The sequence below is a fragment of the Pinus tabuliformis genome, chromosome 8 (assembly GCF_031772625.1).
Source record: "Pinus tabuliformis cultivar Carrire ecotype Pingquan chromosome 8, CPIR1, whole genome shotgun sequence".
In the NCBI taxonomy this organism is placed as follows: Eukaryota; Viridiplantae; Streptophyta; class Pinopsida; order Pinales; family Pinaceae; genus Pinus; species Pinus tabuliformis.
In genome coordinates, this window is record NC_142294.1 from 735607960 (window position 1) to 735680048 (window position 72089).

Genomic DNA, 72089 nt, shown 5'->3' on the forward strand with positions numbered 1-72089 from the left:
ACTCTAGGTGATCCACATACAAAGAATTCTTTCCTGTGGTGCAATATATTACTATATAGATGGTGAAAGGTTGTTGAGGCGATAGTGGTTGCAAATCTCTTGTTGCCACAAGGTCTGGATCTTCCTGGTGAGGATTTGCACTAGGCCTGCAAAATTTTGCGGTAACAGGCCCTTTCAATTGATAACAAGATAGGGTTGGATACAATATCCAATATGTGTTGAAATTTGGTACCAAAGGACAGGTGGTTCCCTTAGGCTTTGATCCTTGGCCTAGGGAAAAGTGTCCAAAAGAATTTAATTTTTCTCCTAAAGTGACTTTATAATTTTATAAAGTTAAATCTAATTTAAAAGTTACTTTAAGTGATAAAGTTACTAAGTCTAATTTTAAAGTGACTTTTATAAAGTCAATGAAAAATTAGAAAGGAAAAGTGACTTTGGAAATAAATGACTAAGTGGGTTTTTTTTAAAGTGGGGTGAATTAAAAAATAAAAAGTGAGATTTAAATGAGCCTTTAATCTCAGCCATTGATCTAAATCTATTTCAGCCATTGGATTTAGAGATCACCCAAAAGTCACTTGGGTCACCCAAAAGTCATTTGGAGTTATATTAAGGGAGGAAAAGGAGGAAAATATCACATTCGATTCAATTCTTTCATGAGCAGATTGGGAGAAGGAGAGCAAGAGAGCAAGAGAGATTTCTGAGCAGGGAGGAGAAGGAGACAACAGCTTGGCACACATTCCAAGGCAGTGGTTGAGAAGATTTGTACAGTTGATTCAGCACACAGTGAAAGGCAGATTTTGGCACGATTTTTGAGGAGAGGTTTGCACAAAAATCGAGCAGTTTGCTGGTTTTTCTGCACACAAAACGAGGGACATACAACAGCATTTAATGCTAAAAGTGAGCATGAAAATCGAGGAGACCGTACAACATTTATTGCTGTCCTGTTTGTTGTAATTTCCAGTTTGCTGTGAAGCATGGGAAAAGAGATAAGTTGTAAATTTGCTTGCTGATTTTTTGCTGAAAATTTCTCACTGTAAAAGGCAATTTTCAGAAATAAAGAAGAGCTCTCAAACTGGTTTTCCCCAAGAGTTGTAGGGGGTTTTTCCAGGGTCACATTGACCAAAAATCTCAGTGTTTAAATGTGTTTTAATGGCTGTTTATTACTGCTGATTTTTATTTATGCAATTTCCAGCATTCTGTAAAATTTTCAGAATTTGTGTTTTCGGCAAATTTATTTTTTTCAGCTTGTTAAATGTATGTTTATGGCAAAGGGCATTTAACTATATGGGAGAAATAAGGAGAAACTGAAAACCGGGGTGGGAAAACAGAAATTTCTACATGGTATCAGAGCTTGAGCAGTGTTGCAGGAAGCGCCCCCCCCCCCCCGGATCCTAGGCCGGAATCGCGTCCCATACGGAAGCGTTCCGGAAGTGCCAAAGGAAGCACGATTCCAACTTTTCCGAAGCGCGATTCCTAATTTTTTATGCGCTTCCTGGTTTTTGAGAAGCGTTGGCCCCGAAGCGCGCTTCGGAGGGCACTTCGGGCCTCTGGAAGCGCCACGCTTCAGGCCCGGAAGCGTACGCTTCACGAGCGCTTCGGAGCGCTTCCGAAAAAACCACGCGGGCTAAGGAAAGACACTTCATTTTTTTTAATTTTTTTTAAAAGTTAACTTAACTTAGCAATGAGGGGGTGGGTTAGGGTGAGTTTAGGGTGAGGAATGAAAAGCATAAAGCTCCCATTCATTCCTCATTTTCTCACTTTGAGTTTATGAGAGTTGGAGAAGAGAAGAGAAGAGAGGAGAAGAGAAGAGAGGAAAGGAGAGGAGAAGAGAGGAGAGCTTGGAGGAGTGAAGAAGGAGGAGCTAGGAGAAGGAGGAGGAGCTTGGAGCAAGAGCTTGGAGGACTTCATCTACAAGAGCTAAAGAGGTAAGTTCAAACCCCAAACTCCCTTGTTTTTTTGAAAAAAAATTTGTATTTTTCTCCTCCCTCTCCTACTCTTTCCCATTGTTTCTACTTGCTCGTTTATTTACAGGTTGTCCACCACCTATATCCATATTCCAAGATGGTGTTCTTTTGGCTTCTATGTATCATTCCACTCTTGGTTTTAATGATGGCAAGGGTGAGGAATAGAAGGGAAGAGGAAGGGGATGAACTTGGTCCTAATAGTAGTGACCCAATGTATGATGAGGAGGAAGGGTTTGAAGGGAAGGGGATGAACTTGAAGGGGACACTGAAGCACAAGATGGGAAAGGTACATCAACACCCTTATGGAACTATGTGACCAAACTTGATGGGGGAAAGGGTGGTGGATCTTACAAATTTGTGTGCCCTCATGGTTGTCATGGAGGAAAACCATATTGTGGTTCATATACTCGTCTGAGGAGGCATCTTTGTGGGGTGCTGGACAGTGATGAAAAAAAGGGTTCTGTGGGGGTACAAATTTGCCCAAACATTTCAACTGAAGAAAGAAGAAAATACATCCAAATAGAGATGGCTGCACAACAAAAAAACAAGAAACAAAAAACTCATTCTGAATCAAGTGCAACCTCTAAATTTGGTAGTTGCCCATCTCCTCATGGTACTTTTGCAACCTCTGGAGGTAGAAGAACAATAGGGGATTTCCTTAATGTTGCTGGGAGGGATGATGTGGATGGAAAGATAGTCCGTTTTCTTTGTGCTTGCGGTGTACCATTCAATGTGCTTCGCTCTCCCTATTGGCATGACATGGTAAAGGCCATCAATGAAGCCCCAAAAGGATACAAGGCCCCCAACTATGAGAAAGCTAGAACAATGTTATTAGAAAGAGAAAAAGCTAAGGTTCAAAGAGCTTTGACACGTTTTACACATGAGTGGGTGGATTCTGGGGTATCCATTGTATCAGATGGGTGGACAAATATTAGAAACCAACATTTGATAAATGTTCTTGGTGTTTCTTCTAGTGGTGCAGTATTTATTGCATCTCATGACTCCTCCTCCATCAGTGCAACTGCACAAAACATTGCAGATCTCCTATTGAAATCAATCAAAGATGTTGGTCCGAATAATGTGGTTCAAGTGATCACAGATAATGCAGCAAATTGTAAGGCAGCAAGAAAAATTATTGAGCGTACTCATCCACACATCTTTTGGTCTGGGTGCCTGGTTCACACATTGAACCTTTTGATGCATGTTATTGTGAAACACAAAGATTGTGGGTGGATTGTTGAGGTTTACAGGAAAGGGAAGCAGCTCATTAAATTCATCACAGGGCATACAAGGGTAAACTACTTCTATGGCACTTACTCCAAGTTGCAATTGCTTAAAATTGCAAAGAGAAGATTTGCTAGTTATTACCTAACCTTTAGGCGGCTAGTGAGGGTGAGACAAGCTTTAACTAATCTGGTGTGTGCTGAAACATGGGATGAAATTAACACTGACACAGATGGTGCTAATGCAGTCAAGGACACTGTTCTTGACAGTTACTTTTGGTCACAGGTTAAATATGTTTTGCAATTCAACAAACCAATTTATTACATGATCAAGTTTGCAGATTTAGATCGACCAGTAATTGGGGAGGTGTATGAGCAAATGGATAGCATGTTGGGGCAGATTAAAGACATTGTTGAGCCTAGAGATACCACCTTGTACAATTATATTCGTGTAGAGGTGCAAAACCGATGGGAAATGCTAAATATTCGATTGCATGCATTAGCATATGTTTTGACACCTAAATACTATCATCCATCATGGCTTTCAACACCAGCACCTAGGGGGGGAAGCAGGAAAAAACCACACCAAGATAGAGAGGTTCACGAAAAATATATGGCTGCATTGAGTAAATTAATCCCTGATGAGGAGGAGGCTGCATTGGTACGGAGACAGGTGAGCAACTATACGCTCAACACTGGTCCATTTGGGAGCATGCATGCAATTCAAGATCGAGAGACTTTTTCTGCTCTTGAGTGGTGGAACATGCATGGAGGGGGTACTCCACTTCTACAGAGTTTGGCATTGCGGGTGCTATCACAGGTGGTAAACACTTCTTCTGCAGAGAGGTGTTGGAGCTCTTATTCTTTCATCCACAGTGTTAAAAGGAACAGGTTGAATTTAGACCGGGCAGAGAGCTTGGTTTATGTTCATTACAACTTGTGATTGTTGTCCCATTACTGTGAAGATGCAAAGTCTAATAAAGACTTGTTGATTTGGGACAAGAATCCAGAGGAGCCCAATTTGGAGGATGGAATGTTGCGACTAGAGCAATTAGAGGATGCTCTTATCTAGGTATGTCCATTGTGGTATGAATTTTCCAATTTTCCGTTATAAAGCATTTCTCTAATTCATGTTTTTAATTTTTTTGTGAACTAGTGTTTTTTGTTTTTGCATGAATTTTTTGAGCGATTCTAGGATGATGATGACCGTGTTGATATGCCACCACCCCCACCCCCATCTAGTCCCTTGGTTCCTAGGTTCCATGGTTCAACACCAACAGCAGGGGGTTCTTCTTCATCAGTTTCAATGCCACGACTTACACAGGGACCATCTTCTTCATTTCCACCACGTGGAGGCCCGCCATCACGTTCTATTCGTGGTGGAAGGAGGAGAGATTAGTAGATATATTCACAATCTACTACTTTTTGTCATAGATTACTCATTAGACTTGTAGACTTGTGAATTTGAATTTTGAACCTTTTTGGCTTGGCAGTGACCAAGTGACATATTTTGTAAACATTATTATTTGAATTTTGGACATGACAAATGTTGACAGTTGCTCACTTGCTAGATAAATCATAATATGCTCTATGTTTTATGTTTTATAATATGCTTAAATGTTTTATGTTTTATAATATGCTTAAAAATTTGATGTATGTTTATAATAGCTAGAATATAGATGATTGTTGTACATACTAGTAACTACAATGGAATCATGGATGCCATATCTATCTTGATTTATGCAAAAATATGCATGTTTTCATGTCTTCTACAATTAATTTGGTATTTGGGATGTTTGTTTTGAGTATAAATGCAAAAAAATATAAATATATATATATATATATATATATATAGCAGACGCTTCCGCGGACGCTTCGCTTCCTAGATTTTTGGAAAATGACGCTTCCGCGGTCCCGCTTCCGCTTCCGCTTCGCTCCCGCTTCGTGCAACATTGAGCTTGAGTGCTGAAGGGTAGTTTGGGACAGTAAAAGGAAAAAATACAGTTGCTGATTTTTCACTCAGAAAATTCCAGCAAGCTGATTTTTTTCATAAATAGCAGTTTTATCTTTACTACAGCAGTGTTATTTTTCAGTTTTAGGACAACAGGATGTCATTGGGATTGAGGGTGGAGGATAGGCTAGATGGGCATATAAATTACAGCGTTTGGAAGGAGAGAATGCAGAGTATCTTTGAGGAGGCAGAAGTCTGGGATATCATGGTGCATACCACACAGAACCCTGTTGTTGTGCCTACTGATGTTACTCAGTTGACAACTTATAATAAAAAGAACAAAAAGGGTAAGAGGCTGATTCTAGACAGAATCAAAGACCATTGCATTCCTCATGTGAGAGGAAAGAGCAATGCCCATGAGATGTGGACAACATTGTCCAATCTCTACCAGAGTACCAATGAGAACCGGAAGATGGTCCTGAAGGAGAAGCTGAAGAACATTAAGATGGGTAATGATAGTGCAGCTGGATATCTCACAAAGATTACTAATGTGAGAGATGAGTTGGCAGCGATTGGAGAGGCCATTCCATCCACTGAGTTGGTGCGGATTGCAGTGAATGGCCTCCTCCATTCATGGTTGAACTCTGTGATGAGCCCCAAAAATGGACAATTATTTGGGCTCATTCAACCTCCTAAGTTGACTTAATCCACCATTCTCATTGGTTTATTGCATGTTTTTGATTATTTTTATGTTAATATAGTGAATTTGGTTAGAGTCTAACGGGTGCTTTGAGTAGCCTTTTTGGTCCACTTGGAGACAAAATTGAAGGTATTAATGAGCACTTGGCAGCCAAATTCGTGGGAGAACAAGCTAGAGGATTTGTAGGAAGGTGTCCCCCTCATTTATGGGCCCTTACCTCGAATTCTCCACCATCAGCTCAGAGTTCAAAGGCCACCAAATCAATGAGCACAAGGGCAGCCAAGCAAGTCAAGTAGGACTGCTGTTAACTACAAGTCTTGGGCAGCCAAGTCCCTAAAATTTAGGAGGACTGTTGGGTCCTCAAATTGTATAAATAAGAAGGCTTAGGGCCTCATTTGGGTTAGCAAGTGTAGACAGTGGATGTTAGCTAGTTAGCCAGTAGATAGTAGCTAGTAGTTAGTCATTTCATAGCCTTGTTGTAGTCATTTTGTAATTCGATTTGTATGCAATAGATTAGCTTTGCTTTCAGCTCATTCTCAAGCTCTCCTTGTGGACAGTTTTGATGTAACTCTTCATTCTTGATTAATAAAGATGAATTCAGCTTTGCACCAGCTCTAAATCTCTCTTGGGAGGCTGTAGCTCTTGGGGTTGGGCCCATCTCAAGCGCCCAGTACCTCCCCTGTTTATCTTTATGTGTGTTTGCTGCGTTCTTAAAATAAAATCTGCTCTTTAGATCTTGCTTTGTTATTTTGGTTGTTTTTGTTGGTTAAAGTAGCTTTTTATGTTTGGGAATCAATTGGTAGGAGTTTCTCATGCATTTAGATCTTTCGGAATGTTCTTGCTCACGTGATGTACATGGTTCTCTTTCCAAACGAGGTTGTTGTTTATTCATTTCATTGACAGTTAGATTAAGTTAGCTAGGACTTAGTTTGTTTGCAATAATTCATTGATTCGGTTGAATGTGTATTGTGCAGGGCATCTCTATGACTCACTCACATTGTCAAGCTTCATCAGAGCCATCTGATTCATCCCATATCTAGGCTTCTCGCTTCACACCCATCCTCTTGCCCACGTAACCCTACCTTCTTCTCCATTGTTGTCTCAACTACCTTAAAGCCAAATCAGCCTTCCACATATCATCTCACCACTCCATCCATCAGTTCCTGGGTCACTTCAGACCCCCATCCTACCTCCATAACCATCCATGCATCTTCCATCAATCACCCATCCTCAAAAATCCCATTTCGAAACATCTTGTAGAAGGATTACAGAACTTCCTGTAGAAACCCCTGCAGACTTCCTGTAGAAGTTCATAAACACGGTTGCATGCCATCCAGACTTTGTGAAACTCTCAAAAAGAATGTTAGGGATCCCTTAGACCCTCTCTGTACCATGCCAACCTTTCCCAAAGCATTTCATCCCTTGATCCATCCCTGCACAGTGGAAAACTAGTTAGAAGCACATACATGATAATTTCAACAACTTAATCAAAAATACAAAAAGATGTTTTCTTTAGATAGTGATAACTTAGACACATGCATTTTACCTTCCTAGAAGTAATGGCATCTCTTCTCGTAGTTTGCATTCTCATTTTTGCATCAGTAGGACTAGTTGGTAGAATTAGGGTTTGCTAGGGTTTGTATTTCTTTTTGGTTTTCAGTTTCCTTTTGCAAATAGATTAGCTTCCTTCGAGTTAGCTTTCATCCATCAATTAAAAAGCTTCTTCTAAGAGCTCATAGAAGTTGGCTTAAGCTCCTAGTGGACTTGTGCCAGCTGACCAAGTGACAGCTGCGACAAGAGCTAGTACTTGTGCATACAGCACCGTCGCTTCCAAGTTTGTTACGAACTACCGGGTTGGTAAAATTAAAGAAGGGAGTTCCAGGAGTTGTAGCATTATTGCTACAATACTGGAGCCCACCACTCTGCTGATGGGGTTTGTGCACGTGAGACCCTTCCCACATGGGAGAGGTTTTGGGATGATTGCATTCAGACAGAGATCAGGAAAGGTCAGCTTGGGGCAGCCAAGCCAGTTGAGCAAGATGAGGATGTAGCACTGGTGGCAGGAGGCAAGAAAGGCAAAGGGAAGAAGCAGGCTTCCACAAGCAGTGGTGGGGGCAAAGGCAAAGGTAAAGGTAAAAAGGGGAACACACAGAAGGACTATTCCAAGGTGAAGTGTTGGAATTGTCAAAAGATGGGACACTATGTAGTTGTGTGTCCGAAGAAGAAGAAGAAGAAGGGGAAGAACCAAGACATGGCAACTTTAGCAGAGATTGAGGAATTTGCTGGTCATTTTGACCGAGAGTTTGCGTTCACTACGTGTGAGTCCTCTAGTGCAGGATCACCTGCCACACAGGTTCAGAGGGAGCATGCTTTTCCCTCGATTAGCGGAGCATCTTCCAGTATCTGGTATGTGGACAGTGGGGCTTCACATCATATGACAGGAGTCCGTGAGTACTTCTCAGAGCTTTCAGAGAGTGGCACTGATATTGAGGTAGTAATCAGTGATGACAGAGTTGTTAGAGCAGTCGGGGTGGGGACAGTGACATTTCAGAGGGAGTCCAAACCTCCCTTGAAGGTGTCAGAGGTTCTTTATGTGCCAGGGATGAGGAAGAACCTCATATCCGTCTAATCTTTGGAGGACAGAGGATATGAGATACTGTTCAGGGGAGGACAGGTGTTGATGTATCCCAGGGGCACTCCAGCTGATTCAGCTAGAGTGATAGGTGTACGCCATGCAAAGGTGTACAAGTTTGCATTCCAGCCCCTTTTGGCATTGAGCAGTAGTATCGACAACAGAGCTAGCAGTTCTGAGCTGTGTGAGATTTGGCACCGTAGGATGGGACATATGTATCATGGAGCCTTGAGGACATTGCGGGAGATCACTACAGGTGTGCCAGATTTTAGTACTGATCACTTTGATACTTGCAGAGGTTGTGCGATGGGCGAATTTGCCAAATCCCCTTTTCCCAGTAGTGACAGCAGAGCGACGGGGATACTTGATTTGATTCATTCCGATGTGAGCGGTCGTATGTCTCATGTTTCCTTGAGTGGATATGAGTACTATGTTTTATTCATTGATGATCACTCCAGGAGGACCTGGATTTATTTTTTGAAGACCAAGAGTGAGGTCTTCAAGCGGTTTCAGGAGTTCAGAGCTCTTGTGGAGACTCAGACATGTCAAAAGATCAAGTCCTTGAGGTCGGACAATGGAGGAGAGTACACCCTTGGAGAGTTTGTTGACTATTGTGCGAAAGCAGGCATTAGGAGGGAGTTCACTATTCCTTACAACCCCCAGTAGAACGGGGTTGCGGAGAGGAAGAACATATCCATCATAGGGGCTGCCAAAACCATGTTACATGATCAGGGGTTGCCATTGTTCTTGTGGGCAGAGGCCTGCAACACAGTTGTTTACTTGCAGAACAGGAGTCCGCATCGTGCCTTGGGGCACGACTCCGGAGGAGGCTTTCTCTGGGAAGAAGCCTGATATTGGTCATCTTCATATCTTTGGATGCATTACATACTCCTATATACCCAAGGAGAAGAGGACCAAACTAGAGCCCACCGCAGAGAAGGGTATCTTTGTAGGCTACAGTGAGACCTCAAAGGCCTTTCGGATTTACATTCCTGCAGAGAGGAGAGTTGTTGTCAGACGGGATGTGAAGTTCGAGGAGGACAGGGCCTTTAGGAGGTCACGGGAGTTAGAGTATCTGGATCAGCCAAACACTCAGCAGCAATTGAGACAGTCGCAGGGATCCAGTGGGCAGGGATCAGGAGGATCCAGAGGTACATCTATGAGGATGTCAGGTCCGTCAGTGAGCAGTGGCTCGCCGAGCCAGAGGGGTGGTGCTCCACAGCATGCAGAGCAGTTCACAGAGCAGTTCACTAGGGAGTCCATTGATGGACAGTTCACACGGTGCCTCAGCGTCTACAGGTTCAGGTGCAGGCAGGAGGACAACAGACAGACAGTCAGGAGTTTAGGCTACTGATGGTGATGAGGAGGAGGAGTTTCATTCTCCTATGGGAGAAGCATGCTCAGGGAAGAGAAAGCCCAAGTGGCTTCAGGACACCTTGAGAGATGCCACATCTGTTGCTGAGCCGAAGAGGCTGGTCAGAGAGAGTAGACCATCTGAGAGGTTTTGTAGCTATATGGTGATGGTTACCAGCATCCTTGACTCTGAGCCTTCTATCTATGAGGAGGCAGCTAGCCAGTAGGTCTGGAGAGAGGCCATGCAAGAGGAGTATTCTTCTATCATGAAGAATGATGTTTGGGAGGTGGTGCCGAGGCCTGAGGGCAAATCCGTGGTTACTTCCAGATGGCTTTACAAGGTAAAGCATGCTGCAGATGGCAGCATTGAGAAATTCAAAGTGAGGTTTGTGGCTAGAGGGTTCTCCCAGGTAGAGGGAGTTGATTATGAGGAGACCTTCGCTCTCATGGCTCGATATACTTCAATCCGCTCCATTATATCGATAGCAGCAGAGATGGGTTGGAAGATCCAACAGATGGATGTGAAGACCGCATTTCTCAATGGCTTCATACAGGAGGAGGTGTACATTGAGCAGCCACAGGGCTTTGAGGTGCATGGGAAGGAGTCCCATGTGTGCAGACTGAAGAAGGCCCTTTATGGCTTGAAGCAAGCTCCCAGAGCTTGGTACTCCAGGATAGATACATATTTGCAGGGGATGGGTTTCACAAAGAGTGAGGCAGATCCGAACCTTTACTTTATTGTGATTGGTGAGGAGCCTCTCATTATGGTGTTGTATGTGGATGACTTGGTCATTACAGGTGCAGAGAGACTCATAGAGCACTGCAAGAGAGATCTTGCGATGGAGTTTGAGATGAAGGACATTGGCTTGATGCATTACTTTTTGGGTTTGGAGGTATGGCAGGAGGAGGGGCATTTCTTCCTGGGGCAGGGGAAGTATATTGTGGACATCCTTAGCAGATTTCACATGGAGGATAGTAGACCCATGTCAACACCAATGATCACCAACTGGAAGAAGCTTCATGCTTCGGATTCCAAGTTGGTGGATCCCACATTGTACAGGCAGCTGATTGGTTCCTTGATGTATTTGGTCAACACTATACCAGATATCTGTTTTGCAGTCAACACGATGAGTCAGTTTATGTGTGAGCCTAGGAAGGTTCACTGGGTGGCTGCAAAACACATTTTGTGATACTTGCAGGAGACAGTGGATTATGGTCTGGACTACAGGCAGGGAGATGGAGTGAGATTGGCAAGATACACTGATTCTGATTGGGCAGGTTGTGCTTCTGATAAGAAGAGCACTTCAGGGTGTTGTTTTGGGTTGGGTTCAGCAGTAGTGTCATGGTTCAGCCGGAAGCAGCAGTCAGTAGCACTAAGTTCAGTGGAAGTAGAGTATATGGCAGCCAGTCTAGCTAGTTGTGAGGCTATCTGGCTTCGCAAGATGTTGTTTGGCTTATTTCGTCAGCCGTTGAGACCATCAGTGATTTACTGTGATAATCAGAGTTGCATTAAACTCACGGAGAATTCAGTATTTCATGACAGGTCAAAGCATATCAGAATCAGATATCATTTCATCAGAGACTATGTTCAGAAGGGAGTTGTGAAGCTTGAGTATATTTCCACTGATGAGCAGGTTGCAGATATCCTTACCAAATCCTTACCACGGGGCAAGCATGTCTACTTCAGAGACAAGATGGGTATGGTGAGGAACACATTCCTCGGTAAGAGGGAGTGTTGAAATTTGGTACCGGAGGACAGGTGGTTCCCTTAGGCTTTGATCTTTGGCCTAGGGAAAAGTGTCCAAAAGAATTTAATTTTTCTCCTAAAGTGACTTTATAATTTTATAAAGTTAAATCTAATTTAAAAGTGACTTTAAGTGATAAAGTTACTAAGTCTAATTTTAAAGTGACTTTTATAAAGTCAATGAAAAATTAGAAAGGAAAAGTGACTTTGGAAATAAATGACTAAGTGGGGCTTTATTAAAGTGGGGTGAATTAAAAGATAAAAAGTGAGATTTAAATGAGCATTTAATCTCAGCCATTGATCTAAATCTATTTCAGCCATTGGATTTAGAGATCACCCAAAAGTCACTTGGGTCACCCAAAAGTCATTTGGAGATATATTAAGGGAGGAAAAGGAGGAAAAGATCACATTCGATTCAATTCTTTCATGAGAAGATTGGGAGGAGAGCAAGAGAGCAAGAGAGATTTCTGAGTAGGGAGGAGAAGGAGACAGCAGCTTGGCACACATTCCAAGGCAGCAGTTGAGCAGATTTGTACAGCTAATTCAGCACACAGTGAAAGGCAGATTTTGCCACGATTTTCGAGGAGAGGTTTGCACAAAAATCGAGCAGTTTGCTGGTTTTTCTGCACGCAAAACGAGGGCCATACAATAGCATTTAATGTTGAAAGTGGGCACGAAAATCGAGGAGACCGTACAACATTTATTGCTGTCCTGTTTGCTGTAATTTCCAGTTTGCTGTGAAGCATGGGAAAAGAGATAAGTTGTAAATTTGCTTGCTGATTTTTTGCTGAAAATTTCTCACTGTAAAAGGCAATTTTCAGAAATAAAGAAGAGCTCTCAAACTGGTTTTCCCCAAGAGTTGTAGGGGGTTTTTCCAGGGTCAAATTGACCAAAAATCTCAATGTTTAAATGTGTTTTAATGGCTGTTTATTACTGCTGATTTTTATTTCTGCAATTTCCAGCATTCTATAAAATTTCTAGAATTTGTGTTTTCAGCAAATTTATTTTTTTCAGCTTGTTAAATTTATGGTTATGGGAAAGGGCATTTAACTATATGGGAGAAATAAGGAGAAACTGAAAACCGGGGTGGGAAAACAGAAATTTCTACAATTTGCAACTTTGTTGGTTCCATTATTTTTAAACAAATAGCCCTCCAAATTTGGCTTTTAGACCAGATACTCATAATTCTAATTTAAACATTATCGTTTCCTTTCAACCACTCTCAAAAATAAAATAAAACCATCCTTTTATTTTCTATTTGCATAAATCTACAATATAGATCATGAAATATCACAAATCATATTAATCCTAAGTCTAAAACACTTTGAAATTATTATCATTCATTAGACTTAGTTTCTTTTATGTATTTACCCTTATGCCAGAGAACAATTGGCCTAAAATGTGTGAAGAAGACACTAAGGTTACACTAGGTATCACTCTTCCATTATCCCTAGGGTCTATCTTGTACCTTCCATTAGCCCTAGGGTCTCACTTGTATATATAAGGCATTGTCATTTAAAGCAAGGGCTTTGGGTGGTAATACGAGGCCATAACTAGAATGCAAAATATGAAAAAGATAAATGAAAATAGAAAGGAAAGAGAGAAGAATTAGAAGATCCATACTTGTACTTGGTGGCAGTTGAGGATGTAGGAGCTTGTTGAGTCGAACAAGAGATGTGAGTGTCGTAATATTTTTTTCCTAGATATCTCTTCAGCCAACAGTAGCCCCTAAAAGGCACCAGTGTAGCTGATATATTGTGCCATTTGATCTCTGCTCCCTGCATCCATCATGTGTCCCCTCGCTCATATTTCAAGAACATATGTTTGAAGGTGGGCTATCCAACCCAAAAGGTATTTATCTCATTACGTAATTGAGAGCTTATACTTGTTTTCCCTTGGGCATCCTAGGTATGGATTATTGAATGACTTGGAAAAAAGGATGGGCTTTGACTGTAGTTCTTTTCCCTCACCTCAAATGGGGGGTTAATCCTCAATCCTAGTCCAGTAGGATCTCCCCTATTTCGCTATGGATTTAGGAAGAGCACTACTTGGGAAACCTTGATTTTGGTAGCACAGTCATGCTTTCCCCATCCACATTTTTCACTCCCCTCCACACATTTAAACCCTTATTTCATCATATTCACACTAGGCACTCGCACACCCCCTCCCCTTGTCCACATGTCTAGGCTGGGCCTGGAAAGTTGCCTCAAAGGTTGATGTAGTTAAAAGAATGTTAAAAGCATATCATGGCCACAAGCAAGAAGCAAAAGAAAATTAATATTATAGAATGCAAATGATGGTCGGTACATTTAATATAGCACATGGGCAAAAGTCGAGCATGAGCGCTACCCTTTATTATGGCCATCACCCTAGTTCCTAGGGCCCTATGAGTGCCCCAAAATCCTTGAGGAACCCATGCACGTCCCAACCCCTGGTGGGAAATGAACTGCCACACATTAAGGGGGTAATAATTGACTATATCATAAACAACATGCTCTCATTTCCCAAAGCCCCGACCAGTAATACAAAAAAAAATCAAGAAAAGGTAAAAGGAAAATAAAGAAGGGTGGCAAAAATAAGGATTGGGTAACTCATGTATCCATGATTCCTCCCTCCTACACCTATACACCCAAATAATCATCATTGCCATCATTGAACCCATGGCATTTGGACTTGAGACATTCAAGTCCCCATCCATTCATCATCATTCAAGTGACACCAATCAATTAAAGGATGTATCAGGCACCTGTCTTCCCCCTTAGGGATTGGGGACACCTAACAGAGTTGTTTATTACCAAATCCTACCCATGGAGGTAACACTAAACTTATAAAGGAAGCCCACTATAAAGTCTCAATGTGCCCTTGATAAACAAGATAGGTTCACTTAGATGTACCAATGAATTATTGTACCTAATTGTTAGGATGTGCATTGGATATTATAGGTAATTAGCAGGTGGTTTCATCATGGGTTGGGCAACTTAAGTGGGGACCAAGTCCACTAGAGGATCATATTGACACCCTCGGGTGAAGCGTTGAGAGCCATGTGACTCCCATCATGTGTAGAGCATCATTCCAAGCCACGGACACCCTCAACACCTTCAACAATCTACTCATTTCCCTACATTATTCACGAGATGATGCGCTCTGACCAATGTGCCCAAGCTGGCTTAGCATTATATGCCAGTTGATCTCATATAAATAAAACTCAACTTTATTAGTATTTGATCATCATCACACTTGGGAACTTTGGCCTTCTTGGCAAATCCAAACTTTTTCTTTGGGTTAGAGATTGGATGTCTTGGATGCATTTTGATATTTGGAGCTGAAATTTGATTTTATTTAGAGCTATCTCTTGATTTGTGGATGGTTATATCATATTGTCATCTGGTAAGTGCCTCTTATTGTTGTCTGATTCTTAAAAAATGTCTAATGTATGGAATTGCTGCAGCTAGATTAATGTTATATTGTGCCTTAATTGTTGAAGATTTATTTTGAAAGCTATTTGGTTAGCAAATTGCACATGTTACTCATAGCATGACATGTGATGAATGTTCATAGTGGATGAAATTTTGTTTTTCCTCCATAAAACTCCAGAAACGTTGAGTGGGTAATTGTTGAGGGTTGCTTGCTAGGGCATCAATCCTTGAGCACCTTAAAGGCAATTATGGCAAATCTGAAGCATTTAGGACTCAATAAACCCAAAGGAGAAGGCACTGCTCCAAACCATTTCGTGATCAAATTTTTTGTTCTCCATATTTTATTCTCCCAATTTTCTGGTCGCCTCTTCTTAGACGACTAGCTTAGGGCATAGAGTGAAATTCTACTAGGTCACCCTTTTAAAGTGCCATACTATCACATAGAGCTTCCCTTAAGAAGTCCTACCTCATCGCCAAGTACTTCAAACCCTACAATATTAATTAAAGGTGATTTTTTATGTACCGGAACTCCTGCCATCGGTGAAAGTCCATAAAGAGCAGGGGACATTGGTTGTGTGACAGTGGGACATTGTCCCATTGTTATCACTTAGTCTAGCTCTTTTACCCTTAGTCTTTCCCTCCTTTGGGCCTGCTAGATTGTGTGGTAACACAACCTACAAAATAAAATAAATGACTTGCTACATACAAGGAGATGATAACAATAGCAAATCTCAATGAAGACTAAGATGCGAGTGAAGGTGAGAAGAGGAGAAGGAAGGAGAGGCAGCAAAGGTAGGGAAGAACGAGTGGAGGAAAGAGAGATCAAAGTTACAAAATCCGGGAACAAAAAACTGAACCAAATACACAAATGGGGACAACAATAGAGATGAGCAACTAAAGCCAAGAAGATGTGGAAACAATAGTTGAGATAGAAAATGAAAGAGATGAGAATTGACAACTCCGAAGCACAAATAGTGAAGGAAAGAAGAAAAAGCTGACAATGCTAGTGTTGAACTAGGGAATGCAATAGACGCATGGAAGCAAGCATTGGGGCAATGGTTGGAGATGTGATATAGGAGGAGGAATTCCCCAAGTTGATTATGAAATAAAGAAGTATAAAGGAGAAAGGTTTCATGGGTAAAGGGTCCTATTAAATGAAAAATCAAACTTGGGGATATTACATTTTCAAAGTTTAAAATCATCAAAAAATGCTTCTTTAGAGCTCCCACCACATCTTCTGGAATCTTGACCTTAGGCATACCTATTATCATTGCAAATATCAAGCCCTAAATCATGATATCCTAGGTATTTTTTGGAGAGCTTTTAGCTTCCATGAGGCATTGAGCCATCATTATATCTCTCCTTGAATGGGCTTAGTGGAATCACCTCACACCAAAATCATTGACCTATTCATTCCTAGTGGTTCCCTTCATATTGGAATGACTCCCATTAGTGAAATTCCATAAAAGGCAGGGTGCCTTGAATGAGGTGACAGTGGGTCATTGTCCCATTGTTGTCACTTAGTCTAGTAGTTGTCCCTTAGGTTTCCCTTCGCTAGGACCCTACTAGATTGTGTGGTAACAATACCCTTAGGTTAATTACGACCTCCATTATTCAAATCAAACCACTAATTGGTGGAACATCTTGCCTATTTTGAGAATTTTAAGTAATGTAATGAAATAACTTGTAATTTGACTTAGTCGTGAAGCATATTGTGGATGAAAAGTCTATTATTTTTTCGAGCAAAAGGAGGAAAGATGTTGAAAGCCTAATCTATAAATAGAGAAACCTCGCTCCTTTGCAGATCATTATAAAATGTTGAGATCATTTCTCCATAATGTGAAACATTTTCATGAAATCTTTGGTGTTCATCATGAATTATCTTAGTCGGTTGATTTTACATATTTCTTAAGGCTATTTGTGGATAACTAAAGAATACTACAAAAACTAACCTGATCAATCCATTTGAAGGGTAACTTTGTCACTTATTGAGGGATGTCCAAGGTTCTACTTGCATATCACTCTTGAGGATCATATTGACATGCTCGAGGGAAGAGTTGAGAGCCATTCAACTCCCATCATGTAAAGTGCATCATTCCATGCCATGGGCACCCTCAACATCTTCAACAGTCTACTCCTTGCCCTACATTATTCACGAGATGATGTGTTTGGACCAGTGGGCCTCGACTGACTTTGCATTATATGGCAGTTGATCCAAGGCCCAGAGGAGGTTTGTCCCATCCCTTGATACATGGGAGAGTAAGCACCATCATCAAAACCCTCAGTGTTGGAGCATCGCAGGCTATTTTATCATTAGGAGACTCATTTGACCAGTTTTCGTGCCCCAAACTCACTTTGGGGCCGCACATGATGACTTCAATGGAGACCAAGGGGCCATCCCCTTATTTATGATTTATGGAGCCCTCTCATACACTTTGGCATGAAGAGGACTCCACGTGGCCCTCCAATATCCTGACATCAGCATGACATCATCAATTTGGCTAACAGTCGGATGATTATTTCATAATATGAAATAGATACTTGGACGTCATGTGATCAAGGCATGTATTTTGCACATTTTTATAATGTTAGGGGCCTTGGGCAAATAATTTGACCTACTAAGTCTCATATAAATAAAACTCAACTTCATTTGTATTAGATCATCATCACACTTGGGAATTTCGGCCTACTTGGCAAATCCACACTTTTTCTTTCGATTAGCTATTGGATGTCTTGGATGCATTTTGATATTTGGAGCTGAAATTTGATTTTATTTGGAGCAATCTATTGATTTGTGGATGGATATGTCATATTGTTAGCTTGTAAGTGCCTCTTGTTGAAGTTTTATCCTTGAAAAAAGTGTAATATATGGAATTGTTGCAACTAGATTAATGCTATATTATGCCCTAATTGTTGAAGAGTTATTTTGAAAGTTATCTGGTTGGCAATTACACATGTTATTCATAGCATGAGATGTGATGAATGTTCCTAGTGGATGAAATTTTGTTTTCCTCCATAAAACTCCATAAATTTTGAGTGGGAAATTGTTGATGGTTGGTAGCTAGGGCATCAATTCTTCACCTCCTTAAAGATGATTATGGCACATCTGAATCATCTAGCACTCCATAAGCCCAGAGGAGAAGGCACTAGTCCAAGCCATTTCGTAATCAAATCCTTCTTTCTCGATATTTTCTTCTCCCAAAGTTTCAGTTCCCTCTTCTTCAACGACTAGGTTAGGGCATAGAGCGAAATTCTCTAGAGAGTGAAAGGGTGGATTCCGAGATCATAGACTTCAAGCTTAGGGTCTTAGCTATAAGAACTCAAAATTTGACAAGAATCCCTCGTGTTTTCATCCATAAAAACTCTTGCCCAAGGTGTGCCCTAGAAGGGAAACCCTAGTTTACATTTCCTTGACTTGTGGACTTCTTCAAGGGTTGTATGAGCTTAGTATTCACTGGAATAAATCATAAGAAGCCCTTTCTTCTCCTTGCCTTGATCTCAGGAGTACCTTTAACCACGATAATTCACAAAACCCTAGATCTCATGCAAGTTTCTTCTAGGTCTATTATAGGGAGCGAAAACCCTTTTGAAGTGCCATATTATCGCATAAATCTTCGCTTCATAACTCATACCTCATCACCTAGTACCTCAAACTCTAGAACATCAATTAAAGATGATTGTTTATCTACCGAGACTCCTCCCATCAGTGAAAGTATGTAAAGAGAAAGGAACACTAGTTGTGATGACAGTGGGACATTGTCCCATTGTTATCACTTAGTTTAGCTCTTTGACACATCGGCTTTCCATCCTTAGGGCATGCTAGATTGTGGTAACACAGCATACAAAATAAAAGTAAATGGCTTGCCACATACAAGGAGGTGATAACAATAGCAAATCTCAATGAAGTTGAAAAGCAAGTGAAGTTGAGAAGAGGAAAAGGAAGGAGAGGTGGCAAAGGTAGGGATGGACTAGTGGAGGAAAGAGAGATCAAATTTATTAAAGCCAGGCCCAAAAACTAGAAACAAATAAGTAAGAGGGGACAATAGTAGAGATAAACAACTGACGCCAAGAAGAGGTGGCAACACTAGTTGAGATAGCAAGTGAAATAGGTGAGAATTGACAACTCCGTAGATAGGAAAAGGAGAGGCATCGCGATTGGTCCAATCTAAGGAAAAGCCATCTCGGGCCGAGCCCTAACTCAGAAGATGACCTAGAGAGACCCATTAGTGGTGATGTAGCCTAGGAAAGGTGCAAGAAAAAGAAACAAAGAGAGAGGATATAGGAGAAAGTGTACATTAATAAAAGTATGAATGGGTGTGCTATTAATTTTTTGAGAAACCCTCAACATATAAGGCCTAGGTTTCTCTCACAATGGTCCCTCCCAAAAACAGAGCAACACTCAACTTGGTAGAGCATATTACTTATGGAAACCTTATGAGGCTAATATAGTCCATAAGCTGTAATATCCCGTTTCAGAGATATTCTCCAAAACCCCAGTAACTCCAACCAAATACGTACAAATGATATAATAACCGGGAAGCTCAAAATGATAAAAATGACAGTGGTGCAATATATAATAATATAAACGTGAAATATAAGCAGATACTCAAGAAATGCAGAGAGAAATGCTAAGCCATTTTATTATACTGAGCAATAGAATGAGTACAGGAGGTGATCAGAAAGATGGCACCTCGACTTGCACAAGGCAAGTGAAGAAATACACTCAGAATAGCAAAGGAATGGCCTCTCTCTGATCTGTGTCCCAACTGCTGGAGAACTGTCGTGCTACTGCTGTTGCTGGAAATCAAATGAGGATTTGGGGCTGTTCCCCTCCTCATAAAAGGTTGAAACTCTGGAATCGATCTCTACTCAAGAAACCCAGAAAAAACCAGAAAGCTTTTCTGAAATGGCCGACCCCCGAAAATCACCCCCTTGGGGTTCTGCGCAGTCCCTCAATGCTCTGCGCTGCCACTATATGAAACTCTCCAGTAATCTACCTGAAACCTCTGCCAAAACCCTCCAATATGCAAGGGTTAATCCCCTGCTCAATCTCTCGGTACAAATCATGCTAAAGCCCTCAATCTAGAACTCCTGCCAGAAAGAACTGTGTCATCCCTCTCAGTGTTGCATAGTCCTCCAAGATGCTCAATCCTCCTGCCAAAAATGTTGATGGAACTACTGCAAAAATGCTGATGGAAATACCTTGCCCGAGCAGGCACTTGAAGTCCCCTGGAGCTAAGTGTGAGATCTCTGCACAGAGACACTCAATGCACTAAACTATGTTGCAGACTAGCTAAACAGCCAGCGTGCTCTAAGTCGAAATGACTAGCTCAAATGCACATAAATGAATGATCAAAATGAGTGGGCTTCTCTCTCCTTTATAGCCTTTGCCTCTCTCAATCCCAAAGCTCACCTCCTCCAACGTAATTCCTCTCTTGCCACGTGTTTCTTCCCTTCTGCACAGTCCCTCCAAGTGTCTGTGTGGGCTCCATCTTTACATCCCCGTTTGCCCCCCTTGGCTCCCCTTTAAGTCACAACGTTGTGCTACTAGGAAGTGACTTTTATTCTAAAAGTGAGTTATGTCCCCTTTTCTCACCTTTTTATTTATAAATAACTATAGAAGGAAAAAATTGAGCAAAATCGAATATTCCTATTAGCCATGGCTAATTAAGAATATTACAGTCTCCCGCGGAAAAATGTTGCTTGTCTTCAAGCAACTGAAGTAATGGATGCTGCAAGATTCTCTCACTCTCCCAAGTGGCATCCTCATCTGGCAAATTCTTCCACCTCACCAAGAATTCCCGGACTGTCTTGCTCTGCAGTTGCCTCTCCCTGGTATCAATAATAGCCTTCGGCTGCAACACCAAATGCCCCTCATCATCCATGGGTGGTAGCTCATTTATAGCTATCACTTGCTGCCCCAATGCCTTCTTCAGGCACGATACATGAAAAATGTTATGAATCTCGCTGCCTTGGGGCAGCTCCAACTCATATGCAACCTGTCCAATCCTGCGTATCACCTTGTATGGCCCATAAAAGTGGGGCTTGAGCTTCTCAGCCCCCTTCTACTTCAGTGACGACTGTCGGTATGGCTGTAATCATAGGTAGACCATGTCCCCTACCTCCAACTATCTCTCCACCCGACCCCTGTCAGCATACAACTTCTGCTGGTTCTACACTGTAGCCATGTTATCCTTGAGAACTCGGAGGATATCCTGACTCTCTTGGATCCAAATCTTGGCTCTAGGAGCCTCGCTATCACCAAACATCACGTCAGCAAAAGATAAAGGATGATACCCATATAAGGCATAGAATGGTGACATACCAATGGACATGTGATGTGTAGTGTTGTAGCAGTACTCCCCCAGATGCAACCACTTCAGCCATGCTCGTTGCTGCCCACTGACATAGTTACGCAAGTAGCCCTCCAACCACTTGTTAACTATCTCTATATGCCCGTCCGTCTGTGGGTGATAACTGTTACTCGGTGTCAACTCTGTCCCCACCAACCGGAAAAGCTCCTGCCAAAACCTGCCCATGAAACGGCTGTCCATGTCACTAAAAATGGTCTTACGAAGACCATGTAGCCTAAAGATATCTCTGAAGAACAGCTCGGCCACCTGTGCTGCTATATAGTGTGCGGATATGGCAAAAAAATGTGCGTACTTTGTCAGTCGATCAACGATGACAAAGATACAATCCTTGCCCTATACCATGGGCAACTCTGTGATGAAGTCCATCGAAATACTCTCCCATTTCCCCTCCGGAATGGGAAGAGGTTGCAATAATCCCGTGGGATGGCTCATCTCTCCCTTGTTCCTCTGGCAAACATTATACTCCCGAATATGCTGAAGTACATCCTCCTTGAGGCCCTTCCATGAGAACCTCTCTCTAATGGCCCTGTAGGTTTTGGTAAACCCCTGACAGCCTGCCAATGGTGAATCATGTGATGCCTATAGTATCTTCTTCTTGAGCTGAGACCCCTCAGTCAAGAAGATCCGGTCCTTGTAATAGATGATCTCATCGACCACCCTGTACCTATCATCTGCCACATGCAAGTACTCTACTAAGATTCGAGCCCTCCAATCTATATCCAAGCTGATAAGAGACAACGTGGCTGGTCTACGTGAAAGGGCATCTACTACCACGTTGTTCTTATCCTTGACATACTCAATGTCAAAGTCATATGCTTGGATCTTACTGATCCACTTCTCCTGCCTCTCCTGTAGCTGCTTCTACTCCAAAAAGAACCTGAGGCTGTTGTGATCAGTCCTCACCCTGAACCTGTTACCTACCAAATATTGCCGGAACTTGGCCAATGCATGCATGATGGCCAACATCTCCTTGTCGTATATAGAATACAACCTCTCGTGCGGAAGGAGCTTCCAACTCTCAAAGGCTATAGGGTGTCCTCCCTGCATCAATACTGCGCCGATCCCCTCTCCCAACGCATCACACTCTGAAACAAATGGTTGCATAAAATCTGGTAGTGCAAGCACTCGACAGCTACTCATAACCTCCTTGAGCTTATCAAAGGCTCGTTGCGCTGTATCTTCCCAACTAAATGCCCCCTTTCTCGTCAAATCCATTAGGGGTGTAGCAAGCTATGAGAAACTCTTGACGAACTTTCAGTAGTAGGTGTAAATTCCAATGAATCCTCAAAGTTTTGTCACGTTCCTCGGCTATGGCCATTCTCTGATGGCCCTGATCTTCTCCTCGTGGACTCTCACTCCGTCCACTCTTATGATGTGTCCCAAGTACAACATCTCTGTCAACCCAAACTCACACTTGGAGAGCTTGGCATAGAACCGTTGCTCCTGCAAGATACGCAACACTGTCTCTATATGCTGGAGATGTTCCTCCCAAGTCCTACTATAAATGAGGATATCATCAAATAATACCAACACAAACTTCCTCAAGTGACTAGGAAGATGTGATTCATGCAGGACTAAAATGTAGCGGGGGCGTTGGTTAGCCCAAAGGGCATCACCAAGAACTCAAAGTGCCCATAGTGACACCTAAAGGCGGTCTTGGGAATGTACTGCTCCCTCACGCGAATCTAATGGTACCTAGAGCTCAAATCAATCTTTGAAAAGAACCGTGCTCCTCTCAACTCATCCATAAACTCGTCGATCCTGGGTATGGGGTACCTGTTCTTTAGTATCTTCTTGTTCAGGGCCCTGTAGTCACTGCACATCCTCAATGTGTCGTCCTTCTTCTTCACCAACACCAAGGAAGAAGCAAAAGGACTCATGCTCGGTCGAATGTGCCCAAAAGCCAACAACTCCTGAATGGCCCACTCAATCTCATCCCAATAGGCCTTGGGATGCCTATAGGGGGTAGTAATCACTCCCTGAATATGCTTCTTAAGCTCAATGGTGTGCTCAAACCCCCGGTTCAGTGGCTGTCCTGGCGGAATCTCCCCAAACACTATGCCATACCGGTCAAAGATGGACTGTATCTCTGGATGTACCGTCTGTCCTGTAGTCCCTGCCTCTGATGCACACAGCTCCACTGCCCACTCTATGTCTCCCTTCCGAAACACTGCCTCCATCCGATGAGTTGAAACAGTCTGAGGCAGATATGTGTACTATCCCCGTATCTTCTCATGCCTCCCTATCTTCTCATCATCCCACTCCATCTCTAGGTCCTCCAATCTGTCGTGACCTTCCTTCCCTAGAGTGATAAGCCACTAAACACCCAGTATCACATTGGTGTCCGGAATATCGACCACGAAAAAGTGGTCAGTCAGTGTGTAGGTGCCCATCGTCATTGATAGCTTTGGAACATAACGAGTCTGATCTCCTGGGACCAACACTGAAAACCCATTGAAGCTATCTGTCTGTATACCTCTCCGATCAACCATCTGTGCATCTATGAAGTTGTGGGTTGCCCCACTGTCAACCAAAACTGATACTCGCTGGCCACGTACTGTCCCCCGTACGCATAGCGTCAGATACTTGGGAACTCCTCGCAATGCTGCAAGGACCCCTCCATAGGTGCAAAAGATGCACCACCTACTGCTGGCGGTGGAGGTGGCAAAGGTCCCTACACGACATGACTATCCCCTGCCTCCACGTCATCCTCATCATCCTCTTCCCCACTGCTCTCAGAGAAGACCTCAATAAAATGTGCTTTGCTAACAGCGCATCTATGTCCTGGTGCCGACGGCTCCTGATAGGTGAAGCACAACCGCTTCTTCTTTAGCTGCCTCCTGGCATCATCGTCAATCTGTGCTCGTCCTGGATTCCCCTTTGGAGGTGGAATCCTCACATCCTTCCACTTAAACTGGAAAGTCTATCTCTGGGGGTAAGGTGTCCGGGTCCTGGGTAAGACATCCTGTAACTCCCGGGTCCTGCTAATAGCATCTTGGAGTGTGGCTGGTCTAGTGGATCAGGCTAAACCCTGAAGTGGCTCTGCTAACCCCTAAACATACATATAAATCCTCCATGCCGTGGATAGATCCAGCACCATCACTGAGACCCTCAAGAAATCTGTGATGTAGGTCTCTGGGCTCCCTGTCTGTTTGAGCCTCGTCAACTCAACAAAATGTTGCTCTGGAGCCCTTCGATCAAATCGCTCCATCAATCTCCTGGTGAACTCAGCATATGTCATCACTGTGGAGTATCCGAGTGTAACTATCCGATGAAACCACCAATCCTGAACCTCACCATCCAAATGCAAGTTTCCACCTTGATGGCCTCTGTCTCCGACATCTGGTTAAGATAGAAATAAATGTCCAGCTTCTCCACCTAAGACTTTGTTGAACTGTTTGATGAACCATCAAATGTAGGCAAGTGGAATCTACTCGCTCCACGGTGGGTGTCATCATCATGGTAATGCCAGTACCCTCTGTGACGGTCTCAGGGTCTACTTTCCCGCTGCAGCTAAACAAAGTCTCTGAATGAAAGAGCATCCTTGAACTCCTGCCCATAGGCCTGGTACTCTGCAAAATAATTGCCCATATGGTCGGGCTCTACCTCTTGCTAGGCTCCGGCCCCCGTGTCTGCTCCTAAGAACGTGGGCATGGTAGAGCGCGTAGGGGTATGCGAGGCCACCTGCTGCGTAGCATCACGCTGCTCTGGAAAATGATGGGATGCACCCAATCCCTCACCAATCTGAAAAACCAGTGGGTTCTCACGCTGTCTGGCCTCTACTGCCGTGAATCCTTGCCCAGTCACCTTAATCTGCCTCGACAGATCCTGCACTGATTTGAGAAGCATATCCACAAATCTCTTCTCGTATTCATCCGCAATCCGATCCTTCTGCTCTGCGTCCACCACAGGCTCCTCCTATTCTACGTCCAGCACAGGCTCCTCCTGTTCTGCGTCCACCACTGGAACACAGTCTCCCTCTCCATAGGTATTCTCCAACCTATGCCCAGTGTCTCTATATCTCCTACCTATGTAACAAAAGTAGGGTTTTTCCCCTGGTGTCATAGATTGCTAGCTCCACAGGCTGAGCCAGATCTATGCTCTGATACCACTGTAATATCCCATTTCAGAGATATTCTCCAAAACCCTAGTAACTCCAACCAAATACATACAAATGATATAATAACCGGGAAGCTCAAAATGATAAAAATGACAGTGGTGCAATATATAATAATATAAACGTGAAATATAAGTAAATACTCAAGAAATGCAAAGAGATATTCTAAGCCATTTTATTATACTGAGCAATAGAATGAGTACAGGAGGTGATCAGAAAGATGGCACCTCAACTTGCACAAGGCAAGTGAAGAAATACACTCAGAATAGCAAAGGAATGGTCTCTCTCTGATCTGTGTCCCAACTGCTGGAGAATTGTCGTGCTGCTGCTGCTATTGGAAATCAAATGAGGATTTGGGGTTGTTTCCCTCCTCAGAAAAGGCTGAAACTCTGGAATTAGACTCTACTCAAGAAACCCAGAAAAACCCAGAAAGCTTTTCTGAAATGGCCAACCCCCAAAAATCACCCCCTTGGGGTTCTGCGCAGTCCCTCAATGCTCTACGCTGCCACTGAATGAAACTCTCCTGTAATCTACCTAAAACCTCTGCCAAAACCCTCCAATATGAAAGGGCTGATCCCCTGCTCAATCTCTCAGCACAAATCCTACTGCAACCCTCAATCCAAAACTCTTGCCAGAAAGAACTGCGTCATCCCTCTCAGTGTTGCGCAGTCCTCCAAGATGCTCAATCCTCCTGCCAAAAATGTTGATGGAACTACTGCAAAAATTCTAATGGAAATACCTTGCCCGAGCAGGCACTCGAAGTCCCCCGGGGCTAAGGGTGAGATCTCCGAATGGAGACACTCAATGCACTAAACAATGTTGTAGACTAGCTAAACAACTAGCGTGCTCTAAGTCGAAATGACTAGCTCAAATTCACATAAACAAATGATCAAAATGAGGGGGCTTCTCTCTACTTTATAGCCTTAAACTCTCTCAATCCCAAGGCTCACCTCCTCCGACGTAATTCCTCTCTTGCCACGTGTTCTTCCCTTCTGCGCAGTCCCTCCAAGTGTCTGCATGGGCTCCATCCCTGCGTCCCCCTTTGGCCCCCTTGGCTCCCCTTTAAGTCACAACGTTGTGCTACTAGGAAGTGACTTTTATTCTAAAAATGAGTTATGTCCCCTTTTCTCACCTTTTTATTTATAAATAACTATAGAAGGAAAAAATTGAGCAAAATCCAATATTCGAATTAGCCATGGCTAATTAGGAATATTACACAAGCCACTCGAGAAAGGTTAGTACTAGTAAGAATGGATTTCATTGAAAATTCGATGGCTAAGGGAAAGAGAAGAAGAGTATGGGAAAGAAATCATCATGTAGTGTTCTTATCTCCTACGGTGCTATGTGAGCATCAGGAGGTGGATCTACTACAACTGATGATCTATGGCAGCGTTTCTTGTGTAGCCCTATAAAGGTGATCGTTTATTGTACTCTTTGTTCCCCGAATCAACCATCAAGCAAGGAGCCTAAAAGAGTGGTTTGTATCATCCTCACACCAACCAAAGGGAGGTCGTCAACATTCTACTTACTGTTGGAAAGGCCAACCTACCCACTCAAGCAACACTATGCAAAATAGGTGGAATTTTTTACTTCCTAAGCACTCAAGTTCATTTTTCAAGGAATGTCAAGCTATTTCTTGATGGAACGTTATACTCTTGGGTCAATTCAGACCTCCTTTTGTCAAATAAAACCTCTAATTGGTGGGATGTTTCACCTATTTTGACATTAAAGTAATGTAATGAAATAACTTGTAGTTTGACTTAATCGTGAAGCATATTGTGGATGAAAATTCGATTGTATTTTCAAGCAAAAGGAGGAAATATGTTGAGATCCTAATCTATAAATAGAGAAATTTCCCTCCTTTGCAAATCATTGTGAATTGTAGAGATCGTTTTTCCATAATGTGAAACATTTTCATGAAATATTTGGTGTTCATCATGAATTATATTTCTTGGTCTATTTCACATATTTCTTAAGGCGATTTGTGGATAACTAAAGAATATTATAAGAACGAACTAGATAAATCCATTTGAAAGGAAGCTTTGTCACTTGCTGAGGGATGTCTAGGGTTTTACTCACACATCTCTCTTGTTGGTGTAAGGTGGAGTTTGTTTCTTCTTGTTGGGCCATGCCCTAGTGCTCCTCACCAAGGGCTTCAGTTTATTTTCCATAAAGAGCAGGTGACATTGGTTGTATGACAGTGGGACATTGTCCCATTGTTATCACTTAGTCTATCTCTTTGACCCTTAGTCTTTCTCTCCTTAGGGCCTGCTAGATTGTGTGGTAACACAACCTACAACATAAAACGAAATGGCTTGCAACATACAAGGAGGCGATAACAATAGCAAATCTCAATGAAGGCTGAGAAGCGAGTGAAGGTGAGAAGAGGAGAAGGAAGGAGAGGTGGCAAAGGTAGGGAAAAACGAGTGGAGGAAAGAGAGATCAAAGTTACAAAATCCAGGACCAAAAAACTCAACCAAATATGCAAATGGGGACAACAATAGAGATGAGCAACTGAAGCCAAGAAGAGGTGGAAAAAAAAGATGAGATAGAAAATGAAAGAGGTGAGAATTGACAACTCTGGAGCACAGAGAGTGAAGGAAAGAAGAACAAGCTGACAATTCTATTGTTGAACTAGGGAATGCAATAGACACATGGAAGCAAGCATTGAGGCAATGGTTGGAGATGTGATCCCATAGCTGAAGTCTATAGGATGCGATAACCAAGACCAAAGTCCCTAATAGGGAAAGGAGAGGCCTGATGATTGGTCCCATCCAAGGAGAAGCCATCTTAGGTCGGGCCCTACCAAAGAGGACAACCTCGAGAGACCCAGTAGTGGTGATGTAACCTAGGAAAGGTGAAAACAAATAAAACAAATAGGTTGGAGATGTGATCCCATAGCTGAAGTCTATAGGATGCGATAACCAAGACCAAAGTCCCTAATAGGGAAAGGAGAGGCCTGATGATTGGTCCCATCCAAGGAGAAGCCATCTCATGTCGGGCCCTACCAAAGAGGACAACCTCGAGAGACCCACTAGTGGTGATGTAACCTAGAAAAGGTGAAAACAAATAAAACAAAGAGAGTGGATATAGGAGGAGGAATTCCCCAAGTTGATTATGAAGTAAAGAAGTATAAAGGAGAAAGGGTTCATAAGTAAAAGTATGAGTAAAGGGTCCTATTAAATGAAAAATCAAAAGTGGGGATATTACATTTTCAAAGTTTAAAATCATCACATAAATCTTTTTTAGAGCTCCCACCGCATCTTCTGGAATCTTGACCTTAGGCATATACCTATTATCATTGCAAATCTCAAGTCCTAAATCATGATCTCTTAGGTATTTTTTGGAGAGCCTTTAGCTTCGATGAGGCATTGAGCCACCATTGTATCTCTCCTTGAATGGGCTTAGTGGAATCACTTCACACCTAAATCATTGACCTGTTCATTCCTAGTGATTCTCTTCCTATCCAGATGACTCCCATCAGTGAAAGTCCATAGAACATAGGGTGCCTTGATTGAGGTGACGGTGCCTTGATTGAGGTGACAGTAGGTCATTGTCTCATTGTTGTCACTTAGTCTAGTAGTTGTCCCTTAGGTTTCCCTTCGTTAGGGCCCTACTAGATTGTGTAGTAACAATACCCTTAGGTTATTTGGGACCTCCTTTGGTCTAATCAAACTACTAATTTGCAGAACATCTCACCTATTTTGAGAATTTTAGGTAATGTAATGAAATAACTTGTAGTTTGACTTAGTCGTGAAGCATATTGTGGATGAAAAGTTGATTCTTTTTTCAAGCAAAACGAGGAAAGATGTTGAGATACTAATCTATAAATAGAGAAACCTCCGTCCTTTGTAGATCATTATAAATTGTTGAAATCATTTCTCCATAATGTGTAACATTTTTATGAAATCTTTGGTGTTCATCATGAATTATCTTCCTCAATTGATTTCACATATTTCTTAAGGCGATTTGTGGATAACTAAAGAAGACTACAAAAACTACCTAGATCAATCCATTTGAAAGGAAACTTTGTCATTTGTTGAGGGATGCCCAAGGTTTTACTCTCACATCTCTCTTGAGGATCATATTGACACCCTCAGGGGAAGAGTTGAGAGCCATTGGACTCCCATCATGTGTAGTGCATCGTTCCATGCCATGGGCACCCTCAACACCTTCAACAGTCTGCTCATTGCCCTACATTATTCATTAGATGATGTGATTGGACCAGTGTGCCCCGATCAACTTAGCATTATATGGCACTTGATCCAAGGCCCAAAGGAGGTTTGTCTCATCCCTTGATACATCGGAGGGCAAACAACATCATCAAGGCCCTCAGTATTGGAGCATCACATGCTATTTTATCATCAGGAGACCCATTTGACCAGTTTTCGTGCCCCAAACTTACTTTGGGGACCCACATGATGACTTCAATGGAGACAAGGGTGCCATTCCCTTGTTCATAATTTATGGAGCCCTATCACACACTTTGGCACCAAGAGGACTCCGCGTGGCCCTCCAAGGCATCTATTTTGCACATTTTTATAATGTTAGGGGCCTTGGGCAAATAATTTGACCTACTAGGTCTCATATACACAAAACTCAACTTCATTTGTATTGGATCATCATCACACTTGGGAATTTCAGCCTACTTGGAAAATCCACACTTCTTCTTTGGATTAGCTATTGGATATCTTGGATGCATTTTGATATTTGGAGCTCAAATTTGACTTTATTTGGAGCTATCTCTTGATTTGTGGATGGATATGTAATATTGTTAGCTTGTAAGTGCCTCTTGTTGAAGTTTCATCCTTGAAAATGTCTAATATATGGAATTGTTTCAATTAGATTAATGCTATATTATGCCCTAATTGTTGAAGATTTATTTTGAAAGCTATATGATTGGACATTGCAAATGTTAGTCACAGCATGACATGTGATGAATGTTCCTAGTGGATGAAATTTTGTTTTCCTCCATAAAACTCCATAAAATTTGAGTGGTTAACTGTTGAGGGTTGGTAGCTAGGGCATCAATTCTTGGCCTCCTTAAAGACAATTATGGCAAATCTGAAACATCTAGGACTCCATAATGTTGGAAATAATACTGAGAGGGGGGGTGAATCAGTATTATCTAGCAATTTAACAAATCTTCCTTATTTGATCTTTTGAATTATTCTTGCATATCAGTACCATAAAATAATGAGCATGAACAAAGAAAATAGACAGTCACACCAAAGAACACAAGATGTAAGGTGGAAACCCAATGTGGGAGAAAACCACCTGCTGCAATATGTCTCTATCTTTTTTCAACTTAGAAATTCTTTTACAATGATTTTGTACTGGTGCAGTCCTTTACCAGTACGTAGGCTGCAACCTACAGAGAGCTACAACTCTCTCTCGTTTTCCAGTCTCTCCTGGAAGGGAGCTACAACCCCCTACTTCTTTTCATGAAGAATCAAATGATCAACAAGTATACAACAGTTGCAGTTCACTACAGTTATCAGATCAGTAATCACAGAACTAACCCAGAACACCTTATGAACAGAAAAATACAGTCAACAGATCATCTTAAGACAGGGACGCAATTTTTCTTTCTGTGGCCTGCGACTGGACGCAGTCTACCTTCTGCTGTTCTGCGTGCCGACGCACTGTTATTTAAACTGCTCTGCGTACCGGCGCACCCAACAATACTATCACGCCGCGTCTTCTGCTTCAAAGACGCATCCAATAATACTATCGCGCCGCGTCTTTCGCTTCAGAGACGCACCTGAGCCCTTACTGTACTGCGTCGCGGCGCACTTCCCCTTCGCTGGACCTGCGTCCCTCAAGATATAAAAGATATGAAGACTTCAGAACTAGCCCAAACAGTCAGATCTGCAGATCTGATCATGCGCCATAGAGATCACAGTCCATTAGAAGATTCGCCCTCATAGATCTGGACTAGATCTCACCAAAAGATATTCAACCAAAGATGATGATTAATCCAAATGAACTCCTTTGCTTTATATAGGCAAGCTCCTCCCCAAAACATGGAACAATACCACGAGCCGACACCATAGAAACACAAAACCGTCGGCTAGATACCACACAAGAAACCCCCACGTGCTTTTCTCTGTCTTGAAATGTGTGCACTGGGTGGACGCACCCCCTGAACGGCTGGCCTGCGTCCCTGGACGCGGGTTCTGCATGGTATACCTGCGGGGACGCACTTTCTGAACAGATTGCCTGCGTCCTTCTTAAAAATAGAGAGTTGATCATCAAGAATAGTGATCTACCACCTGAATGGGTTGCCATCAAGGACAACACTTGAATCATAATGCCAACAATCTCCCCCTTTGGACTTGATGGCAACCTCATGATCTTCAGCTTCATTCTCCCCCTTTGACATCAAGGGCAAAGGGTATGCTCCCCCTACGCTCATGCTCCTCCAGATCTGCAAATAACCAGAAATCCACCATGAAAGAGATAGAGACATATTGCAGCTATTTCCAAGATCTCCTTCTTCATAATGCCAACAATGCATTATGTGCTCCCCCTGAGCCTATACCACCAATAAGAAGATGTTCAGCAATAAGATGATGCATCAACAACCCCCATCTTTTGCCTGAGGTATTCAAAAGTGTCTCTGGGCAACGGTTTGGTGAAAATATCAGCAACTTGTTCCTTAGAAGGAACATATTCCAACTTGACCTTCTGTTCAAGTACTTGTTCCCGGAGAAAATGGTACTTGATTGGTATGTGCTTGGTTTTTGAATGCATAACCGGATTCTTTGAGATGCTGATTGCACTTGTGTTGTCACATAAGATAGGGATTGGAGGTGTACAAGTGATTTGATAATCCTGCAAAGTCTGCATCATCCAAAGGAGTTGGGTGCAACAAGATGCAGCAGCAACATATTCCGCTTCAGCTGTAGACAAGGCAATTGAACTCTGTTTCTTGCTGAACCAAGATACCAGTCTGGAACCCATAAAGAACGCACCACCACTTGTGCTTTTCCTGTCATCCACGCTTCCGGCCCAATCTGCATCTGTATAAGCATGAAGAGTGAGATCTGTATCTCTAGGATACCATAAGCCATAATTTTGAGTCCCTTGAAGATATTTGAAAATTCTCTTTACTGCCTGAAGATGAGTCTCCTTCGGATTTGCCTGAAATCTTCCAACTATTCCAACTGCATGCATGATGTCTGGTCGGGTACCTGTCAAATATAGTAAACTTCCAATCATAGATCTGTAGGTTGGTTGATGTACTGCTGCAGATTCATCATTTGCACTGAGACTACATCCTGTGACCATGGGTGTACATACTGGTTTTGCATCTTCCATGCCATATTTCTTCAAAATCTGCTTGAGATACTTGGTTTGAGATAAAAAGATTCCTCCTTCCTTCTGTTGGATTTGCAAACCAAGGAAATATGTCAGTTCTCCTAGCAAGGACATTTCAAATTCTTTCTGCATGACCGAGGCAAAGCTTTGACTCATAGCTTCTTCATTGCTGCCAAAAATAATGTCATCTACATACACAACAAGTATTAGCAATTTGTCATTTTCAACTTTTATATACAGATTGCTATCTGCTGATCCTTTTGAGAAACCTTGTTGATGAAGATATTTGTCCAACCGGTAGTACCAAGCCCTTGGAGCTTGTTTGAGACCATAGAGAGCCTTTTTCAATCGGCATACAAGATTTGGATCATTTCCAAGAATGAACCCATCTGGCTGTTCAATGTACACTTCTTCTTCCAAGTCTCCATTCAGAAAGGCTGATTTCACATCCATTTGAAATACTTTGAAGTTCTGAAAACTTGAGAGAGCAAGGAACATTCGGATGGCCTCAAGTCTTGCAACAGGAGCAAAAGTTTCTTCAAAGTCTATTCCTTCTTGCTGCGCATACCCTTTACAAACAAGTCTGGCTTTGTTTCTAATTACTTCTCCATTTTCATTCAATTTATTTTTGAAGACCCATTTTGTTCCAATAACATTCTTATCCTTTGGTCTAGGAACCAGCTCCCAAGTGTTGTTCTTTTCGATTTGCTCAAGTTCTTCATCCATTGCTTTCACCCAACATTCATCTTTGCATGCCTCTTTCACATTTTGTGGTTCAGTAGAGGAGAGTAATGCCAAATAGCTTGAAGCTTCTGCAACTGTTCTTCTAGTTTGTATACCTGCTTCTTTCTGTCCCATGATCTGAGATTCTGGATGGTTCTTCTGAACATATCTGGATGGAGTCTTTTCTTCTATTCTTGTTCGTTCTTCTGCGTCTTCGTGAGGTTCTTCTTGAGATTCTTCTTGAGGTTCTTCTTCTTCATCATTCTGTCTTTGAGGGTAGCTTTCATCTTCTTCGATGTCTTCACGATGTATTTGCCTAGGAATGTATCCCTTCTCATCAACCACTACATCAATGCTGTCAACAATTCTGCCAAGTCTTTTATTGTAGCATTTGTATGCTTTGCTATGTGGAGAATAGCCAAGAAGAATGCCTTCATCTGCTCTAGGATCAAGTTTGCCAAGCTGCTCCTCAGTATTCTTGATATAGCATTTGCTCCCAAAGATTTTGAAGTGCTTTACCGAAGGAGTTTTACCACTCCAGAGCTCATGAGGAGTTTGAGTGCTGTTCACCCGGACATTTGTCTTGTTGAGAATAATAACCGCAGCATGTGCAGCTTCACCCCAGAAGGTTGCGGGAGTTCCTGATTCATCAAGCATAGCACGAGCCATTTGTTGGATTGTTCTGTTCATTCTTTCAACAACTCCATTTTGCTGAGGAGTTCTAGCTGTAGAGAATTCTCTCCTTATCCCATGTTCATCACAGAAATCGAAAAATTCATTTGAAGTAAATTCCCCACCTCTGTCGGATCTGAGGCACTTAATTTTGTGACCTGATTCATTTTCAACCAAGGCTTTGAAGGATTTGAATTTTTCGAATGCTTCATCTTTGTGCTTCATAAGTCCTAACCAAACAAACCTGGAGAAATCGTCAATAAATAATATCAAGTATTCCTCTCCTCTAGGTGTTCTTTTCCTGAATGGTCCACATACATCTGTATGTACTAGCTCAAGAGGCATGCTAGCTGATCCTTCTTTCTCTGGAAAGTTAGTCCTGGTTTGTTTTCCAAACTGACATGATCTGCATATGGTGTTGTCAGGAATTTTGATATCTGGAAGATCGCGAACTGCCTGATATTTGCATGCTTTCCTTATTTGTGAGAAGCTTAGATGTCCCAACCTTCGATGCCATAACCAGTGCTCTTCATCCTTGCTTAGATAGCATTGTTGTTGTCCTTCTTCAAATATGTATAGATTATTTGGAGTTCTTTTCCCTTTGAGAACTGTTTTACCTGTATCAAGATCACGAACAAGACATCCATTTGATCTGAATATAACCTCGGTTCTTTGATCACACATCTGGCTGACACTTAGTAGATTATGCTTCAATCCATCAACATACAAAACATTTCCAGCCTTAACATCTTCTTTTAAAGGAGCAATACCTTTTCCTTTTATAGTTGCAGGAGTATCATTTCCAAAAGAGACTTTCTTTCCCTTTTCTAAAATAGAATAAGACTCAAGTTTTTCTTTATCACCTGTCATATGCTTCGAACATCCACTGTCAATGTACCATAGATTTTCCTGTCCTTCTGCATAAAATGCTATCCCACATCTTTCTGTTTGAGGTTCCTTTATTCTCCATGTTTTGGTGCCTGAGGCTTGTTCCTTTTTCCGCTCTTGTTCCTTTCTTTCCTGAAACCTGCTTCTGCATTCAAAGTCTTCATGACCAAAATTATTGCAAATAGAACATTCAACTTCATTTTCAAGAGCCGAAAAGCTGTTATAGGTCCTTTTTGTAATCCCTGTCATACTTCTTTGTTTTTGAGCTTCCCTAGTCATGATTGTTTTATATGCAACACATTGAGCTGCTTTGTGACCAAAGTTATGGCAAGAAAAGCATTGTCCATTGAAGAAGCTTCTGCGGTTATTGAATCTACCAGCCAACTGATTGTAATTTCTATTTTCATCTATTCTTGAACCAAACTGGGAAGATTTTACCTGTGGCTGGTTGTGGCTTTTGTTCACCCTTAAGCTGGATTGCCCCTGATAGTTTCTGTTTGAAGTTTGTCCCTGCTTTACCTGATGATCTTCATTGTGCTTTTGCTCATTTCTTCTTGCTGCATCAAGATAACTTTTTGAAGTGGATGCTTGAGAAGTTTCTCCATTATAGCCCAGACCTGTCTTATTTAGTGGAGACCGCTGCACACTGATAATCTCATCCAAAGTTTCAGATCCTTTGACAAACTTGAGATTAATAGCTTTTGTTTTCTCAATTTCTTTTCTAAGACCAACAATTTCACCTTCTAATTTTTCAAGATGTTTTTCCTTTTCATCAATTTGAAATTGTAGAGTATCAATGATCATGTTCTTTTCTTCTATACATCTCTTGAGTCTAGTAATTTCATCATAAAGGTTATCCACATCTACAACATCCTCATAATCATCATCTTCAAATGCCATTAACAACCTATATTTATTACCTTGTTCATCTTCATCACTGTTTGATAAGCCATCACTATCTTCATGGGTGTAGTAGCTTTTCTTATTTGCACTTTGTTTCTTGTTCCATCTAGCTGGTTCCTTTCCTTTATCCTTATAAGGACATTTTGCAGCATAATGACCTACTCTTCCACAAGCAAATCATTTGAAAGGTAGCTTACCTCTGAACCTTCCAGAACCCCTTTGAAGATTTCTGACAAAATTTGATTCTTCTTCCTCTTCTTCTGGAACATGACTTGCTTCATAGTGATCTTCTTTGCCTGATGCCTTAAAAGCAGCCTCCCTTCTGTCTGATGGACCTCCCTTTCTCATTTCATAAGCAGTTAGAATTCCATGTAGCTGAGACATAGTGAGAACACGGAGATTTTCTTTTTCTTCTATTGCAGATACTTTAGATTCAAACTTGGGGGATAATGATCTTAGAATCTTTTGAACTACTATAGACTCTTTTATTTCTTCACCCAAATTTTTCATACAATTAACAATCTCATCTACCCAAAGAAAATAATTAGCCACACTTTCATCATTATACATCTTGAGAGTCTCATATTGAATCCTGAGAGTTTGAAGTTTAGCTTGTTTTACCTGTTCATCTCCTTCATAGCTCGTGATCATTTTGTCCCATATTTCTTTTGCTGATTTGAAGTGCATTACCTTCATGAATTCTGTTTGGGATATACTTCCTAATAGAGTACTGACTGCTTTTGCATTTGTTTCATACTTCTTTTTCTCAGCTGGATCTGTAGGGGTAGCTGAAGGAAAAGCATAGCCTGTTTCTACAATGTCCCAAACTTCTGTACCAAGAGATTGAAGATATGCAGTAACTCTTACCTTCCAATAATTGAAGTTTGTCCCATCAAAAACCGGTGGCCTGATTGATGCTTCTCTCTCGTAGTTGCTCATGATGAACGATCTACCTTCAAGCGATCAAGCTTTTCTGAAGGACCTGCTCTGATACCAATTGTTGGAAATAATACTGAGAGGGGGGGTTAATCAGTATTATCTAGCAATTTAACAAATCTTCCTTATTTGATCTTTTGAATTATTCTTGCATATCAGTACCATAAAATAATGAGCATGAACAAAGAAAATAGACAGTCACACCAAAGAACACAAGATGTAAGGTGGAAACCCAATGTGGGAGAAAACCACCTGCTGCAATATGTCTCTATCTTCTTTCAATTTAGAAATTCTTTTACAATGATTTTGTACTGGTGCAGTCCTTTACCAGTACGTAGGCTGCAACCTACAGAGAGCTACAACTCTCTCTCGTTTTCCAGTCTCTCCTGGAAGGGAGCTACAACCCCCTACTTCTTTTCATGAAGAATCAAATGATCAACAAGTATACAACAGTTGCAGTTCACTACAGTTATCAGATCAGTAATCACAGAACTAACCCAGAACACCTTATGAACAGAAAAATACAATCAACAGATCATCTTAAGACAGGGACGCAATTTTTCTTTCTGTGGCCTGCGACTGGACGCAGTCTACCTTTTGCTGTTCTGCGTGCCGACGCGCTGTTATTTAAACTGCTCTGCGTACCGGCGCACCCAACAATACTATCACGCCGCGTCTTCTGCTTCAAAGACGCATCCAATAATACTATCGCGCTGCGTCTTTCGCTTCAGAGACGCACCTGAGCCCTTACTGTACTGCGTCGCGGTGCACTTCCCCTTCGCTGGACCTGCGTCCCTCAAGATATAAAAGATATGAAGACTTCAGAACTAGCCCAAACAGTCAGATCTGCAGATCTGATCATGCGCCATAGAGATCACAGTCCATTAGAAGATTCGCCCTCATAGATCTGGACTAGATCTCACCAAAAGATATTCAACCAAAGATGATGATTAATCCAAATGAACTCCTTTGCTTTATATAGGCAAGCTCCTCCCCAAAACATGGAACAATACCACGAGCCGACACCATAGAAACACAAAACCGTCGGCTAGATACCACACAAGAAACCCCCACGTGCTTTTCTCTGTCTTGAAATGTGTGCACTGGGTGGACGCACCCCCTGAACGGCTGGCCTGCATCCCTGGACGCGGGTTCTGCATGGTATACCTGCGGGGACGCACTTTCTGAACAGATTGCCTGCGTCCTTCTTAAAAATAGAGAGTTGATCATCAAGAATAGTGATCTACCACCTGAATGGGTTTCCATCAAGGACAACACTTGAATCATAATGCCAACACATAAGCCCAACGGAGAAGGCACAGGTCCAAGCCATTTCATGATCAAATCCTTCCTTCTCCATATTTTCTTCTCCCAAATTTTTGGTCCCCTCTTCTTCGATGACTAGGTTAGGGCACAGAACGAAATTCTCTAGAGAGTGAAAGGGTGGATTCCGAGATCATAGACTTCAAGTTTAGGGTCTTAGCTACAAGAACTCAAAGTTTGGTAAAAATCCCTTATGTTTTCATCCATAAATACTCTTGCCCGTGATGTGCCCTAAAATGGAAACCCTAGTTTACATTTCCTTGACTTGGGGACATCTTTGAGGGTTGTATGAGCTTAGCATTCATTGGAATAAATCATAAGAAGACCTTTCTTCTCATTGCCTTGATCTCGGGAGTACCTTTAACCACGATAATTCACAAAACCCTAGATCTCGTCCAAGTTTCTTCTAGGTCTACTATAAGGAGAGAAAACCCTTTTGGAGTGGCATATTATCGCATAAAGCTTCCCTTAAGAAGTCATACCTCATCACCTAGTACCTCAAACCCTAGAACATCAATTAAAGATGATTGTTTATCTACCGAGACTCCTCCCATTAGTGGAAGTTCGTACAGAGCAAGGAACACTAGCTGTGATGACAGTGGGACACTGTCCCATTGTTATCACACTTAGTTTAGCTCTTTGACCCATAGGATTTCCCTCCTTAGTTCCTATTAGATTGTGGTAACACATCCTACAACATAAAAGTAGATGGCTTGCCACATACAAGGAGGTTATAACAATATAAAATCTCAATGAGGTTGAGAAGTGAGTGAAGTTGAGAAGAGGAAAAGGAAGGAGAGGTGGCAAAGGTAGGGATGAACTAGTGGAGGAAAGGGAGATCAAATTTATTGAATCCAAGACCAAAAACTAGAACCAAATATGCAAGAGAGGACAACAATAGAGATGAACAACTGATGTGAAGAAGAGGTGGCAACACTAGTTGAGATAGCAAATGAAATAAGTGAGAATTGATAACTCCAGAGCACAAATAGTGAAAGAAAGAAGAAAAGCTGGCAATCCTAGTGTTGAAATGGGCAATGCAATAGACGAGTGGAACCAAGAAATGGAGTAATGGTTGGATATGCGATCCCATAGTTGCAGTGTATAGGATGTGACAACCAAGTCAAAAGAACCTAATAGGCAAAAGAGAGGCATGGCGATTGGTCCCATTTAAGGACAAGCCATCTCAAGTCGGGCTATACTTGAGAAGACTACCTAGAGAGACCCATTAGTGGTGATGTAGCCCAGGAAAGGGGCAAGCAAAAGAAACAAAGATAGGATATAGGAGAAAGGGTTCATTAGCAAAAGTATGAATGGGGGTGCTATTAATTTTTTGAGAAACCCTCAACATATAAGGCCTAGGTTTCTCTCAAAATGGTCCCCCCCAAAAATAGAGCATCACTCAACTTTCTAGAGCATATTACTTATGGAAACCTTATCAGGCTAGTATATTCCACAAGCCACTAAAGAAAGGTTAGTACTAGAAGGAATGGATTTCATTCAAAATTAGATGGGTAAGGAAAAGAAAAGAATAATATGGAAAAGAAAGCATCATGCAGCATTCTCATCTCCTACGTTGATATGCGAGCATAAGGAGGTGGATCTACTACGACTGATGATTTACGGGAGCGCTTGTTGCGTAGCCCTATAAAGGTGATCGTTTATTGTACTTTTCACCTCACTTTCCTATTATCTCAATGCACTCTTTGTTCATCATATCAACCATCAAGCAAGGAGCCTAAAAGTGTGGCTTGAATCATCCTCGCACCAAGCAAAGGGAGGTCGTCAACATTATACTAACCATTGGAAAGACCAACCTCCCCATTCAAGAAACACTATGTAAACAAAGTGGAATTTTTGACTTCCTAAACACTCAAGTACATTTTCAAGGAATGTAAAGTTGTTTCTTGATGGAACGTTGTACCCTTGGGTCAATTCGAACCTCCTTTTGTCAAATAAAACCTCTAATTGGTGGGATGTCTCACCTATTTTGATATTTAAGTAACGTAATGAAATAACTTGTAGTTTGACTTAATCATGAAGCATATTGTGGATGAAAAGTCGATTGTATTTTCAAGCAAAAGGAAAAAATATTTTGAGATCCTAATCTATAAATAGAGAAATTTCCTTCCTTTGCAGATCACTATGAATTGTAGAGATCGTGTTTCCATAATGTGAAACATTTTCATGAAATATTTGGTGTTCATCATGAATTATATGTCTTGGTTTACTTCACATATTTCTTAAGGCGATTTGTGGATAACTAAAGAATACTACAAAAACTAACTAGATCAATCCATTTGAAAGGAAGCTTTGTCACTTGTTGAGGGATGTCTAGGGTTTTACTCGCACATCTCTCTTGTTGGTGTAAGGTAGAGTTTGTTTCTTCTTGTTGGGCCATGCCCTAGTGCTCCTCACCAAGGGCTTCAGTTTATTTTGCATCATAGTTGAGCTATTTGTTGAAGGATTTTCCCTAAGTATAATCCTTTCTAGTAGGGCTTGGTTTCAAAACTTGTTCTTGATTAGGCGCGAGCTCATTTAACTTTTGGGGTTCCACCTCTAGCCATAATCCATAAGCATTGATCAACCAACTCGAGGGGCATCAATTTTACCCCATAGCCCTTGTGGAAATAAAGCACACTCCTTTTTCCACTAAACAACTATCTCATTTTACTAAATTCTGCAATTGTCCTTAATTTTTATTATTCAAAAAGCCCTAAGAATAGAAAAATATATACATAAAATAATATATAGAAAAATATAACCATAAAAAATAAAAAGTAACCAGTGAGTTTCTTCACTTTGATATTCATATAAGATTTGACCAATTACATTTTGATTCTAGACTTGTTATGCATACCACATCATTTAAACCTTCCTTGTGGAATATACTCTAGGTGATCCACATACATGGAATTCTTTCCTGTCGTGCAATATATTACTATATAGTTGGAGAAAGGTTGTTGAGGTGATAGTGGTGGCTAATTTTTTGTTGCCACAAGGTCTGGATCTTCCTGGTGAGGATTTGCACTAGGCCTGCAAAATTTTGTGGTCACAGGCCCTTTCAAAGAAAATTTTTCCATCAATTGATAACAAGATAGGGTTGGATACAATATGCAATTCACAACTTTGTTGGTCCAATCATTCTTAATCAAATTTCCCTCCAAATTTGGCTTTTAGACCCAATAGTCATAATTCTAATTTAAACATTATTGTTTCCTTACAACCACTATCAAAAATAAAAAAAATCCCATTGTCATCCTTGAACCCATGGCATTTTGACTAGATACATTCGAGTCCCCATCCATTCATCATCATTCACGTGACACCTATCAATTAAAGGATGTATCAGGCACCTGTCTTCCCCCTTAGGGACTGAGAACACCTAATATGGTTGTTTATTACCCACTCCTACCTAGGGAGGTAACACTAAACTTATAAAGGAAGCCCACTATGAAGTCTCAATGTGCCCTTGATAAACAAGATTGGTTCACTTAAATGTACCAATGAATTATTGTACCTAATTGTCAGGATGTGCATTGGATATTATAGGTAATTCATAGGTGGTTTCATCATGGGCTGGGTAAATTAAGTGGGGACCAAGTCCACTAGAGGATCATATCGATACCCTCGGGTGAAGCGTTGAGAGCCATGTGACTCCCATCATGTGTAGGGCATCATTCCATGCCATGGCCACCCTCAACACCTTCAACAATCTACTCATTTCCCTACATTATTCACGAGATGATGCGCTTGGACCAGTGTGCCCACGCTGGCTTAACATTATATGGCAGCTGATCTCATATAAATAAAACTCAACTTCATTCATATTTGATCATCATCACACTTGGGAACTTTGTCTTTCTTGGCAAATCCAAACTTTTTCTTTGGGTTACCGATTGGATGTCTTGGATGCGTTTTGATATTTCGAGCTGAAATTTTATTTTATTTAGAGTAATCTCTTGATTTGTGGATGGATATATCATATTGTCATCTGGTAAGTGCCTCTTGTTGATGTCTGATTCTTAAAAAATGTCTAATGTATGGAATTTTTGCAGCTAGATTAATGTTATATTGTACCCTAATTGTTGAAGATTTATTTTGAAAGATATTTGGTTGGCAAATTACACATGTTACTCATAGCATGACATGTGATGAATCTTCATAGTGGATGAAATTTTGTTTTTCCTCCATAAAACTCCAAAAAATTTGGGTGGGTAATTGTTGAGGGTTGGTAGCCAGGGCATCAATCCTTGAATTATGGAAAATCTAAAGCATTTGGGACTCCATCAGCCCAAAGGAGAAGGCACTGGTCCAAACCATTTCGTGATCAAATTTTTCGTTCTCCATATTTTCTTCTCGCAATGTTCTCGTCCCCTCTTCTTGGACGGCTAGCTTAGGGCATAGAGTGAAATTTCCTAAAGAGTGAAAGCGTGGATTCCGATATAATAGACTTCAAGCTTAGGGTCTTATCAACAAGTCCTCAAAGTTTGACAAGCATCCCTTGTGTGTGACGCGGAAAGAGTCGTTAGTGCGGACACAACCGACCTTCCTAGAAAGCCTAAGACTCTCTAATGACAAACAAGACAAATAAGAGCAATCCTTCTCTAAATATGCTTTTACAATTTGAGAAATCAAGTGTTTAGATCCTACCTGTAATCCAACGCTGTTGTAGTAGTCCAGCTTCGTTGATCCGGATGAGCTCCTCCTTCCCTTCGAAACCTGCATTCACCAACAATCAAACGATTAAATAGCACCTGGATATCACATAAAATAAAACATATTTAACATATAGACCAAGGAGTATATGAAACAACTCATTAATAACAAATTGTTGAGAAGAATGGACTAATTTGTATTAAAAGGTAACAAAAGGAACCATTACAACCTGAGCCTTGGTGTTGTGCAAGCTCCTCCCAGGGTCCACAAGAGTTCTCCCTTACTCTGATCAGCTCACCCACCTCCCAATGGAAACAAGTAAAGATGGTAATCTCTCCTCACAAGCTTCTACAAGGAAGTCCTAATTCCAGCAGCATCTACCTTTAGGAATGTTCAGCTTTCAACCTCCCTTCCCTCTGGTCCAATGCCTGTATTTATAGTGCTCTAGAGGAAGTTATTCAGATCCACCATCAATGGGATAAGTCCCTCTTTGGATGGGATAGCTCCCCTATTGATGGGATAAGTTCCTCTTTGGTAGGGATACATGAACCATCTGGGGGTGCTTCATACACGTCAAACATACTTCTAGAAGACTCTAGAAATGGCCACAAGTAACTTTTTTGGAGTGAAACTTGTGCCTTTTGACCTTTACAGGAGTACGCACCCATCCCTTTACATACAGAGCGTACAAGTACGCAGGTATTGTGAACTTGGGTTGCGTACCCGCAGGTAAGGCTAAGAGAAACTGCGTACCAGAGATAATTGACTTTAAATGACTTTTTCTCTCTTTCTTGAAGTTTGACATGGAGAGCAGAGGCATGAGACTTGCCAAGGAGGATAGTATGACAGTGGATGGAGCCATACTAACTGCAAATAGTCATGGTGACATTTTTTAGTGTAACATTGTGTTTACAAACATAAAAACTCTTGCCCAAGGTGTGCCCTAAAAGATAAACCCTAGTTTGCATTTCCTTGACATGGGGTCTTCTAAGAATTCATTGGAATAAATCATAAGAAGCCCTTTCTTCTCCTTGCCTTGATCTCGGGAGTACCTTTAACCATGATAATTCACAAAACCCTAGATCTCGTGCAAGTTTCTTCTAAGTCATCCTTTTGAAGTGCCATACTATCACATAGAGCTTCCCTTAAGAAGTCATACCTCATCGCCTAGTACCTCAAACCATACAATATCAATTAAAGATGATTTTTTATCTATCGTAACTCATCCCAGTGGTGAAAGTCCATAAAGAGCAGGGGACATTGGCTATGTGACAGTGGAACATTGTCCCATTGTTATCACTTAGTCTAGCTCTTTGACCCTTACTCTTTCCCTTCTTAGGGCCTGCTAGATTGTGTGGTAACACAACCTACAACATAAAATTAAATGGCTTGCCACATACAAGGAGGTGATAACAATAGCAAATTTCAATGAAGACTGAGAATCGAGTGAAGGTGAGAAGAGGAGAAGGAAGGAGAGGTGGAAAAGGTAGGGAAGAACGAGTGGAGGAAAGAGAGATCAAAGTTACAAAAGCCAGGACCAAAACATTGAACCAAATACACAAGAGGGGACAACAATAGAGATGAGCAACTGAAGCCATGAAGAGGTGGAAACACTAGTTGACATAGCAAATGAAAAAGGTGAGAATTGACAACTCTGGAGCACAAATAGTGAAGGAAAGAAGAAAAAGCTGACAATGCTAGTGTTGAACTAGGGAAAGCAATAGATGCGTAGAAGCAAGCATTGGGGCAATGGTTGGAGACGTGATCCCATAGCTGCAATCTATAAGACACGACAACCAAGACCAAAGTCCCTAATAGGCAAAGGAGAGGCATGATGATTGATTCCATCCAAGGAGAAGCCATCTCAGGTCGGGCCCTACCTAAGAAGACGACCTAGAGAGACCCATTAGTGGTGATGTAACCTAGGAAAGGTGAAAACAAATGAAGCAAACAGAGAGGATATAGGAGGAGGAATTCCCCAAGTTGATTATGAAGTAAATAAGTATAAAGGAGAAAGGGTTCATGAGTAAAAGTATGAGTAAAGGGTCCTATTAAATGAAAAGTCAAAATTGGGGATATTACATTTTCAAAGTTTCAAATCATCACATAAAGCTTCTTTAGAGCTCCCACCGCATCTTTTGGAATCTTGACCTTAGGCATACCTATTATCATTACAAATATCAAGCCCTGAATCATGATCTCTTAGGTATTTTTTGGAGTGCCTTTAGCTTCCATGAGGCATTGAGCCATCATTATATCTCTCTTTGAATGGGCTTAGTGGTATCACTTCACACCTAAATCATTGACCTATTCATTCCTAGTGATTCCCTTCCTACCGGGATGACTCCCATCAGTGAAAGTCCATAAAAGGCAGGGTGCCTTGATTGAGGTGACAATGGGTCATTGTCCCATTGTTGTCACTTATTCTAGTAGTTGCCCCTTAGGTTTCCCTTCACTGGGGCCCTACTAGATTGTGTAGTAACAAAACCCTTAGGTTAATTAGGACCTCCTTTGGTCAAATCAAACCACTAATTGGTGGAACATCTCACCTATTTTAAGAATTTTAAGTAATGTAATGAAATAACTTGTAGTTTGACTTAGTGGTGAAACATATTATGGATGAAAAGTTGATTGCTTTTTCAAGCAAAAGGAGGAAATATGTTGAGATCCTAATCTATAAATAGAGAAACCTCTGTCCTTTGCAGATGATTATAAATTGTTGAGATCATTTCTCCATAATGTGAAACATTTTCATGAAATCTTTGGTGTTCATCATGAATTAACTTCCTCGATTGATTTCACATATTTCTTAAGGCGTTTGTGCATAACAAAAGAATGCTACAAAAGCTAACTAGATCAATCCATTTGAAGGGAAACGTTGTCACTTGTTGAGGGATGTCCAAGGTTTTACTTGCACATCTCTCTTGAGGATCATATTGACACCCCTGGGGGAAGAGTTGAGAGCAATTGGACTCCCATAATGTGTAGTGCATCATTCCATGCCATGGGCACCCTCAACACCTTCAACAGTCTGCGCATTGCCCTACATTATTCACGAGATGATGTGGTTGGACCAGTGTGCCCCGACCGGCTTAGCATTGTATGGCCAAGGCCCAGAGGAGGTTTGTCTCATCCCTTGATACATGGGAGGGCAAGCACCATCGTCGGAGACCTCAGTATTGGAACATCACAGGCTATTTTATCATCAAGAGACCCATTTGACTAGTTTCCGTGCCCCAAACTCACTTTCGGGCCCCACATGATGACTTCAATGGAGACCAAGAATCCATCCCCTTGTTCATGATTTAAGGAGCCCTCTCACACACTTTGGCACTAAGAGGACTCCATGTGGCCCTCCGATGGCCTGACATTAGCATGAAATCATCAATTTGGCTAACACTCAGATAATTATTTCATAATATGCAACAGATACATCGTCGACTTGTGAAAAAGGCATGTATTTTGCACATTTTTATAATGTTATGGGGCCTTGGGAAAATAATTTGACGTATTGAATCATCATCACACTTGGGAATTTCGGCCTAATTGGCAAATCCACACTTTTTCTTTGGATTAGCTATTGGATGTCTTGGATGCATTTTGATATTTGGAGCTGAAATTTGATTTTATTTGTAGCTATCTCTTGATTGTGGATGGATATGTCATATTGTTAGCTTGTAAGTGCCTCTTGTTGAAGTTTTATCCTTGAAAAATGTCTAATATATGGAATTGTGGCAACTAGATTAATGCTATATTGTGTGCCCTAATTGTTGAAGATTTATTTTGAAAGCTATATGGTTGGTAATTGCACATGTTATTCATAGCATGACATGTGATGAATGTTCCTAGTGGATGAAATTTTGTTTTCCTCCATAAAACTCCATAAATTTTGAGTGGGTAATTGTTGAGGGTTGGTAGCTAGGGCATCCATTCTTGGCCTCCTTAAAGACGATTATGGCAAATCTTAAGCATCTAGGACTCCATAAGCCCAGAACAGAAGGCACTGGTCCAAGACATTTTGTGATCAAATCCTTCTTTCTCCATATTTTCTTCTCCCAAAGTTTCGGTCCCCTCTTCTTTGACAACTAGGTTAGGGCATAGAGCAAAATTCTATAGAGAATGAAAGGGTCAATTCCGAGATCGTAGACTTCAAGCTTAGGGTGTTAGCTAAGAGAACTCAAAATTTGACAAGAATCCCTTATGTTTTCATCCATAAAAACTCTTGCCTGAGGTGTGCCCTAGAAGGGAAACACTAGTTTACATTTCCTTGACTTGGGGACTTCCTCCCATCAATTAAAGTTCGTAAAGAGCAAGGAACACTAGCTGTGATGATAGTGGGACATTTTTCTATTGTTATCACTTAGTTTTGCTCTTTGACCCATAGGTTTTCCCTCTTTAGGGCCTGCTAGATTGTGGTAACACAGCTTACAACATAAAATTAAATGGCTTTCCACATACAAGGAGGTGATAACAATATAAAATCTCAATGAGGATCAAAAGCGAGTGAAGTTGAGAAGAGGAAAAGGAAGGAGAGGTGGAAAAGGTAGAGATGAACCAATGGAGGAAAGAGAGATCAAATTTATTAAAGCCAGGACCAAAAAACGAAACTAAATATGCAAGAGGGGACAACAATAGAGATGAACAATTGACGCCAAGAAGAGGTCGCAACACTAGTTGAGATAGCAAATGAAATAGGTGAGAATTGACAACTGCGGAGCACGAATAGTGAAGGAAAGAAGAAAAAGTTGGCAATCCTAGTGTTGAACTGAGGAATGCAATAGACTAGTGGAACCAAGCACTGAAGCAATGGTTGGATATGTGATCCCATAGCTGCAGTCTATAGGATGCGACAACCAAGACCAAAGTACCTAATAGGCAAAGCAGAGGCATGGTGATTGGTCCCATCTAAGGACAAGCCATCTCAAGTCGGAACCTCATTGAGAAGACGACCTAGAGAGACCCATTAGTGATGATGTGCCCTAGGAAAGGGGCAAGCAAAAGAAACAAAGAGAGAGGATATAGGAGAAAGGGTTCATTGCTCATTTAACTATTGGGGTTCCACCTCCTGCCATAAACCACAAGCATTGATCAACCAAATCAATAGGGGCATCGATTTGACCCCATAGCCCTAGTGGAAATAAAGCACACTCATTTATTCCAACAAACAACCATCTCTTTTTACTAAATTCTGCAATTGTCCTTAATTTTTACTATTAGAAACGCCACAACAATAGAAAAATATATACAAAAAATAATATATAGAAAAATATAACCATAAAATTAAAAATTAAATCAGTGAATTTATTCACTTTGATGTTCATATAAGGTTTGACCGATTACATTTTGATTCTAAACTCGTTAAGCATGCCACAACGTTTAAACCTTCCATCTTGAATATACTCTAGGTGATCCACATACAGGAATTCTTTCCTATGGTGCAATATATTACTATATAGTTGGAAAAAGGTTGTTGAGGTGATATTTGTGGCAAATTTGTTGTTGCCACAAGGTATGGATCTTCCTCCTAAGCATTTTCACTACACCTGCAAAATTTTGCAGTGACAGGCCCTTTCAATTGATAACAAGATAAGGGTTGGATGCAACAGAAAGGAAAGATAGAAGAAATAGAAGATCCATACTTGTACTTGATGGCAGTTGATGATGTAGGAGCTTGTTGAGTCACAGGAGATGCGAGTGTCGTAATCTTAGTGCCAAAAAAGCGTGTTACCCACCAAAAGGGGGTGACCCATAGGAGAAAAATTTCTCCTAGATCTCTCTTTTGCCAATAGCCAGTAGCCCCTGAAAGCCACCAATCTAGCTGATACATAGTGCCATTTGATCTCTGCTCCCTGCATTAGTCATGTGTCCCCTCGCCCATATTTCGAGAACATATGTTTGAAGGTGGGCTATCCAACCCAAAAGGTATGTTTTTCATTGCGTAATAGGGAGCTTATGCTTCTTTTCCCTTGGGCATCCTAGGTACGAATTATTGAGTGACTTGGAAAAAAGGAAGGGCTTTGACCGTAGCTTTGTTCCCTCACCTCAAATGGGGTGTTAATCCTCAATCCTAGTACCGTGGGATCTCCCATATTGCCCTATAGCTTTAGGAAGGGCACTACCTGGGAAACCTTGATTTTGGTAGCACGGTCCTATTTTTCCCATCCACATTTTTCACTCCCCTCCGCACATTAAAACCCTTATTTCATCATATTCACACATGGAACACAAGGTACTGGCACACCCCCTACCCTTGTCAACATGTCTAAGTTGGGCCTGGAAATGTTGCCTCAGAGGATGATGTAGATAAAAGAATGTTAAAAGCATATCATGACCACAAGCAAGAAACAAAAGAAAAAGAATATTATAAAATGCAAATGATGGTCGGGACATTTAATATAGCACATGGGCAAAAGTCGAGCATGAGCTCTACCCTTTATTATGGCCATCACCTTAGTTCCTAGGGCCTTATGAGTGCCCCAAAATCACTGAGGAACCCATGCACGTCCCAATCCCTGGTGGGAAATGAACTGCCCCACCTTAAGGGGGTAATACTTGACTATATCATACACAACATCTCATTTCCCTGAGCCCCGACCAGTAACAAAAAAAATCAAGAAAAGGAAAAAGGAAAATAAGAAGGGTGGCAAAACAAAGGATTGGGTAACTCGTGTATCCACGATTGCTCCCTCCTACACCCGTACACCCAAATAATCATCATTTCCATCCTTGAACCCATGGCATTTGGACATGAGACATTCGAGTCCCCATCCATTCATCATCATTCACGTGACACCTATCAATTAAAGGATGTACCATGCACCTTTCTTCCCCCTTAGGGACTAGGAACACCTAATAGGGTTGTTTATTACCCACTCCTACCTAAGGAGGTAACACTGAACTTATAAAGGAAGCCCACTATGAAGTAACAAGCCTGGTTCACTTAGATGTACCAATGAATTATTGTACCTAATTGTGAGGATGTGCATTGGATATTATAGGTAATTGGTAGGTGGTTTCATCATGGGTTCGACAACTTAAGTGGGGCCCAAGTCCACTAAAGGATTATATTGACACCCTCGTGTGAAGCGATGAGAGCCATGGGACTCCCATCATGTGTAGAGCATTATTCCATGCCATGGGCAGCCTCAACACCTTCAAATATCCACTCATTTCCCTACATTATTCACGAGATGATGCGCTTCGACCAGTGCACCTAGGCTGGCTTAGCATTATATGGCAGCTAATCTCATATAAATAAAACTCAACATCGTTCGTATTTGATCATCATCACACTTCGGAACTTCGGCCTTCTTGGCAAATCCAAACTTTTTCTTTGGGTTAGCGATTGGATGTCTTGGATGCATTTTGATATTTGGAGATGAAATTTGATTTTATTTAGAGCTATCTCTTGATTTGTGTATGGATATATCATATTCTCATCTGGTAAGTGCCTCTTGTTGATGTCTCATTCCTAAAATATGTCTAATGTATGGAATTGTTACAGCTAGATTAATGTTATATTTTTCCCTAATTGTTGAAGATTTATTTTGAAAGCTATTTGGTTGGTAGATTTCACATGTTACTCATAACATGACATGTGATGAATGTTCCTAGTGGATGAAATTTTGTTTTCCTCTATAAACCTCCATAAAATTTGAGTGGGTAATTATTGAGGGTTGGTAGCTAGGGCATCAATCCTTGAGCACCTTAAAGGCAATTATGGCAAATCTGAAGCATTTAGGACTCCATAAGCCTAAAGGAGAAGCCATTGCTCTAAACCATTTCGTGATCAAATTTTTCGTTCTCCATATTTTCTTCTCCCAAAGTTCTGGTCCCCTCTTCTTGGACGGCTAGCATAGGGCATAGAGTGAAATTTCGTAGAGAGTGAAATGGTGGATTCCGATATAATAGACTTCAAGCTTAGGGTCTTAGCGATAAGTCCTCAAAGTTTGAGAAGCATCCCTTGTGTTTACAAACATAAAAGCTCTTGCCTGAGGTGTGCCCTATAAGATAAACCATAGTTTGCATTTCCTTGACTTGGGCTCTTCTCTGTATTCATTGGAATAAATCATAAGAAGCCCTTTCTTCTCCTTGACTTGATCTCGAGAGTACCTTTAACCATGATAATTCACAAAACCCTAGATCTCGTGCAAGTTTCTTCTAGTTCATCCTGTTGAAGTACCATACTATCACATAGAGCTTCCCTTAAGAAGTCCTACCTCATCGCCTAGTACCTCAAACCCTACAATATCAATTAAAGGTGATTTTTTATCTACCAAAACTCCTCCCATCGGTGAAAGTCCATAAAGAGTAGGGGACATTGGTTATGTGACAGTGGGACATTGTCCAATTGTTATCACTTAGTCTAGCTCTTTGACCCTTATTCTTTCCCTCCCTAGGGCTTGCTAGATTGTGTGGTAACACAACCTACAAAATAAAAGTAAATGGTTTGCCACATACAAGGAGGTGATAACAATAGCAAATCTCAATGAAGATTGAGAAGCGAGTGAAGGTGCGAAGAAGAGAAGGAAGGAGAGTCAGAAAAGGTAGGGAAGAATGAGTGGAGGAAAGATAGATCAAAGTTACAAAAGCCAGGACCAAAAAACTGAACAAATACGCAAGAGAGGTCAACAGTAGAGATGAGCAACTGAAGCCAAGAAGTGGTGGAAACACTAGTTGAGAGAGCAAATGAAAGAGGTGACAATTGACAACTTCAGAGCACAAATAGTGGAGGAAGGAAGAAAAAGTTGACAATTCTAGTGTTTAACTAGGGAATGTAATAGATGCATGGAAGCAAGCACTGGGGCAATGGTTGGAGATGTGATCCCATAACTGCAATCTATAGGATGTGAAAACCAAGACCAAAGTTCCTAATAGGCAAAGGAGAGGCATGATGATTAGTCCCATCCAAGGAGAAGCCATCTCAAGTCAGGACCTACCTAAGAAGACAACCTAGAGAGACCCGTTAGTGGTGATGTAACCTAGGAAAGGTGAAAACAAATCAAACAAAGAGAGAGGATATAGGAGGAGGAATTCCCCAGGTTGATTATGAAGTAAAGAAGTATAAAAGAGAAAGGGTTCATGCGTAAAAGTATGAGTAAAGGGTCATATTAAATAAAAAATCAAAATTGGGGATATTACATTTTCAAAGTTTCAAATCATCACATAAAGCTTATTTAGAGCTCCCACCGCATCTTCTAGAATCTTGAGCTTAGGCATACCTATTATCATTGCAAATCTCAAGCCCTAAATCATGATCTCCTAGGTATTTTTTGGAGAGCCTTTAGCTTCCATGAGGCATTGAGCCATCATTATATCTCTCCTTGAATGGGCTTAGTGGAATCACTTCACACCTAAATCATTGACCTATTCATTCCTAGTGATTCCCTTCCTACCGGGATGACTCCCATCAGTGAAAGTCTATAAAAGGCAGGGTGCTTTGACTGAGGTGACAGTGGGTCATTGTCCCATTGTTCTCACTCAGTCTAGTAGTTGTCTCTTAGGTTTCCCTTCACTAGGGCCCTACTAGATTGTGTGGTAAAAATACCCTTAGGTTAATTAGGACCTCCTTTGGTCAAATCAAACCACTAATTGGTTGAACATCTCACCTATTTTGAGAATTTTAGGTAGTGTAATGAAATAACTTGTAATTTGACTTAGTCGTGAAGCATATTGTGGATGAAAAGTCGATTGTTTTTTCAAGCAAAAGGAGGAAAGATGTTGAGATCCTAATCTATAAATAGAGAAACCTCCCTCCTTTGTAGATCATTATAAATTTTTGAGATCATTTCTCCATAATCTGAAACATTTTCATGAAACTTTTGGTGTTCATCATGAATTATATTCCTCAGTTGATTTCACATATTTCTTAAGGCAATTTGTGGATAACTAAAGAATACTACAAAAACTAACTAGATCAATCCATTTGAAGGAAAACGTTGTCACTTGTTGAGGGATGTAATATTCCTAATTAGCCATGGCTAATTGGAATATTCGATTTTGGTCAATTTTGCCTTCTATAGTTATTTATAAATAAAAAGGTGAGGAAAGGTGGACATAGCTCACTTTTTGAATAAAGTCACTACTTAGTAGCACAACGTTGTAACTTAAAAGGGGAGCCAAGGGGGCCAAAGGACCACATAGAGAAGAGGGCCCAAGTAGAGACTTGGAGGGACTGCGCACATGGAGAGGAGCACGTGGCAAGAGAGAGGCTACGTTGGAGGAGGTGGGCCTTAGGGTTTTGAGAGAGGCCAACGCTATAAAGGAGATAGGAGCCTCCTCATTTTGGCTTTCGATTATGTTACATTTGAGCTAGTCACTTCGACTTAGAGCACGCTGGCTGTTTAGCCTGTCTGCAGCACTATTTAGTGCATCGAGTGTCTCTGTTCGGAGATCTCACCCTTAGCCCTGGGGGACATCGAGTGCCTTCTCGGGCAAGGTAGATTCATCAGCCTTTTGCAAGAGGATCGATCTTTGGAGTTGAGGAGGAACTGAGTATTTTGATGACTGCGCAGTCTTGAGGGAGGAGAATGTAGTCTCTTTTGGTAGAAGCTCCGGATTGGGTTTATGTGGAGGATTTGAGTTTGGAGATTAAGCAAGGGATCAGCCCTTGCATATTGGAGGATTTTGGCAGAGCCTCGGGCAGAGTTTTGGAGGATTCTCTTTAATGGCAGTGCAGAGCCTTGAGGGATAGCGTAGATCCTCAAGGGGGTGATTTTCGGGGGTCAGCTATTTTAGAAAAGCTTTCTGGGCTTTTCTGGGTTTATTAAGAAGAGGCTAATTCCATAGTTTCAACATTTTTTGAGGAGGGGAACAATCCCAAATCCTCACTTGATTCTAGCAGTAGCAGCATCACAACAGTTCTCCGACGGCTTGGACGCAGTTCAGAGAGAGGCCATTTCCTTACCATTCTGAGTGTATTTCTTCACTTGCCTTGTGCAAGTCAAGGTGCTATCTTTCTAATCACCTCTTGTACTCTTTCCATTATTTAGTGTAATAAAATAGCTTAGCATTTCTCTCTGCATTTCTTGGGTATTTGCTTATATTCCATGTATACATTATTGTATGTTGCACTACTGTTATTTTTATCTCTTTGAGCTTCCTGGCTACTATACAACTTGTGTGTTTTTCTCCTATACTCTTAGACAGAGTCTGGAAAGGGCCAGGTAGCCTCCAGATCTCGTCCTCTTTTCAAAGGCGACATATCTGGTAAACGCCCTCCCAATCCATCTCTGGTTGGAGTTTGCTTGTGTTTGAGGGATATCCCTGAAAAGGGATACTACAATGGTATCAGAGCATAGATCTAGCTCAGCCTGTGGAGCTAGCAGTCTATGACACCAAGGGAGAAACCCTACATCTGTTACAGAGGTAGGAAATACACAGATATTGAGTGTAGGTTAGAGAACACCTATGGAGAGGGAGGCTGTGTTCGGGTGGTGGACACAGAACAGGAGGAGCCTGTGGTGAACATAGAAGAGGAGGAGCCTGTGGTGAACATAGAATAGGAGCTTGTGGTGGACACAAATCAGGAGGATTCGATGGCAGATGAGGACAAGAAGAGATTTGTGGACATGCTCCTCAAATCAGTGTAGGATCTGTCGAGGCAGATCGAGGTGATGGGGCAGAGATTCACGGCGGTGGAGGCTAGACAGTGTGAGAACGAGTTTTCCAGGTTGGTGAGGGATCGGGTACATCCCACCATTTGCCAGAGCAGGGTGCCACTCGGCGTGATACTACTCAGCAAATGGCCTCACATGCCCCTACACGCTCTACCATGCCCACTTTCCTAGGAGCAGACACGAGGGCCGGAGCCCAGCAGGAGGCAGAGCCCGGTCATATGGGAAATTATTTTGCAGAGTACCAGGCCTATGGGCAGGAGTTCAGGGATGCTCTCTCATTCAGAGACTTTGTTCAGCTCCAACGGGATAGTAGACCCTGCGACCATCACAGAGGATACCGGCATTATCATGATGGAGACCCCCACCGCACAATGAGTAATTCCACTTGCCTATGTTTGATGGTTCATCAAAAAGTTCGGCAAAGTCTTGGGTGGAGAAGCTGGACATCTATTTCCAGCTTAACCAGATGTTGGAGACAGAGGCCATCAAGGTGGCATCATTACATTTGGATGGTGAGGCCCAGGATTGGTGGTTCCATGGGATGGTTACACTCGGACACTCCATAGTGATGACATATGCCGAGTTCACCAGGAGATTAATAAAGAGGTTTGACCGGAGGGATCTGGAACAGTACTTCGTTGAACTGATGAGGCTCAAACAGACCAAGAGCCCAGAGACCTACATTGCAGACTTCTTGAGGGTTTCAATGATGGTGCTAGATCTATCTACGTCATGGAGGATCTACATGTTTGTTAAGGGGTTAGCAGAGCCACTTCGGGGTCTAGTCAGATCCACTAGACCAGCCACACTCCAGGATGCTATTAGCAGGACCCGGGACTTACAGGATGCCTTACCCAAGACCCAGACACTTTACCCCCAGAGACAGGCTTTCCAGCCTAAGGGGAAGGATGTGAGGATTCCGCCTCCAAAGGGGAATCCATGACGAACACAGATTGATGATGATGCCAAGAGGGAGTTGAAGAAGAAGCAGTTGTGCTTTACCTATCAGGAGTCGTGGGCACCGAGACATAGACGTGCTGCTGGCAAAGCACATTTTACTGAGGTCTTCTCCGAGAGCAATGGGGAAGAGGATGAGGAGGATGATGTGGAGGAAGAAGATAGTCATGCCACGCAGGATCCTTTGCCACCTCCACCACCACCACCAGGTGGTGCAGCTTTTGCACCTACCGGAGGGGCCCTTGCAGTATTGCGAGGAGTTCCCAAGTATTTGACGCTGCACGTACGGGGGACAGTACGTGGCCAGCAAGTATCAGTTTTGGTTGACAGTGGGGCAACCCACAACACCATTGATGCACAAATGGTTGAGCGAAGAGGTATACAGACAGAGAGCTTTGATTGATTTTCAGTTTTGGTCCCAGGAGATTAGACCATGATGTGTCCTCGTTATGTCCCAGAGTTATCAATGACGATGGGCACCTACACACTGACTGACCACTTTTTCGTGATCGATATTCTGGACACCAACATGATACTGGGTGTTTAGTGGCTTAGCACTCTAGGGAAGGTCACGACAAATTGGAAGGCCCTAGAGATGGAGTGGGATGATGAGAAGACAGGGAGGCATGAGAAGATACAGGGACAGCACACATATCCGCCTCAGACTGTTTCAGCTCATCGGATGGAGGCAGTGTTCCAAAAGGGAGACGTAAAGTGGGCAGTGGCGCTGCGTGCATCAGAGGCAAGGACTATAGGGCAGATGGTGCACCCAGAGATACAGTCCATCCTTGACCAGTATGCCTCAGTGTTTGGGGAGATTCCGCGAGGACAGCCACCGGACCGGGGGTTTGAGCACACCATTGAGCTTGAGCAGGGCATACAGGCAGTGATTACTACCCCGTATAGGCATCCCAAGGCCTATCCGGATGAGATTGAGCAGGCCATTCAGGAGTTGCTGGCTCTTGGGCACATTCGGCCGAGCACGAGTCCTTTTGCTTCTTCCGTGGTGTTGGTGAAGAAGGACGACACATTGAGGATGTGCATTGACTTCAAGGCCTTGAACAAGAAGACCCTGAAGAACAGGTACCCCATACCTAGGATCGATGAGTTGAGAGGAGCACAGTTCTTCTCAAATATTGATTTGAGATCTGGGTACCATCAAATTCCCGTGAGGGAGCAGGATATTCCCAAGACCGCCTTCAGGTGTCACTATGGGCACTTTGAGTTTTTGGTGATGCCCTTTGAGCTAACCAACACCCCAGCTACATTCCAGTCCTACATGAATCACATCTTCCACAGTCACTTATGGAAGTTTTTGTTGGTGATCTTTGATGATATCCTCATTTACAGTAGGACTTGGGAGGAGCATCTCCAGCACATTGAGACAGTGTTGCTCATCTTGGAGGAGCAACAGTTCTATGCCAAGCTCTCCAAGTGTGAGTTTGGCTTGACAGAGATGTTGTACTTGGGACACATCATGGGGGTGGATGGAGTGAGAGTCCACGAGGAGAAGATCAGGGCCATCAGATATTAGCTGGAGCCGAGGAACGTGACAAAACTTCGGCGATTCATTGGCATTTGTACTTACTATCAAAAGTTCATCAAGAGTTCCTCACAGCTTACTGCACCCCTGACAGATTTGACAAGGAAGGGGGTATTCAGTTGGTCAGATACAGTGTGGCGAGCCTTTGACAGGCTCAAGGAGGTTATGAGGAGCTGCCCAGTGCTTGCATTGTCGGATTCGGGAGAGGGGATCAGCGCAGTGTTGATGCAGGGAGGTCACCCTATAGCCTTTGAGAGCTGGAAGCTCCTTCCGCACGAGAGGTTGTATTCTATATACGACAAGGAGATGCTGGCCATTATGCATGCATTGGCCAAGTTCCGACAGTATTTGGGGGGTAACAGGTTCAGGGTGAGGACTGATCACAACAACCTCAGGTTCTTTTTGGAGTAGAAACAGCTACAGGAGAGGCAACAGAAGTGGATCAGTGAGATCCAAGCATATGAATTTGACATTGAGTATGTCAAGGGTAAAAACAACGTGGTAGCAGATGCCCTTTCACGTAGACCAGCCACATTGTCTCTTATGAGCTTGGACACAGACTGGAGGGCTCGACTCTTAGTAGAGTACTCCAAGGACAGATTTGCATGTGAGGTTATGGAAGGGCAGGTGGCGGATGACAAGTATAGGGTGGTTGATGAGATCATCTACTACAGAGACCGAATCTTCTTGACTGAGGGATCTCAACTCAAGAAGAAGATACTTCAGGCATCACATGATTCACCATTGGCCGGCCATCAGGGGTTTACCAAAACCTACAGGGCCATTAGAGAGAGGTTCTCATGGAAGGGCCTCAAGGAGGACGTCCTCCAGCATATCCGGGAGTGTGATATTTGCCAGAGGAACAAGGGGGAGATGAGCCATCCCATAGGATTATTGCAGCCTCTTCCCATTCCAGAGGGGAAATGGGAGTGTATTTCGATGGACTTCGTCACAGGGTTGCCCATGGTACAGGGCAAGGATTGTATCTTTGTCGTCGTTGATCGACTGACAAAGTACGCACATTTTTTTGCCAAATCTGCACACTACACAATAGCGCAGATGGCTGAGCTATTATTCAGAAAGGTCTTCAGGCTACATGGTCTTCCTAGGACCATCATCAGTGACATGGAAAACTGTTTCATGGGTGGGTTTTGGCAGGAGCTTTTCCGGTTGGTGGGGACGGAGTTGACACCGAGAACCAGTGATCACCCACAGATGAACGGGTAGACAAAGATAGTTAACAAGTGGTTGGAGGGCTACTTGCATAACTATGTCAGTGGGCAGCAGTGAGTATGGCTGAAGTGGCTACATCTGGGGAGTACTGCTTCAACACTACACATCACATGTCCATTGGTATGTCACCATTCCGAGAGCCAAGATTTGGATCCAAGAGAGTCAGGATATTCTCTGAGCTCTCAAGGATAATATTGCTACAATGCACAACCAGCAGAAGTTGTATGCTGACAGGCGTCGGGTGGAGAGACAGTTTCAGGTAGGGGACTTGGTCTGCCTACGATTACAGCCATACCGACAGTCGTCACTGAAGCAGAAGGGGGCTGAGAAGCTCAAGCCCTGCTTTTATGGGCCATACAGGGTGATACGCAGGATTGGACAGGTTGTGTATGAGTTGGGGCTGCCCCAAGGCAGCAAGATTCATAACGTTTTTCATGTATCATGCTTGAAGAAGGCATTGGGGCAGCAGGTGACAGTGGCAGATGAGCTACCACCCACGGATGATGAGGGGCATTTGGTGTTGCAGCCAGAAGCTATTATTGATTCCAGGGAGAGGCAGCTACGGAGCAGGACGGTCCGGGAATTCTTGGTGAGGTGGAAGAATTTACCAAATGAGGATGCCACTTGGGAGAGTGAGAAAATTTTGCAGCATCCATCACTTCAGTTGCTTGAGGACAAGAAACATTTTGCTGGGGGAGACTGTAATATTCCTAATTAGCCATGGCTAATTGGAATATTCGATTTTGCTCAATTTTTCCTTCTATAGTTATTTATAAATAAAAAGGTGAGGAAAGGGGGACATAACTCACTTTTTGAATAAAGTCACTCCCTAGTAGCACAATGTTGTAACTTAAAATGGGAGCCAAGGGGACCAAAGGACCACGTAGAGAAGGGGGCCCATGTAGACACTTGGAGGGACTGCGCACATGGAGAGGAGCACGTGGCAAGAGAGAGGCTACGTTGGAGGAGGTGGGCCTTAGGGTTTTGAGAGAGGCCAACGCTATAAAGGAGAGAGGAGCCTCCTCATTTTGGCATTCGATTATGTTGCATTTGAACTAGTCACTTCGACTTAGAGCACACTAGCTGTTTAGCCTGTCTGCAGCACTGTTTAGTGCATCTAGTGTCTCCGTTCAGAGATCTCACCCTTAGACCCAAGGGACTTCGAGTGCCTGCTCGAGAAAGGTAGTTTCATCAGTCTTTTGCAGGAGGATCGATCTTTGGAGTTGAGGAGGAACTGAGCATTTTGATGACTGCGCAGTCTTGAGAGAGGAGGACGCAGTCTCTTTTGGTAGGAGCTCCGGATTGGGTTTATGTGGAGGATTTGAGCTTGGAGATTGAGCAAGGGATCAGCCCTTGCATATTGGAGGATTTTGGCAGAGTTTCAGGCAGAGTTTTGGAGGATTCTCTTCAGTGGCAGCGCAGAGCCTTGAGGGATAACATAGATCCTCAAGGGGGTGATTTTCGGGGATCAACCATTTTAGAAAAGCTTTCTGGGCTTTTCTCGGTTTATTGAGCAGAGACTGATTCCAGAGTTTCAGCATTTTCTGAGGAGGGGAACAGCCCTAAATCCTCACTTGATTCCAGCAGTAGCAGCACAACAGTTCTCCGGCAGCTTGGATGCAATTCAGAGAGAGGCCATTTCCTTACCATTCTAAGTGTATTTCTTCACTTGCCTTGTGCAATTCAAGGTGCTATCTTTCTGATCACCTCTTGTACTCTTTCCATTACTCAGTAATAAAATGGCTTAGCATTTCTCTCTGCATTTCTTGGGTATCTGCTTATATTCCATGTATACATTATTGTATGTTGCACTATTGTTATTTTTATCTCTTTGAGCTTCCCAGCTACTATACCACTTGTGTGTTTTTCTCCTATACTCTTAGACAGAGTCTGTAAAGGGCCAGGTAGCCTCCAGATCTCGTCCTCTTTTCAGAGGCCACAGATCTGGTAAACACCCTCCCAGTCCATCTCTGGTTGGAGTTTGCTTGTGTTTGAGGGATATCCCTAAAAAGGGATATTACAAGGGATGTCCAAGGTTCTTCTCAAAAATCTCTCTTGAGGATCATATTGACATGCCCGAGGGAAGAGATGAGAGCCATTGGACTCCCATCATGTGTAGTACATCATTCCATGCCATGGGCACCCTCAAAACCTTCAACAGTTTTCTCATTGCCCTACATTATTCACGAGATGATGTGGTTGTACCAGTGTGCCCCGATCGGCTTTGCATTATATGGCAGTTGATCCAAGGCCCAAAGGAGGTTTGTCTCATCCCTTCATACATGGGAGGCCAAGCACCATCGTCAAAGCCTTCAGTATTGGAGCATCACAAGCTCATACCTCAGTATTGGAGCTTCCCTTAAGAATTCATACGTCATCACCTAGTACCTCAAACCCCAGAACATCAATTAAAGATGATTGTTTATCTACCGAGACTCCTCCCATCAGTGAAAGCACGTAAAGAGCAAAGAACACTAGCTGTGATGACAGTGGGACATTGTCCCATTGTTATCACACTTACGTTAGCTCTTTGACCCATAGGCTTTCCCTTCTTAGGGCCTGATAGATTGTGGTAACACAACCTACCACATAAAAATAAATGGCTTGCCACATACAAGGAGGTGATAATAATAGCAAATCTCAATGAGGTTAAGAAGCGAGTGAAGTTGAGAAGAGGAAAAGGAAGGAGAGGTTGCAAAGGTAGGGATGAACTAGTCGAGGAAAGAAAGATCAGATTTAATGAAGCCAGGACCAAAAAACCGAACCAAATATGCAAGAGGGGACAACAATAGAGATGAACAACTAACAGCAAGAAGAGGTGGCAATGCTAGTTGAGATAGCAAATGAAATAGGTGAGAATTGATGACTCCGGAGCACAAATAATGAAGGAAAGAAGAAGAAGTTGGCAATCCTAGTGTTGAACTGGGTAATGTGATAAACGAGTGGAACCAGGCACTGGAGCAATGGTTGTATATGTGATCCCATAGCTGTAGTCTATAGGATGCGACAACCAAGACCAAAGTACCTAATGGGCAAAGGAGAGGCATGGTGATTGGTCCCATCTAAGGACAAGCCATCTCAGGTCGGGCCCTACCTGAGAAGACAACCTAGAGAGACCCATTACTGGTCATGTAGCCTAGGAAACGGGCAAGCAAAAGAAACAAAGAGAGATGATATAGGAGAAAGGGTTCATTAGTCAAAGTATGAATGGGGGTGCTATTAATTTTTTGAGAAACCCTCAAAATATAAGGCCTAGGTTTCTCCCATAATGGTCCCTCCCAAAAACAGAGCATCACTCAACATGGTGAACCAAATTACTTATGGAAACCTTATCAGGCTAGTATAGTCCACAAGCCACTAGAGAAAGGTTAGTACTAGAAGGAATGGATTTCATTCAAAATTCGATGGGTAAGGAAAAGAGAAGAATAGTATGGGAAAGAAAGCATCATGTAGCATTCTTATATCGTACGATGATATGTGAGCATCGAGAGGTGGATCTACTACGACTGATGATTTATGGGAGCACTTGTTGTGTAGCCCTATAATGGTGATCATTTATTGTACTTTTCCCCACTATCCTATTACCTCAATGCACTCTTTGTTCCCCGAATCAACCATAAAGCAAGGGGCCTAAAAGCGTGGTTTGAATCATCCTTTCACAAAGCAAAGGGAGGTTGTCAACATTATACTAACCATTGGAAAGGCCAACGCCACCATTCAAGCAACACTATGCAGGCAAAGTGGAATTTTTGACTTCCTAAGAAATCCAGTTCATTTTTCAAGGAATGTCAAGCTATTTCTTGATGGAACGTTGTACCCTTGGGTCAATTCAGACCTCCTTTTGTCAAATAAAACCTATAATTGGTTGGATGTCTCACCTATTTTGAAATTTAACTAATGTAATGAAATAAATTGTAGTTTGACTTAATCGTGAACCATATTGTGGATGAAATGTCAATTATATTTTCAAGCAAAAGGAGGAAATATGTTGAGATCCTAATCTATAAATAGAGAAATTTCCTTCCTTTGCAAATCATTCTGAATTGTAGAGATCGTTTTTCCATAATGTGAAACATTTTCATGAAATATTTGGTGTTCATCATGAATTATATTTCTTGGTTTATTTCACATATTTCTTAAGGCGATTTGTGGATAACTAAAGAATATTATAAAAACGAACTAGGTCAACCCATTTGAAAGGAAGCTTTGTCACTTGTTGAGGGATGTCTAGGGTTTTACTCTCACATCTCTTGTGTTGGTGTAAGGTGGAGTTTGTTTCTTCTTGTTGGACCATGCCCTAGTGCTCCTCACCAAAGGCATCCGTTTATTTTGCATCATAATTGGGCTATTTGTTGAAGGCTTTTCCCTAAGTATAATCCTTTCTAATAGGGCTTGGTTTCAAAACTTGCGCTTAGTTAGGCACGAGCTCATTTAACTTTTGGGGTTCCACCTCCAGCCATAATTCACAAAGATTGATCAACCAACTGAAGAGGGGCATCGATTTAACCCCATAGCCCTAGTGGAAATAAAGTGTGCTCCTTATTCCACCAAACAACCATCTCTTTTTACTAAATTCTGCGATTATCCTTAATTTTTACTATTCAAAAAGCCCTAACAATAGAATAATATATACATAAAATATAAACATAAAAAATAAAAAGCAAACCAGTGAGTTTCTTCTCTTTGATGTTCATATACGATTTCACCGATTACATTTTGATTCTAGACTCGTTAAGGATACCACATTGTTTAAACCTTCCTTGTTGAATATACTCTAGGTGATCCACATACATGGAATTTTTCCTATGGTGTAATATATTACTATATCACAGGAGAAAGGTTGTTGAGGTGATAGTGGTGGCCAATCTCTTGTTGCCACAAGGTTTGGATCTTCCTAGTGAGGATTTGCACTAGGCCTGCAAAATTTTGTGGTAACAGGCCCTTTCAAAGAAATTTTTTGCATCAATTGATAACAAGATAGGGTTGGATACAATATGCAATTTGCAACTTTGTTGGTCCCAATCATTCTTAAACAAATAGCCCTCCAAATTTGGATTTTAGACCCCATAGTCATAATTCTAGTTTAAACATTATTGTTTCCTTTCAACCACTCTCAAAAATAAAAAAATCCCATCCTTTTATTTTCTATTTGCATAAATCTGCAATATAGATCATGAAATATCACAAATCATATTAATCCTAAGTCTAAAACACTTTGAAATTATTATCATTCATTAGACTTAGTTTCTTTTATGTATTTCCCCCTATGTCAGAGAACAATTGGCCTACAATGTGTGAAGAAGATACTAAGGTTACACTAGGTATCACTCTTCCATTATCCCTAGGGTCTATCTTGTACCTTCCTTTAGCCCTAGGGTCTCACTTGTATATATAAGGCATTGTCATTTAAAGGGAGGGCTTTGGGTGGTAATACAAAGCCATAACTAGAATGCAAAATATCAAAAATATAAATGAAAATAGAAAGGAAAGCGAGAAGAATTAGAAGATCCATACTTGTACTTGATGGTAGTTGATGATGTAGGAGCTTGTTGAATCACACGAGATACAAGTGTCATAATCTTAGTGCCAAAAAAGCATGTTACCCACCAAAAGTGGGTGACCCATAGAGAAAAATTTATCCTAGATCTCTCTTCAACCAACAGCTGGTAGCCCTTGAAAGCCACCAGTGTAGCTATACATTGTGCCATTTGATCTCTACTCCCTGCATCAGTCATGTGTTCCCCCACCCATATTTTGAGAACATATGTTTGAAGGTGGGCTATCCAACCCAAAAGGTATGTTTTTCATTGCCTAATCAGGAGCTTATGCTTGTTTTCCCTTGGGCATCCTAGGTATGGATTATTGACTGACTTGTAAAAAATGAAGGGTTTTGACTGTAGTTTTGTTCCCTCACCTCAAATGGGGGATTAATCCTCAATCCTAGTCCCATGGGATCTCCCCTAATGCCCTATGGCTTTAGGAAGGGCACTACTTGGAAACCTTGATTTTGGTAGCATGGTCTTGTTTTCCCCATCCACATCTTTCACTCCCCTCTGCACATTAAAACCCTTATTTCATCATATTCACACAAGGCACTGGCGCACCCCCTCCCCTTGTCCACATGTCTAGGTTGGGACTGGAAATGTTGCCTCGAAGGTTGATGTAGTTAAAATCATATCATGACCACAAGCAAGAAACAAAAGAAAAAGAATATTATAAAATCAAATTGATGGTCGGGACATTTAATATAGCACATAGACAAAACTCGAGCATGGGCTCCACCCTTTATTATGGCCATCACCCTAGAGTCTAGGGCCCTATGAGTGCCCCAAAATCATTGAGGAACCCATGCACATCCCAACCCCTAGTGGGAAATGAACTGCCCCACCTTAAGGGGGTAATAATTGACTATATCATAAACAACATGCTCTCATTTCCTAGAGCCCCGACCAGTAATACAAAAAAAATCAAGAAAATGCAAAAGGAAAATAAATAAGGGTGACAAAACAAAGGATTGGGTAACTCATGTATCCACGATTACTCCCTCCTACACCTATACACCCAAATTATCATCATTGCCATCCTTGAACACATGGCATTTGGACTTGAGATATTCGACTACCCATCCATTCATCATCATTCACGTGACACCTATCAATTAAAGGATGTACTAGGCCCCTGTCTTCCCCCTTAGGAATTGGGAACACCTAATAGGGTTGTTTATTATCCACTCCTACCTAGGGAGGTAACACTGGACTATAAAGGAAGCCCACTATGAAGTCTCAATGTGCCCTTGATAAACAAGCTTACTTCACTTAGATGTACCAATGAATTATTGTACCTAATTGTGAGGATGCACATTGGATATTATAGGTAATTGGCAGGTGGTTTCATCATGCGTTGGGCAACTTAACTGGGGCTCGAGTCCACTAGAGGATCATATTGACCCCCTCGGGTGAACCATTGAGAGCCATGGGACTCCCATCATGTGTAGAGCATCATTCCATGCCATGGCCACCCTCAACACCTTCAACAATCTACTCATTTCCCTACATTATTCACGAGACGATGCGCTTGGACTAGTGTGCCCAGGCTGGCTTAGCATTATATGGCAGTTGATCTCATATAAATAAAACTCAACTTCGTTCGTATTTGATCATCATCACAATTGGGAACTTCGGCCTTCTTAGCAAATCCAAACATTTTCTTTGGGCTAGCGATTGGATGTCTTGGATTCATTTTGATATTTGGAGCTCAAATTTTATTTTATTTAGAGCTATTTCTTGATTTGTGGATGGATATATCATATTATCATCTGGTAAGTGCCTCTTGTTGAAGTCTCATTCTTAAAAAATGTCTAACCTATGGAATTGATGCAGCTAGATTAATGTTCTATTGTGCCCTAATTGCTAAAGATTTATTTTGAAAGATATTTGGTTGGAATTTTGCACATATTACTCATAGCATGACATGTGATGAATATTTCTAGTGCATGAAATTTTTTTTTTCCAACATAAAACTCCATAAAATTTGAGTGGGAAATTTTTTAGGGTTGGTAGCTAGGGCATCAATCCTTGAGCACCTTAAAGGCAATCATGGCAAATCTGAAGCAGTTTTGACTCCATAAGCCGAAAGCACAAGGCACTGGTCCAAACCATTTCTTGATCAAATTTTTCTTTCTCCATATTTTCTTCTCCCAAAGTTCTGGTCCCCTCTTCTTGGACAGCTAGCTTCGGGCATAGAGTGAAATTTCGTAGAGATTGAAAGGGTGGATTCTGATATAATATACTTCAAGCTTAGGGTCTTAGCGACAAGTCCTCAAAGTTTGAGAAGCATCCCTCGTGTTTACAAACATAAAAACTCTTGCCCAAGGTGTGCCCTAGAAGATAAACCCTAGTTTGCATTTCCTTGACTTGGGCTCTTCTCTGTATTCATTGGAATAAATCATAAGAAACCGTTTCTTATCCTTGACTTGATCTCAGAAGTACCTTTAACCATGATAATTCAAAAAACCCTAGATCTCATGCAAGTTTCTTCTGGGTCACCCTTTTGAAGTGCCATACTATCACATAGAGCTTCCCTTAAGAAGTCCTACCTCATCGCCTAGTACCTCAAACTCTACAATATCAATTAAAAGTGATTTTTTATCTACCGGAACTCGTCACATCAGTGAAAGTCCATAAAGAGTAGGGGACATTGGTTGTGTGACAGTGGGACATTGTACCATTGTTATCACTTAGTCTAGCTCTTTGACCCGTAGTCTTTCCCTTCTTAGGGCCTGCTAGATTGTTTGGTAACACAACCTACAACATAAAAGTAAATGGCATGCCACATACAAGGAGGCAATAACAATAGAAAATCTCAATGAAGGTGGAGAAGCGAGTGAAGGTGAGAAGAGGAGAAGGAAGGAGAGGTGGAAAAGGTAGGGAAGAATGAGTTAAGGAAAGAGAGATCAAAGTTACAAAAGCCAGGACCAAAAAACTGAACCAAATACGCAATAGGGGACAATAATAGAGATGAGAAACTGAAGCCAAGAAGAGGTGGAAACACTAGTTGAGAGAGAAAATGAAAGAGGTGAGAATTGAAAACTCTGGATCATAAATCGTGAAGGAAAGAATAAAACTCTGACAATGCTAGTGTTGAACTAGGGAATGAAATAGACGCGTGGAAGCAAGCATTGGGGCAATGGTTGGAGATGTGATCCCATAGCTGCAGTCTATAGGATGCAACAACCAAGATCAAAGTCCCTAATAGGCAAAGGACAGGCATGATGATTAGTCCCATCCAAGGAGAAGCCATCTCAGGTCAGGCCCTACCTAAGAAGATGACCTAGAGAAACCCATTAGTGGTGATGTAACCTAGGAAAGGTGAAAACAAATGAAACAAAGAAACAAACAGAGAGGATATAGGAGGAGGAATTCCCCAAATTGATTATGAAGTAAAGAAGTATAAAGGAGAAAGGGTTCATGAGTAAAAGTATGAGTAAAGGGTCCTATTAAATGAAAAATCAAAATTGGGGATATTACATTTTCAAAGTTTCAAATCATCACATAAAGCTTCTTTAGAGCTCCCACCACATCTTCTGGAATCTAGACCTTAGGGATACCTATTATCATTACAAATCTCAAGCCCTAAATCATGATCTCCTAGGTATTTTTTGGAGAGCCTTTAGCTTCCATGAGGCATTGAGCCATCATTATATCTCTCCTAGTGATTCCCGTCCTACCTGGATGACTCCCATCAGTGAAAGTCCATAAAAGGCAGGGTGCCTTGATTGAGGTGACAGTGGGTCATTGTCCCATTGTTGTCACTTAGTCTAGTAGTTGTCCCTTAGGTTTCCATTCGCTAGGGCCCCACTAGATTGTGTGGTAACAATACCCTTACGTTAATTAGGACCTCCTTTGGTCAAATCAAACCACTAATTGGTTGAACATCTCGCCTATTTTGAGAATTTTAAGTAATGTATTGAAATAACTTGTAATTTGACTTAGTCGTGAAGCATATTGTGGATGAAAAGTCAATTGTTTTTTCAAGCAAAACGAGAAAATATGTTGACATCCTAATATATAAATAAAGAAACCTCCCTCCTTTGTAGATCATCATAAATTGTTGAGATCATTTCTCCATAATGTGAAACATTTTCAGGATGTCTTTGGTGTTCATCATGAATTATCTTCCTTGGTTGATTTCACATATTTCTTAAGGCGATTGTGGATAACTAAATAGTACTACAAAAACTAACTAGATCAATCGATTTGAAGGGAAACTTGGTCACTTGTTGAGGGATGTCCAAGGTTCTACTCGCTAATCTCTCTCGCGGATCATATTGACACCCCCGAGGGAAGAGTTGAGAGCCATTGGACTCCCATCATGTGTAGTGCATCATTCCATGCCATGGGAACCCTCAACACCTTCAACAGTCTGCTCATTGCCCTACATTATTCATGAGATGATGTGGTCGGACCAGTGTGCCCCGACCAGCTTTGCATTATATGGCAGTGGATACAAGGCCTGGAGGAGGTTTGTCTCATCCCTTGATACATGGGACAGACAACACCATCATCAAAGCTCTCGGTATTGGAGCATCACATGTTATTTTATCATCAGGAGACCCATTTGACCAGTTTTCATGCCCCAAACTCACTTTGGGGCCCCACATGATGACTTCAATGGAGACCAAGGGGCCATACCCTTGTTTATGATTTATGGAGCCCTCTCACACACTTTGGCACCAAGAGGACTCCACGTGGCCCTCAAATTGCCTGACATCAGCATGACATCATCAATTTGGCTATCAATCGGATGATTATTTCATAAAATGAAATAGATACATGGTCAGATTATGATCAAGGCATGTATTTTGCACATTGTTATAATGTTAGGGGCCTTGGGAAAATAATTTGACCTACTAGGTCTCATATAAATAAAACTCAACTTCATTTGTATTGCATCATCATCACACTTGGGAATTTCAGCCTACTTGGAAAATCCACACTTTTTCTTTGGATTAGCATCATCATCACCATAGTTTTGTTCCCTCACCTCAAATGGGGGCTTAATCCTCAATCCTGGTCCCATGGGATCTCCACTATTGCCCTATGGCTTTAGGAAGGGCACTACTTGGGAAACCTTGATTTTGGTAGCACGATCCTGTTTTTCCCATCCACATTTTTCACTCCCCTCCGCACATTAAAACCCTTATTTCATCATATTCAAAAAAGGCACAAAAGGCACTTGCACACCCCCTCCCCTTGTCCACATGTCTAGGTTGGGCCTGGAAATGTTGCCTCGAACGTTGATGTAGTTAAAAGAATGTTAAAAGCATATCATGGCCACAAGCAAGAATGTTAAAATTGGAAACCAGGGCAAAACTTCATGTGGGTCATCTTATTCATGGCTGATAATATTTTTGTTAGATTCCTCTCGTCGAGAGGTGTAGGATTGGTATAAATATCATCTGATTCCGATAAGTATTCATGGAGATATGAATTTATTTCGATTATGGAATTATTATCAAGCCGACCTACAACTCATGTAGGCTCAGAAGCCCAACAGTCACATCTATTCACACACCAACGTTGTGTATAAATATAAGAGGACTTTTCCTCATTTGGACTCACTCATCTCATCACATCTCACTCTCTCTCTACTACGGAGAAATGAGTCTCTTCTCTACTACGCTGAAATGGATCTCTCTCTCACACATGTGAAGCCGGAAGATGTTGAATTTGAAGCTGCAATTGCAGAAGTAAAGATTGACTTGCGTCACCTAGAATATCCCCTCTTTGGAACTATGTTGTAGGTTCATCTGAACCTCCTCTGAAACCCGCAAATTTTGGTGGTGGAATGAAGTCAATCCGATGAATGGTTTGCAAGATATCGACTGCCCTAGTTTGAAGCCGGAAACTGCTGAAACTGAAGCTACAACTGCAGAAGTAAATATTGACTTGTGTGGCCTAGAAGATCTCCTCATCTGAACTGCACTGTAGGTTCATCTGAACCTCCTCTAGAAGCTGAAACTTTCGGTGGTGGGATGAAGTCAATCTGACGGTCGGTTTGTGAGATATGGTCTGCCCTAGTTTGATAATGAAGCCGCTAATACTTATGCTGCTGATCTAGGGTTTGCTACTGCAGATATGAATCAGATTTATTGTACTATTTCTCTCTACTGAATTATTGAAGATAAAAGAAGATTTGATCAAAGGGTTTCCCCACACATTGTGGGGTTTGTCCCTGGCTAGCCGCCACATCTTGTGTCTCTTGTCTTGGCTTGTTTTCTGTCGATCGTTTAATGTTCTATCTGCACTTTACTTTATGTACATGTGATTGCTAATCTTTGGAATATAATAAGGAAAAGAAGTAAACTGTTATAAGCATAGAACATACCATAACTTAACATGGTATCGGAGCTGGGGTGAGGACAAAGCCCGAGCGAGAGCAAGAGCAATCACCGAAGAGAAGATTGGCAAGGCTATCCTAAAAGAACTATGGGGTCCTCAACACTCTTTCCTGTCGAAGACAAGCTCCGTGAGAAAGATGACTATCATACATGGAAGATGTCTATCGATCTAACCCTTGAGAATCAAGGAGTGTTGGATCATGTGAGAGGCAATATTGTTGAGCCTCCATCAGATGCATCCACTGCTGCCTGGAACAAATGAAAAAATGGAGAAGTCAAAACAATAGAAGATCATCTAGGACTCTCTAGACAAGCACTTGGTGGCCTACATCTCTGAACTAGACACCTCCAAGGAAATCTACGATAGACTGGTGAGTTTATTTAAATTTAATGATGCAAATCAAGTTTTGTTTCTTAGAAATAAGCTGAGGGAAATCAAGAAGGGTAAAAGATGAAAGTATGCAAGCATACTTCTTAAGAATCACGGAGATCAAGAACGATCTCTTATCTATTGGGGAAACTATTACTGACAGAGAAATGGCACTCACAACTCTTGGAGGATTATCTGAATTGTATGTGTTCAGGACTACTCTTCTGAACTATAATGTAATTCCTGGTTTCGAGGAATTAATGGCTAGATGCATTCAAGAAGAAACAAGGGAAGAAGTGCAAGAAATGCCCATGCCCAAAGGTCCTCCTGCTGCCTTTTCTTCTCATGCAAAGAAAAGAAATAATTCCGGGACTAAATCAAGAGGAAAGGCTGGACCTAAGACTAGAAGAAAATGACGATGTTACATTTGCGATAAAGCAAGTCACTATGTATGAGATCATGAGCATCATGATAAATGATATCATGGACATAAAGGGCAACATGAGATCATAGACATATAGGACCGCATGATGATGATGCACACTAGTTTGAGCAGCATTATGATGGATAAAATCATGGACATGGGTAGCATGATGATAATCATGATTAGAGAAGCATGGTACAGTATGCAGTGGTGCAACTAGAAATCCCTCTAATGGCAATCAAAGGAATGACAAATTCAACAGCAAAGGTAAGAGGAGAGCTGGGAATCAAGGAAGAGGACAAGCATTCAAGAAGGCTAGAAATTCCAAGATTTATTAAATGCACCTGACCTCAAAAAGAACCTAGTGTCCATCTTGGCAATGGAAGACAGAGGCTACAAGGTAACCTTCAGCAATGGCAAGGTATGTATATGGAAAAATAATGTTAAAGATGCCTTTACTCTTGGGTTTAGTGTTGATTCATTATATCAGGTCGATGGAAGTCCGCTAGGTGTCATGTCTTATGACACATCTCTTCAGTCCGAAATTTGGCATTAGAGGTTTGCCCCCCATCATTATAAAGCTATACTCGGTGTAAGACAAATGGTGACAGGGATGCCCGAATTCTCAGTAGAGAAAGAAGGTGTATGTCCAGGATGTGCCGAAGGAAAGCTAAAAAGGGGACCATTCCCCTCAAGCCAAATCAAAACCTCCGATATATTACAATTGGTTCACTCAGGCATACCTGAGGTTGGCATTAAGAGGGAGACTACTACACCACATACTCCTGAGCAGAATGGCGTGGTGAGAAGGAAGAACCGCACGATGATGGAAGTTGTCCGGGCCATGCTACATGATCAAAGACTTCCGAAGTTTCTATGGGCTGAAACTACAATCACCGCCGTATATGTACAAAATCGATGCCCTCATCAAGAATTGGGTTCCTAAACTCCTGAAGAAATGTTCACCACCGGTCAAAGGGAAGTCATGATTAGTCATGATGTCACCTTTGACAAAGATATGGCCCTCAGCAAGGTGGACAATCTGCTGACTTTGAGTAGCTCTCAAGAAGCCGACACCAGGGAACCGAAAGAAAAGGATGATGAATCAATGCCTGATGTAGAAGAACCCATGGATCCGATTGAT